This window comes from Ichthyophthirius multifiliis, assembly GCF_000220395.1.
Source record: "Ichthyophthirius multifiliis unplaced genomic scaffold scaff_1120509250274, whole genome shotgun sequence".
Lineage (NCBI taxonomy): Eukaryota > Ciliophora > Oligohymenophorea > Hymenostomatida > Ichthyophthirius > Ichthyophthirius multifiliis.
In genome coordinates this window covers 1-69,242 of record NW_004086920.1, presented here as the reverse complement: position 1 = coordinate 69,242, position 69,242 = coordinate 1, and the positions used below count along the sequence as shown (strand labels likewise).

The 69,242-nt window shown below is 16.3% G+C and overlaps 13 protein-coding genes across 13 annotated transcripts, besides 137 other annotated features; 7 read left to right on the top strand and 6 right to left on the bottom strand. All coding sequences in view use genetic code 6, as the record gives it.

Moving 5' to 3' along the window:
- Window positions 1-419: 419 nt before the first annotated feature.
- Window positions 420-466: a microsatellite.
- Window positions 467-659: 193 nt separating this feature from the next.
- Window positions 660-730: a microsatellite.
- Window positions 662-743: a microsatellite.
- Window positions 668-743: a microsatellite.
- Window positions 668-750: a microsatellite.
- Window positions 673-735: a microsatellite.
- Window positions 689-750: a microsatellite.
- Window positions 751-977: 227 nt separating this feature from the next.
- Window positions 978-1,034: a microsatellite.
- A 6-nt stretch (window positions 1,035-1,040) lies between these two features.
- Window positions 1,041-1,104: a microsatellite.
- Window positions 1,067-1,106: a microsatellite.
- A 175-nt stretch (window positions 1,107-1,281) lies between these two features.
- Window positions 1,282-1,354: a microsatellite.
- A 662-nt stretch (window positions 1,355-2,016) lies between these two features.
- Window positions 2,017-2,046: a microsatellite.
- Window positions 2,047-2,954: 908 nt separating this feature from the next.
- Window positions 2,955-3,031: a microsatellite.
- Window positions 2,964-3,033: a microsatellite.
- Window positions 2,970-3,033: a microsatellite.
- Window positions 3,034-3,533: 500 nt separating this feature from the next.
- Window positions 3,534-3,597: a microsatellite.
- Window positions 3,542-3,596: a microsatellite.
- Window positions 3,558-3,608: a microsatellite.
- A 904-nt stretch (window positions 3,609-4,512) lies between these two features.
- Window positions 4,513-4,551: a microsatellite.
- Window positions 4,552-5,897: 1,346 nt separating this feature from the next.
- Window positions 5,898-5,970: a microsatellite.
- Window positions 5,906-6,001: a microsatellite.
- A 29-nt stretch (window positions 6,002-6,030) lies between these two features.
- Window positions 6,031-6,091: a microsatellite.
- A 13-nt stretch (window positions 6,092-6,104) lies between these two features.
- Window positions 6,105-6,149: a microsatellite.
- Window position 6,150: 1 nt separating this feature from the next.
- Window positions 6,151-6,218: a microsatellite.
- Window positions 6,185-6,218: a microsatellite.
- A 2,730-nt stretch (window positions 6,219-8,948) lies between these two features.
- Window positions 8,949-9,011: a microsatellite.
- Window positions 9,012-9,744: 733 nt separating this feature from the next.
- On the top strand, window positions 9,745-12,515 carry IMG5_060610 (IQ calmodulin-binding motif family protein, putative; the record flags this gene model as incomplete). The annotated part of the gene is made up of 3 exons (XM_004037106.1): window positions 9,745-10,039; window positions 10,181-10,819; window positions 10,875-12,515. Coding segments are annotated over 3 exons (2,574 nt in total), but the record flags the coding sequence as incomplete, so codon positions are not given.
- Window positions 9,870-9,916: a microsatellite.
- Window positions 10,063-10,153: a microsatellite.
- Window positions 12,438-12,487: a microsatellite.
- Window positions 12,516-12,588: 73 nt separating the features above from the next.
- Window positions 12,589-12,644: a microsatellite.
- Window positions 12,645-12,758: 114 nt separating this feature from the next.
- Window positions 12,759-12,799: a microsatellite.
- A 70-nt stretch (window positions 12,800-12,869) lies between these two features.
- Window positions 12,870-12,918: a microsatellite.
- A 364-nt stretch (window positions 12,919-13,282) lies between these two features.
- Window positions 13,283-13,348: a microsatellite.
- Window positions 13,298-13,348: a microsatellite.
- Window positions 13,349-13,460: 112 nt separating this feature from the next.
- Window positions 13,461-13,510: a microsatellite.
- Window positions 13,473-13,505: a microsatellite.
- Window positions 13,511-13,588: 78 nt separating the features above from the next.
- Window positions 13,589-13,632: a microsatellite.
- Window positions 13,593-13,660: a microsatellite.
- Window positions 13,661-13,703: 43 nt separating this feature from the next.
- Window positions 13,704-13,741: a microsatellite.
- A 25-nt stretch (window positions 13,742-13,766) lies between these two features.
- Window positions 13,767-13,843: a microsatellite.
- Window positions 13,844-16,358: 2,515 nt separating this feature from the next.
- Window positions 16,359-16,439: a microsatellite.
- Window positions 16,360-16,420: a microsatellite.
- Window positions 16,439-16,484: a microsatellite.
- Window positions 16,443-16,508: a microsatellite.
- Window positions 16,443-16,509: a microsatellite.
- A 19-nt stretch (window positions 16,510-16,528) lies between these two features.
- Window positions 16,529-16,606: a microsatellite.
- Window positions 16,607-16,754: 148 nt separating this feature from the next.
- On the bottom strand, window positions 16,755-18,064 carry IMG5_060600 (hypothetical protein; the record flags this gene model as incomplete). The annotated part of the gene is made up of 10 exons (XM_004037105.1): window positions 17,946-18,064; window positions 17,781-17,854; window positions 17,618-17,730; window positions 17,497-17,554; window positions 17,364-17,432; window positions 17,279-17,313; window positions 17,174-17,235; window positions 17,050-17,124; window positions 16,850-16,986; window positions 16,755-16,807 (listed from the first exon to the last, which is right to left on the bottom strand). The coding sequence occupies exons 1-10, from the start codon at window positions 18,059-18,061 to the stop codon at window positions 16,755-16,757; spliced, it is 792 nt and encodes a 263-aa protein (XP_004037153.1). The 5' UTR covers window positions 18,062-18,064.
- Window positions 17,445-17,489: a microsatellite.
- Window positions 18,065-18,250: 186 nt separating the features above from the next.
- Window positions 18,251-18,306: a microsatellite.
- Window positions 18,301-18,353: a microsatellite.
- Window positions 18,354-18,610: 257 nt separating this feature from the next.
- Window positions 18,611-18,660: a microsatellite.
- Window positions 18,661-18,688: 28 nt separating this feature from the next.
- Window positions 18,689-18,764: a microsatellite.
- Window positions 18,765-18,793: 29 nt separating this feature from the next.
- Window positions 18,794-18,842: a microsatellite.
- Window positions 18,843-18,972: 130 nt separating this feature from the next.
- Window positions 18,973-19,006: a microsatellite.
- A 124-nt stretch (window positions 19,007-19,130) lies between these two features.
- Window positions 19,131-19,179: a microsatellite.
- Window positions 19,180-19,358: 179 nt separating this feature from the next.
- IMG5_060590 (protein phosphatase, putative) lies at window positions 19,359-20,445 on the top strand (the record flags this gene model as incomplete). Its single annotated transcript, XM_004037104.1, has 3 exons — window positions 19,359-19,452; window positions 19,572-19,681; window positions 19,798-20,445. The coding sequence occupies 3 exons, from the start codon at window positions 19,359-19,361 to the stop codon at window positions 20,443-20,445; spliced, it is 852 nt and encodes a 283-aa protein (XP_004037152.1).
- Window positions 19,823-19,865: a microsatellite.
- A 169-nt stretch (window positions 20,446-20,614) lies between the features above and the next one.
- Window positions 20,615-20,657: a microsatellite.
- A 570-nt stretch (window positions 20,658-21,227) lies between these two features.
- Window positions 21,228-21,272: a microsatellite.
- Window positions 21,273-21,568: 296 nt separating this feature from the next.
- Window positions 21,569-21,611: a microsatellite.
- Window positions 21,605-21,668: a microsatellite.
- Window positions 21,607-21,697: a microsatellite.
- Window positions 21,698-22,424: 727 nt separating this feature from the next.
- Window positions 22,425-22,490: a microsatellite.
- Window positions 22,431-22,501: a microsatellite.
- Window positions 22,431-22,502: a microsatellite.
- Window positions 22,436-22,482: a microsatellite.
- On the bottom strand, window positions 22,490-23,500 carry IMG5_060580 (hypothetical protein; the record flags this gene model as incomplete). The annotated part of the gene is made up of 4 exons (XM_004037103.1): window positions 22,490-22,505; window positions 22,572-22,675; window positions 22,718-22,882; window positions 23,315-23,500. The coding sequence occupies 4 exons, from the start codon at window positions 23,498-23,500 to the stop codon at window positions 22,490-22,492; spliced, it is 471 nt and encodes a 156-aa protein (XP_004037151.1).
- A 17-nt stretch (window positions 23,501-23,517) lies between these two features.
- Window positions 23,518-23,561: a microsatellite.
- Window positions 23,554-23,588: a microsatellite.
- A 65-nt stretch (window positions 23,589-23,653) lies between these two features.
- Window positions 23,654-23,746: a microsatellite.
- A 980-nt stretch (window positions 23,747-24,726) lies between these two features.
- Window positions 24,727-24,778: a microsatellite.
- A 717-nt stretch (window positions 24,779-25,495) lies between these two features.
- On the top strand, window positions 25,496-25,816 carry IMG5_060570 (ribosomal protein, putative; the record flags this gene model as incomplete). The annotated part of the gene is made up of 2 exons (XM_004037102.1): window positions 25,496-25,597; window positions 25,645-25,816. 2 exons carry the CDS (start codon window positions 25,496-25,498, stop codon window positions 25,750-25,752), a joined length of 210 nt encoding a protein of 69 aa, XP_004037150.1. The 3' UTR covers window positions 25,753-25,816.
- Window positions 25,817-25,872: 56 nt separating this feature from the next.
- Window positions 25,873-25,932: a microsatellite.
- Window positions 25,880-25,930: a microsatellite.
- An 884-nt stretch (window positions 25,933-26,816) lies between the features above and the next one.
- Window positions 26,817-26,903: a microsatellite.
- Window positions 26,828-26,904: a microsatellite.
- Window positions 26,905-27,109: 205 nt separating this feature from the next.
- Window positions 27,110-27,141: a microsatellite.
- Window positions 27,125-27,186: a microsatellite.
- Window positions 27,132-27,186: a microsatellite.
- A 395-nt stretch (window positions 27,187-27,581) lies between these two features.
- Window positions 27,582-27,617: a microsatellite.
- A 423-nt stretch (window positions 27,618-28,040) lies between these two features.
- Window positions 28,041-28,113: a microsatellite.
- A 310-nt stretch (window positions 28,114-28,423) lies between these two features.
- Window positions 28,424-28,466: a microsatellite.
- Window positions 28,467-29,041: 575 nt separating this feature from the next.
- Window positions 29,042-29,082: a microsatellite.
- Window positions 29,083-29,212: 130 nt separating this feature from the next.
- Window positions 29,213-29,282: a microsatellite.
- Window positions 29,215-29,285: a microsatellite.
- Window positions 29,230-29,286: a microsatellite.
- Window positions 29,287-29,741: 455 nt separating this feature from the next.
- Window positions 29,742-29,778: a microsatellite.
- A 1,194-nt stretch (window positions 29,779-30,972) lies between these two features.
- Window positions 30,973-31,008: a microsatellite.
- Window positions 31,009-31,012: 4 nt separating this feature from the next.
- Window positions 31,013-31,101: a microsatellite.
- A 994-nt stretch (window positions 31,102-32,095) lies between these two features.
- Window positions 32,096-32,830, top strand: IMG5_060560 (hypothetical protein; the record flags this gene model as incomplete). The annotated part of the gene is made up of 2 exons (XM_004037101.1): window positions 32,096-32,303; window positions 32,389-32,830. The coding sequence occupies 2 exons, from the start codon at window positions 32,096-32,098 to the stop codon at window positions 32,607-32,609; spliced, it is 429 nt and encodes a 142-aa protein (XP_004037149.1). The 3' UTR covers window positions 32,610-32,830.
- Window positions 32,329-32,380: a microsatellite.
- Window positions 32,494-32,529: a microsatellite.
- A 223-nt stretch (window positions 32,831-33,053) lies between the features above and the next one.
- Window positions 33,054-33,091: a microsatellite.
- Window positions 33,055-33,131: a microsatellite.
- A 350-nt stretch (window positions 33,132-33,481) lies between these two features.
- Window positions 33,482-33,805: a microsatellite.
- Window positions 33,806-34,132: 327 nt separating this feature from the next.
- Window positions 34,133-34,213: a microsatellite.
- Window positions 34,198-34,233: a microsatellite.
- A 726-nt stretch (window positions 34,234-34,959) lies between these two features.
- Window positions 34,960-34,994: a microsatellite.
- A 234-nt stretch (window positions 34,995-35,228) lies between these two features.
- Window positions 35,229-35,285: a microsatellite.
- Window positions 35,286-35,965: 680 nt separating this feature from the next.
- Window positions 35,966-36,015: a microsatellite.
- Window positions 36,016-36,048: 33 nt separating this feature from the next.
- Window positions 36,049-36,092: a microsatellite.
- A 382-nt stretch (window positions 36,093-36,474) lies between these two features.
- Window positions 36,475-36,503: a microsatellite.
- Window positions 36,504-36,562: 59 nt separating this feature from the next.
- Window positions 36,563-36,593: a microsatellite.
- A 2-nt stretch (window positions 36,594-36,595) lies between these two features.
- IMG5_060550 (hypothetical protein) lies at window positions 36,596-37,519 on the top strand (the record flags this gene model as incomplete). Its single annotated transcript, XM_004037100.1, has 2 exons — window positions 36,596-36,958; window positions 37,433-37,519. 2 exons carry the CDS (start codon window positions 36,596-36,598, stop codon window positions 37,517-37,519), a joined length of 450 nt encoding a protein of 149 aa, XP_004037148.1.
- A 130-nt stretch (window positions 37,520-37,649) lies between these two features.
- On the bottom strand, window positions 37,650-41,808 carry IMG5_060540 (protein kinase domain protein; the record flags this gene model as incomplete). The annotated part of the gene is made up of 9 exons (XM_004037099.1): window positions 37,650-37,663; window positions 37,707-37,875; window positions 37,939-39,804; window positions 39,852-39,980; window positions 40,079-40,390; window positions 40,449-40,647; window positions 40,828-41,462; window positions 41,504-41,633; window positions 41,696-41,808. 9 exons carry the CDS (start codon window positions 41,806-41,808, stop codon window positions 37,650-37,652), a joined length of 3,567 nt encoding a protein of 1,188 aa, XP_004037147.1.
- Window positions 39,814-39,843: a microsatellite.
- Window positions 40,701-40,763: a microsatellite.
- Window positions 41,463-41,501: a microsatellite.
- A 323-nt stretch (window positions 41,809-42,131) lies between the features above and the next one.
- Window positions 42,132-42,179: a microsatellite.
- Window positions 42,180-42,432: 253 nt separating this feature from the next.
- Window positions 42,433-42,516: a microsatellite.
- Window positions 42,448-42,513: a microsatellite.
- Window positions 42,517-42,593: 77 nt separating the features above from the next.
- Window positions 42,594-42,756: a microsatellite.
- Window positions 42,595-42,659: a microsatellite.
- Window positions 42,757-44,900: 2,144 nt separating the features above from the next.
- On the bottom strand, window positions 44,901-45,953 carry IMG5_060530 (hypothetical protein; the record flags this gene model as incomplete). Its single annotated transcript, XM_004037098.1, has 2 exons — window positions 44,901-45,409; window positions 45,911-45,953. The coding sequence occupies 2 exons, from the start codon at window positions 45,951-45,953 to the stop codon at window positions 44,901-44,903; spliced, it is 552 nt and encodes a 183-aa protein (XP_004037146.1).
- Window positions 45,954-46,206: 253 nt separating this feature from the next.
- Window positions 46,207-46,249: a microsatellite.
- Window positions 46,250-46,499: 250 nt separating this feature from the next.
- Window positions 46,500-46,557: a microsatellite.
- Window positions 46,558-46,775: 218 nt separating this feature from the next.
- On the top strand, window positions 46,776-48,449 carry IMG5_060520 (hypothetical protein; the record flags this gene model as incomplete). The annotated part of the gene is made up of 6 exons (XM_004037097.1): window positions 46,776-46,798; window positions 46,883-47,087; window positions 47,157-47,531; window positions 47,622-48,037; window positions 48,079-48,280; window positions 48,328-48,449. Exons 2-6 carry the CDS (start codon window positions 47,030-47,032, stop codon window positions 48,447-48,449), a joined length of 1,173 nt encoding a protein of 390 aa, XP_004037145.1. The 5' UTR covers window positions 46,776-46,798; window positions 46,883-47,029.
- A 4,395-nt stretch (window positions 48,450-52,844) lies between these two features.
- Window positions 52,845-52,888: a microsatellite.
- Window positions 52,846-52,890: a microsatellite.
- Window positions 52,888-52,954: a microsatellite.
- Window positions 52,955-53,362: 408 nt separating this feature from the next.
- Window positions 53,363-53,415: a microsatellite.
- A 237-nt stretch (window positions 53,416-53,652) lies between these two features.
- IMG5_060510 (hypothetical protein) lies at window positions 53,653-56,282 on the top strand (the record flags this gene model as incomplete). The annotated part of the gene is made up of 7 exons (XM_004037096.1): window positions 53,653-53,734; window positions 53,793-53,983; window positions 54,061-54,217; window positions 54,896-54,948; window positions 55,448-55,902; window positions 55,958-56,036; window positions 56,085-56,282. 6 exons carry the CDS (start codon window positions 53,653-53,655, stop codon window positions 56,025-56,027), a joined length of 1,008 nt encoding a protein of 335 aa, XP_004037144.1. The 3' UTR covers window positions 56,028-56,036; window positions 56,085-56,282.
- Window positions 53,987-54,036: a microsatellite.
- Window positions 54,219-54,262: a microsatellite.
- Window positions 54,365-54,404: a microsatellite.
- Window positions 54,591-54,643: a microsatellite.
- Window positions 55,223-55,291: a microsatellite.
- Window positions 55,263-55,308: a microsatellite.
- Window positions 55,383-55,425: a microsatellite.
- A 3-nt stretch (window positions 56,283-56,285) lies between the features above and the next one.
- Window positions 56,286-56,347: a microsatellite.
- Window positions 56,301-56,394: a microsatellite.
- Window positions 56,395-56,496: 102 nt separating this feature from the next.
- Window positions 56,497-56,542: a microsatellite.
- Window positions 56,520-56,566: a microsatellite.
- A 353-nt stretch (window positions 56,567-56,919) lies between these two features.
- Window positions 56,920-56,966: a microsatellite.
- Window positions 56,967-57,050: 84 nt separating this feature from the next.
- Window positions 57,051-57,085: a microsatellite.
- Window positions 57,054-57,087: a microsatellite.
- A 2,841-nt stretch (window positions 57,088-59,928) lies between these two features.
- Window positions 59,929-60,014: a microsatellite.
- Window positions 60,015-61,286: 1,272 nt separating this feature from the next.
- Window positions 61,287-62,477, bottom strand: IMG5_060500 (hypothetical protein). The gene has a single exon (XM_004037095.1). It carries the CDS (start codon window positions 62,293-62,295, stop codon window positions 61,798-61,800), a length of 498 nt encoding a protein of 165 aa, XP_004037143.1. The 5' UTR covers window positions 62,296-62,477; the 3' UTR covers window positions 61,287-61,797.
- A 3,452-nt stretch (window positions 62,478-65,929) lies between these two features.
- Window positions 65,930-68,202, bottom strand: IMG5_060490 (hypothetical protein; the record flags this gene model as incomplete). The annotated part of the gene is made up of 1 exon (XM_004037094.1): window positions 65,930-68,202. A coding segment is annotated over one exon (2,241 nt), but the record flags the coding sequence as incomplete, so codon positions are not given.
- Window positions 68,203-68,343: 141 nt separating this feature from the next.
- Window positions 68,344-68,410: a microsatellite.
- Window positions 68,356-68,404: a microsatellite.
- A 71-nt stretch (window positions 68,411-68,481) lies between the features above and the next one.
- Window positions 68,482-68,559: a microsatellite.
- Window positions 68,483-68,578: a microsatellite.
- Window positions 68,531-68,577: a microsatellite.
- A 450-nt stretch (window positions 68,579-69,028) lies between the features above and the next one.
- Window positions 69,029-69,079: a microsatellite.
- Window positions 69,033-69,077: a microsatellite.
- Window positions 69,065-69,173: a microsatellite.
- Window positions 69,113-69,193: a microsatellite.
- Window positions 69,135-69,188: a microsatellite.
- Window positions 69,194-69,242: the final 49 nt, after the last annotated feature.

Genomic DNA, 69,242 nt, shown 5'->3' with positions numbered 1-69,242 from the left:
TGAAGTAATTTATGTACTATTTAAATTTTATATGTGTTTTTTTTTTTGGTTTTTTTTATGCTTATATTCATTCAATTCATATTTTTATTTTTATTTTAATTTATTTGATTCATTTTTTTCTATTATTTTTAATGTTTATAATTAAGAGTTTTCAGTAGGATCTTAAATAGGGAATAAAAGTTATTAGCTAAAATGAAATTCATTTTGTTCTTCATAGAGAAAAAAATTTGGACTAAAATCTAAATTAGAAAATTGCAAAAAGTTACTCGATGACATTTTTATTTTATAGCAATATTTATTTAAAATTTATTTTTTTATTATTATATAATATTAAAAAAACTTTCTTTAAAATAACATCTAATTATATTTAAAATTTATATTATTTAAGAAAAAAATTATAAATTAAACACATAAAAAATAAATAATTTTTTTAATATAAAAATAATATATTTAACATCAAAATAATGTAAAAATAATAGATAATTTAAATATAAAAAATATATAAAATATGTAATTAGAAATTATAAAATATTATAAACTTAATAAAAAAAAAAATTAATAGAAAATAAGTATTGAAACAATATTGACGATATATATGTATTAAAATTAATTTAAAATCAATAAAAAATTATATAAAAGAATTTAAAATAATTAGTTAAAAAAAATTTATAATATATATATATATAAAATATATATATATATTTATATATTATATTTTTATATATTTATAAATTAATATATATTTAATATCATTTCTTTATTTAAACTATATTTTTTTATAATTTTAAATATATATTTACATCTATAAAAAAAGAGGTTTATATATTTAATATTATTGTAAAATTTAAAATTTTGGTAAAAAAATTATTTTTTATATATTCTTTTATATATAAATCTATTAATTAATTATTTAATTAAAATATATTTCTAATATATATAATAAATTATTCCACAAATATATTATTTAATTTATATTTTATAAATAAATTTATATAAATATTAATAATATAATTAGATTAATTATAAATATAATACTTTCTATAATTTATTTAATAAATAATTTATATTTATAATATATATTTTTTTTTATAAATATGTATATTTTTATTAAAGAAAATACTAATATTAATAATTATTTCTATTTAAATAAATTTATAATAATTTAAAGAAAATATTTGTTTGTTTAACTATATTAAATAACATAATTTATTAAATTATATAAACACTAAAAGTTTACAATAAAATAATTTTATAAAAAAAAAAAATAATGTATTAATTTTTTATAAATATATTAATAAATATATATATATATATATATATATATATATATATATATATATATATATATATATATTTTTTCAAAAATTTTCTTCTCCATCTTCATTATTAATTTGTTTATTTGATTCTATATTATTATCCATCCATCCTGTATATCCTTTAACCATTTATCCCATACCACCATCTACATTAGCCCATAATCTAATGAATCCATATTACGAAAACTTTTTAGCTCCTAACAAACAAAACATTGTAATAAATACCATATATATTAAAATAGTTGTTCCTGGTACACTTTCAACTGTCATAGCTACCATATCTCCTTAAATAGGTGCTTCTGTACCATCTTAGACTTCTCCAACATCTTTTTTATAATTTATTATATAAAATTTATAAAACATTTTTACTTTTATTAAGTTCTCTTGCATTTTTTAAACTATATCCAACAATCAATGATGTAAAGCATGTATATACACCTACTAAATTAAATCCAATTAATACAGAAATTATGCATTTAGATCCTAACAAAACTCCAATTAAAATTATACTTACTAAAATCTATTTTTTTTTTTTTTTTGATTAAACAAAAAAAAGGTATTTATATGTTTATAATACCACAATAATATTTATAGCAATTTTTCTAATTATTTATTAATATTAAGAATCAACAAGTGTTCTTAAATTTTTTAAATTACTTTCATAACTAACTTCTGTACTTTTATCATAATCCTATTTCTTAAAAAATATAAAAAATAAAAAAATAAAAAATTATATATAAATAATAATTTACTAATAAACTTGCATTTGCCTTAATAGCATATTAACTAACTCCTTTTATAAAATAAACAAGTCCACCTCCATATAAAAAACCAAATAATCCATAAGCATCCCAAATATAAATATCGACTTCTTTAGTAATAATCAAAGCAGCACCTATACCTACAATATTAGATAAAAAAGCTCCAATAACAACCACTATCTAAATAAAAATACTATAATTTTAGAAGCCCAAGAAAATTTATATATTAATTCTCTTGCATCATTAAAAATACATCCTATTATTAATTTTTTTAAAAGAAATAATAATAATCATTTACCTAATTAAGATATTTTAAATGACTCAGCAGATATACACGCAAATATATTAGATGAAATCAAAGCAAAAGGCCCTGAAAGAAAACCTAATGCACAACAAGCAATGCCAAAGAATCCAGCCAAAATATACCCCAATAAACACATAATACATATTAAAACCATAATAAAATGTTGACTAATATTCGCAAAATAATTAGCTGTTAAAATTGACATAGCGAAGCCAACTTTATTTTCTTTTATTAAAAAAAAATTAATATATATATATATATATAATTTAAATATTTAGATTACATTTTTCTGCTTTCATAGATATTTACCTAACTGGATAATAATAATGTGAAGTCATTATTTCTGAATAAGCGATTAGAAAACCCTAAGTTAATAATCCTGATAATAAACACCAGCATGCATCAGGTCTATTTATAGCAATATGACTGAATGTATGTTGATTTTCATTTCCTATAGAAAACTCTTCAGGTATTAAATATCTTGGAAGTATAACAAATAATAAAATACTTGCACAATTACATAAAATCAATTAAATCCTGATTTATCTAGCAGTATATTGTCCGATTCCTTAATTATTTAAGTATATAATATATATATATATATATTTAATAAATTATATATATTTATATAAATATATAATTATCTATATATTCTATTATTAAAGAATACCATAATCATTTCCATTATGTAATAAAGGAAAAAAGCTTACAAACATAGCAATAATTAAATTTAAAGCTATAAAAAATAATGGCATATAAAAAGTTGCAGAACCATTTTCATTGATTTCACTAGACTGTGCAGTAATAATAATAAAACTACAAACAAAAGAAATAAAGACAACTTAAAAATCTATAATACTAACAACACAATTACTATAAATATTAGAAATAATACTAGCCATATCTAAATTCATTTTAATTCTATTTTATTCATCATTACTATAATTACTTCTTACAATCAAATCACATCCTACAAGTATACCTTTTCCACTCAAACAACCAGCTTCCCTGTAAAATAAACAGGCATAAGCATTTCCTAAACCAAAGCCTAATATACATCTAGTAAATATAGTATAATCTTAAATAGAATTTTCGCCATCAGATATAATTACAGCTATTATAAAATATAAAAAATATAGATTTTAATATAAATATATTTTTATTTATATATAAATATATAAATTTATATATTTATATATTTATATATTTATATATTCTTTTATTTATTTCTTACCTTAATAACTTGGCATTAAAATAGTAAACATAATCATTATTATTGAAATTATTGATACTGAAATAGCTGAGGCTGTAAAATAGGCAAACGCAAATAAGTTTTTATTTTATTCCTATATTATAATTTTTACTATTGATGATATTGAAAATTATAAAGTTATCATAACATTTATTGATACACATAAGCATCCTACAATAAAAGATAACATTAAATAAAAAGTATGATTTAAAACTGTTAACCAAATCTTTTTTTTTTTTATAAAAAATAAAAAATAATAAAGTTACAAGAAAGAAAACAGCAAAAAACATAGAAAAAAATATCATATTAATCGATTATATATAAAATAAATTAAATATTGCATTATATATGTGATCTGTAACTCCTTAATAATACATTTATTGTTATTTATGCATTACATATACTTCTGAATCTCCTTATTAGATTTGATCTTTGTTTGTATTTATTATTAGTATTTTTTTTGGTATTTCAATACTAAGATTCTATAAATATTTTTTTAAATATATATAAAGGATTATTATATATAAATATTTTTTTATAGATTTTTTTATTTTTACTATTATTTTTTTAAAAACTATATAAAATAATAAATAAAAAGGAGAGAAAAATTGGATATTTGACTCATTTTATTTATTGTTTTTTTTTAAAAAAAATATTACAGTAAAAATACAAAAATCTATAAAAAATAAACATATTAATAACTTATAAAAATGCTATTGATCCTGCATATATTAGTCCAAACACTGAAATAACTATTATTGTTATATAACAACCTACGTCACTAAACATTTTTTATTTTTATTATTTCTTAATATATTGTTAATTTTTTAACTTTTATATGTAAATATATATAAAAAATTATAATATAATTTTTTAGGTATTTTTTTTTAGTTTTTTTAATTTTTTTTTTTTTTTTTTTTTTCTTTAAAAAAATAAAAAAAATATTAAATTAATATTAATTGTTTTAATTTATAGAAACGGAAAAATATTTATTATAAAAACGGTTATTAAAAAATAATATTTTATTTTGTTTCTTTATATTTTAAATAAATATTTTAAGATATATTAAAAGAATTATTAGATTAATTTTATTATTTATAAAATATTCTTTTAATTAATATTTTTTGTTATTTATTCTAATATTTTTTATATTTACATTTTTAAGATTATCATTATTATAAATTATTTATATAAACAACATTTTTATTATAAAAAGATAAAAATATGTATATCTTATTATAAAATATTAATAAATTAATCACCTTTATAAAATAACTATATATAATAATATTATTTATAATATAATTCCTATATAAAAAAATATAGTTTAATTATTTTTAAAATTAATTTCATATTATAATATTTTTTTTATATAATAATTAAAAAAATATAAATTTCATTAATTATATTAAATTAAATTTATAAAATAATAAATAGATTTTTTAATTAAATATTCTAATTTAAATTTATATAAGAGATTATATAATTTGTAATAAAAAGTATTTTAAAAAAAATAAATGATAATAAACACATAATTTTAAATAACTTAAATAAAAATCCTTAAAACTTTGTAAATTTATATTATACAAAAATATTTTATTATAAAATTTATAAAAAATAATAAAAAAATGACTAATATTTTTAATTAATTAATAAATAAAAAAATAATATTAAAATTAATGAAATATATTTATAAATATTATGTATTAATATAATTTAAAAATATATTTGTTCCTATTAATTTTATTTCCATTCCAAAAATCTCATAAAAATCATTACATACAATAGTAGTTAAATAATATTTTATTTCCTAAAAAAAATCATATAAAGGTATCTCTAAACTATTAAATCAAGTATGAGCTTTTGAAACAAGATTATTTTTATTAATATCTTGAAGATCAATTTAAAATTTATAATACTTTATTCTGTTTGATTCTAATTTTATATAATATATAAAAAAAAATATAAATATTTAAACTTTATATACTTAAATCGTTCAATTGGTGTCCTTCATTAATGATCCTGTGCAATATTAAAAAAGCTTACTAAGTTATGTTTAATCAATATCATAAAGAATTTAAAAAATATTTTATAATTAAATTATTTTAATTATTTTATGAATAAAATTCTTTGTATAAATATTATATTTACAATTGTCGAATTAATTAATGAAACTAAATATAAAATAATTTCAAGTTCAAAAAGTTGAAAATCACTAAGAAATTATTTAGAAATAAATAATATATTTCATCAAAAATTAGATAATATATATATATATATATATATATATATATATATATAATATATATATATATATATATATATATATATACATATTTACTTATTTACATATATTTACATATATTTAAATTTGTTTCTATATATTTTATCTAATATTATTTTTTTTTTTATCTTATCTTATTTTATTTATATATTTTTTTATTTATATTTATTTTATATTTTAAAAATATATATCTTTTTTTTTTTTTTTTACATATTTTTTTTTTTTTTTTTTAATTTTAATAGTTTATTTATTATTTAAAATATAATTTTATTTTTTTATATATATTATATTTTTTAATATAAAAAATATTATAATTTAATTTATCTTATTATATTCTTATAATATTACTTTAAGCAAATAATAAAATTTTATAAAATTTATACTTTTATTAATATAATATCCACATCTATATTATCTACTATATTTGTTCATGAAACTCTCATTTTTTTTTCATTTTTTATTAAACCAACATTTTTTTTATCGAATTTAATATTATATTTCTTCTTTAATATGTTTATTTTTTAATATTAGCATTTCTACATTATTTAAATTTACTAATTTTTTTTATATATAATTTTTTTTAAGTAATTTTTATTGTATTATTAATATTTTAATATTTATTTTTGCCGTATGTTTATTCTTATTTTTTAGTAACATGCGTTTTTAACCAAAAATAATCTATATATCTGAAATTCTCTTTATAAGATTTTTCTTTAATTTTAATTTTAATATTTTTATTTATATTTCTAAAAAAGTTTAAATATTTTATAAAATTTAAGGGTGTTTAATAAATAAAACTAGAGTCACATCTTATAACTTATGTGGTTTCTCCTAATAAATGATTTACTTATTGTTCTTTTTTATTAATTTCCTTATCTTTTATATACAATTATTAATTTTTCTATATAAAATAATTAATTACTATTTTTTAATTTTTTTATTTTTTGATATTATTTTAAAATTAAAAGAAAAAAAACGATAAAAACTTTATTTCTAAGTCAATATAGTTTTTTTTATTTAAAAAAAATAATCAAAAAAATAAAAATAAAAAAAGTAATATATTGTATATTTAATTAAAATTATAGATTTTTTTTTTTCGCTTTTTTTTTTTTGACTTTATTAAATAATGATTTCTCTATAATTATAATTATTAGATTTGCCAAAAATATTAAAAATAGAGAGTAATAAATATTAAATTTTTTTTTAGACAAATGTAAAAGAAAAATAATTAAATTAATTTGTATTAAAAATAAACATAAAAATCTGTAAAATATAAAAAAAGATAAAAATAAATATATTTATTTTAAATAATAATAATTTAATCAAAAATTAAGAAAAAAATTATTATAATGAATTAATAATAAAAAGAATTCTATACAGAATTATAGTAAAAAGAAGATAAATTAATATATTTTTTTTCTCAATAAAAAAATAAATCTTAATATTATGTGACATATGAGGAATATATCAAAATATTTGGATAAACATATATTCCAAATTACTTATCAAATATTAATAAATAACTAATCTATGGACATATTGAATATTATAATTATTGTTATGACTAATAATGGGAATACAAATGGTATCCAATATTTGCAAAATTTATATACAATACAGGTCTATTAATATAATTTTGTTATTATTTTTAAATATATATATATAGCTTAATTAAGATAAACTAGCATTATTGGAGTCTTTTTGTATTTATATACTTTCGATTACTTATTTGATCTTTACTTTTTAAACTTTAATAATAATAAAAGAATTATAAATATTAAAAATGCATTAAATTATAGATTGAAAAAAATGAATTGTAAAAAAATATATATATAGTACTAAAAAAAAAAAAAAAAAATTTTTAAATAAAATATTTTTTTTCTTTTTTTTTATTTTTAAAAAAAAAAGATATAATGTAAAGAAATTAATATTATGATAAATATATGGAAATAGTTAATAGAAATATAAAAAATTAGGTTTATAATAATTTTAAATAAAAAAAATACTTAATAGAAATAGGCGATAGCTTTAAAAAGAAAAACAATAAATTAAGTAATATTACTGATAGTTAAGGTACTGTAATGAATGATTAAGATTAATAAATTATATAAAAAAATAAGCAATAATAATTAGATAATTTAAAAAACAATAAATTAATTAAACTTTATGAAAGATTAAATTATTTTTATAAAAATTATAAATAATTCAATTTTTAAAATGTAGTTTAATATGCGAAAAATCAATATAATATATTTACTAAGAATTTCTAAAAATATAAATTAACTTATTAAGATTTCCCAATTAAAAGTGATTATTATTAATTATTCTTTTATCCGAAAATTAATTAATATAAAGTTTATAACAGAAAATATGAAATAAAAGTAATTTCTTAATAATTTAATTCATATATAAAATTATATATTTATATATATTTTTCAATTTATTCTTTCTTTTATTTTATAAAAGGAAAGAATTAATTATTGTTATGATTTCTTTTAATATATTACTTATGGAAATATATCCAAGAGCAATTTTAATATTTTAAAATTAGGAACTGAAAATCCAAAAATTAATCCGAAATATAGTTAACTTTTTTTTTTTTTTTTTTTTTTTTCAATATTTATTTCTAAAAATAAACTAATTAAATAATAGAATTAAATGATTTCTATATGGACTTTTTAACTTTTACATGTATTATTTTACTTCCAACGAAAGTATTTGGATTTAAAAAAGCTTTTAGAAGATTTTAATAATTAGCCGTTTAAGAATAAAGAAAAATAGAAATGTTATAATAAAAAAAAATATGAATATAATTTATAAATATAAAAAGTTTATTAATAAGCAAATAAAAATAATATTAAATAAATAAATTATTGTATTTTTAATAAATAAAAATAAAGAAAAAATTTTAATGTTTTTTTAAAAAATTATTATGAAAATAAAAAGCATTTTAATGATAAATTATTATTTAAAATTTATTTTATTTTAAGTTTAATATATTTAAATTATAATATTTTTTTTATGTTTTAAGTTTTTTTAGTTTAATTATAAAAAAACTTTAATTTTAGTAGAATCTTAAAAAAAGTTTTTTTTTTTTTTTTTTTTAATTATTATTTAAAATTACCAAAGAATTAAAAAAAAACACACATTTTTTTTTATGTTATGGTAATAAATATATTTATTATTTATTTTATAATAATTAAAAATTAAAATATTTAAATTTTTTAATATTATACATTTGTGAATTACTTAATCATTAAATTAGCAAATATTTTTTATTTATTATAAAAAAATAAAGAACCCCAAAAAAAAAAAATATTAAATTCATAAAACAAAAAAAAATGTTAAAGTGTAAAAGTATCAAAACATATGAAAGACTTTTGAAAATTCGACCAGAAAATCCAAAAATAGAATATTCTACATTTAAAGAAATAGACTAAAAATTATAATAATATTGCCAAATATATAAAGACTAACATTTTCCTGAGCAACCCGAAAAAAACAAAAAACAAGTTCATCCCAGAAAGTCGGTTGAATTAAATAATAAAGTATAATCAATAGTTAATATAGTATAAAATTAATAAAATAATTAATTATTAGATTTAGTTGATGATAAGTTTAAAGATTAATTAAAAAACAATATGAATAAAAATAGTTCAGTAATGAAAATGTTTGGAAATGCTTTAATTGCAACAGTATTTCAATCTCTAATAATAAAAACAATCGAAAATTTATTTAAATTAAAAATAAATATATAAACAGATATGTAAATATCCTCTAAGTAAGTATATATCTATATATATCTATTTATTTAATATAAAAAAAAGTGTCTTAAAAGCATTTGAAATAAATGAATTATCATTAAACATGTTCAAAACAAAATAAGAAAAAACTGATTATATAATAAAATGTATGGATAAATCAATATCTTAACTTTTTAATAATTTTAAGGAAAAATAAGAAATAAAAGAAAGAAAATAAGAGGATAACGAAAAAAAAGAGCAAATTCGAACGAAAAATGAAAAAATGGAGGATGATTATTTCCCTTGGTTAAAACTTAAAACATAATATGAAAATTTACGTAAAAGACTAAGTACAATAATAGTTGAAAAATTAAATGATGTAAATAAAAAAAGCATACAAACATATATATATATATATAAATATATATATAAATATATATATATATATATATATATATATATATATATATATAAATATATAAATAATATATATTATTTCTTTTAATTTAAAAATAAAAAGTATGATAATCTAATATTAGTATTATAAAAACTTAAAGAAAAATAACATCTAAAAGATTAAGGGAAAGAAACTGCTGCCTAAAATACCAAATTTAATTTATAAAATATAGATATGACAAGTACCAAAGATATATTTTTAAATATGAGTAATTATGGAAATCCTCGTACATAGTAATTCCTTTCTAGGCTAGGTTTAACGAAAAACGACAATTCTTTCAACGTATCAAAACGATAAGTAATGTCAGTTAGTTTATAAAATAATAAAGAATCAAATATCAATAAAACAATATATTCATCCCCTTAAAAAAACAAAGAAGAAGACGATGATATTTTCTGGACTTAAGATAAAGAAGATATTTTTAAATAATAAAAAAATGTAAAAAAAAAATTATATACATATGAAGTTAGTAGTTCTTCTTGGAATTCAGTTGGATTTTTGCCTTTTGTTTAAAAATATTTCATGAATATGAAAAAATAAATGTAAAGAGATCATTTAATTAGTAAATTTTCAGAAGGTGAAGTCCTTTCAGATGAAGAATTAAAACTTTTAGCTAATACAAGTAAATTATTAAATGCTTGTATTAATAAAAAATTCGTCTAAAGTGCAGTTGATATTATAGATGATGATATTATTGCTAATGTTTTTTTTTTTTTTTTTTTTTAAAAAAAAAAAAAAAATAATAAAAAATAAAAAGTTAGAATTAGGTTTAGCTGAGAATATAATTAAAGTTTTTGAAGAAATATAAAAACAAATAAAATAAAGTAGATAAGAGTTTATTAATTAGAAATTAAAAAAATCATATTCTTAATTAGCAAATTATCAAGCAAATATCGAAAACTAATAAAAAATTGCATTAAATAGAAAAATTATTCAACGTAAACATAGAATGTTATCCACAGTATGTAATAAAATGTAAAAATAAGGCAAATTCGACTAAAGTTATTTAAATAATGTCCTCGGAGAGGAAAAAATAAATGAATTTTTATAAGAAAAAATAAACTAATATGAATTAATATAATAGATAAAATCATTAGACATATATTCTGTATAAACTCAAGAATAATAGAAACTAAAAATACTTTAGGAAATCTAAAAATAATAAAAAAAAAAATCCTAAAAAGATTACATTAAACACCTCTCATAGCCAATTCACAAAAATTTTTCAATTTTAGAAAAAAAGCACACATATCATCCCCCTTCTAAAGTTTTTTTATTTCCAAAAGATCGAAATATATAAGAATATACAGCCGAAGAACTAGAAAAATATAATGAATCAGATAAAATAATGAACTAAATAAATCATGAATAATAAAATATATATAAACTAAATATAAAATCTCCTTAAGCCTATAAGAAGAGTTATTTATTTAAATAATTTTATTCATCAGGTCCTATTTAAAAAGAAGAAAAAGATTAAAAAGAATAAACTTTATAAAATTACAATGAAAAAGAGATAAAAAAAATAATTCTAATATAAAAAAAAATAAGAATGTTTCATTAATAAACTAAAATGAAACTATAACTAGAAACTAAAAAAAATTAAAGATAGGAAGAGTTAAAGCATAAAATCGACCTTATAGCATCTCTATAAAAAAACACCTCTGTTAAAATTACTCCTAATTACAAATAAAATACTATAGAAATCGTTTAACTTAAAAATAGCTCTATTCTTTCTCAAAAAGACGATATTTTAGAAGATTTTTCATAAAAAAAAAATCAAAATTCTACTTTTTCATCTACTTAATATACATAAAAAAAAGACTATTAAAAAATTACACTAAAAAGAAAACCTATCTAATACGAATTAAAAAATCTTAAATTAATTGAAGCTGCTAAAAGTAATAAATTCTGGATAATTAATTCATCTTAATTTATTTATTCCAAAAACGATTTCTATTAAGCAATTGATATGTAAAGAATGTCAGCTTTACATTGGGCAGTTTTCCATAAAAATATAGAATTTGTTCAATGGCTTTTAGATTAAGAAGCTGACCCGAATTATGCAGATAAAAAAGGAAATACAAGCACACATTTAGCATTTAAAAGTGGTAAAATAGATATTATTTTATTAATTATTAAATATGGAGGTGATCTTAATTGTATTAATTAATTTGGAGAAACTCCGTTGGCTATGGGAAATGCATAAATACTGAAAATGTTGGGTTTGTAAAATGGTGTTAGTTTAATACTTTAAGGGGGTTAGGAAAGAATTTTCGATAATAATTAGCTTTTAAAGAATATTAATAAAAATACAGTTATAAGTATTAAATAATAAATTAATAATAATAAATAAGTATAAAATAATAATTAGAGATAATAAAAAAATTGTACATGAAATAATAATAGATTTTTATATTTAAACTGAATATATAAAAAAAGAAAGAAACTTATAAATATTTATTTATTTTATATATATATAATTATAAGTATATAAATAATATAATATAATTAAATAATGATAATAAAAGTTTAATTTTATTAGATATTTATAAAAAATTCATAAAATAAATTTATAGAGGAATTTTTACGAAAATATTTAATTAAATTCTTAATAAAATATGAAGTATATGAAATCGAGAAATTCTTAATTTTATATAAAAATTACTTATTTTTATAAAATAAATAAAGAATATAAAAAAACAAAAAAAACATGTATAGACAGAATAAATTACTTAATTTAAAAAAGAAAAAATTTTCCAAAAAAATAAAAAAATTAAATTTAAAAAAAATAAGAAAATAGCATTAATATAGAAGAAAATAAAAAAATATTTTATATCTTAAATGATTTTTTTAAAAAATAGTTTAGTGTATAAAATTTTAAAAAATAATAATTAGTTAATGAGTTAATATAAAAATGCTAATTAATAATATAATATTTATTTAGTTCTAATTAATTTAAATTATTTTACAAAAAAAATATAACAAAATCTATTAATAATGATTAAAATAATTAGTTCTTGGGAAAAAAAATAAAATATTTGCAAATTAAATATAACAAAAAATAATAAATTTTAAATACAATATTTAAAAAATAAATTTAATTACAAAAAAAAAAAAATCAAAAGAAAATTTAATATATATCTTTTAAAAATATTATTTAATAATAATAAAATATATAAAAATAATTATAAAAAAAAAGTGAATTAAAAAAAAAAATAATAAAAAAAATATTCAAAGAAAATTATAAAGTAAATAACAAAAATATAAAAATTGTTAGAATTTATAAATATACTTATTTATAAAGTTAAATGTTGATAACTTTATCATATAAATAATTAAGTTAATTAAAATTATATTAAAAAAATTTAATAAAATATTAATAAAAAAATTATATATATATATTAAAATTTAAAAAATTCTGATGATTTCTAATATATCTTTTATAAAATATTTTGAATCTTGAAAAAAAAAAAAATTATATATAAATAAAAAAATTTAAATTAAATATAAAATATATAAAATTAGTAAATTAAATTAAATTTATCATAAATATATATATATATTTTAATAAGTTAAAAATAAAATATATATATATATATATATATATATATATATATATATTAAAAATATAGAAATTTTAATTTATTTACTTAAATATATAATTAATAAAAATTATTACTAATTTAAAATAATCATAAAAATTATTATTAAATATATAGATTAGATTTATAAAATTTTATTTATTCATATACAAATAAAAAATAAAATATGAAAAATGAATTATATTTATATTAGTTAATAATATTTTTTAATTTCATATAATTTTATATAATTATTTATATAATTAAAATTTAAATCAATAAATTATTAATATTTTATTTTTTTATATTATATAAATATTAATAATTTTATTTGAAATTAGATAAAGAAAAAAAAAAAAACAGATTAGCATTAACATAATATTAATAATTTTTTTAAAAAATAAAAATATCAAATTTAGGCTTAAGAAGAAGGTTTATAATAAAACGAAGAGTCAGAATCATCAGATGAGCAATTATTTGGATCCCACATTTTTTTGAATATCTATGAAATATTTTTTTATTTAATTTATAATTTTCCATTAACAAACTTTTATTTCGACTATTTAAAAATCATATTATTTTCCATTGAAAATCTCAAATAAGGTTCATTAAAAAATGGATCTTCATTCGCTCTATTAAACTACTCTATATTATAATTACTAAGTAATTAATTATTAGAATTTTATAATAAACCCATAAAATTATTCTACCATTTTTAATATTTACTAATTAACTCATTTTATTTATTATTTTAATTAAATTTATATTATTTTAAGCTTTTTTTATTAAATGTAAAGAAATCTTATTTCCATTTCTTATTATATTTCGGGACATTTAAAAAATTAATTTTATTTGAATTGACCTCATCTTTTTGTTATATTTTTTACTTAATAATATTTTATTTATATTCAAGATGTTTTTTTCTACAAGCTTCTTCTATTAACCTATTATAAACTATATTAGTATTAATATTAGTTTTAATTTTTTAATTTTTATCTATTTGAATAATATTTAATTTTATAAGCATTTTCTCAAGTTATTTATCAAGTTAACCATTATTTTTTTTAATAGAAATTTTATCAGTTTAATTCCTGCCTTTTTAATTTAACTTCTATTTTAATTCCTCGAATTATTTTTTTACGGGATTAATATTTCTACACATAGAACTTACTAACATTTTATGTTCGGCACCGTTTTCAAATCTTGCGATTTTCCGAAAATCTTTATTTTATTAAATATTAGAACTTTTACTTTCTTATATTTTTCTTATTTATCGATTTAAACTAGGAGATGTGAATTCAAAATTTTCTTATTATAATTATAAACTTGCATATTTCCTTTATAAATTCTAAAATTATTCATCACTTTTCTTTCTTTAATTTAATGGCTTTTACTAAATTATTGATTATTAAGGACTTAAGGCAAATTACTGAAAATTGAAATTATTTTATAAATTTGTTGCAGTTGTTGGAGAACCGATTGTTGTCAAATTGTAATTGTTTTGATCTTATAAAGTCTAAAATTATGATAATTATTATTATTTTGTTTATAATTTAAACTATTAAAGTTGCATTTTTACAACTACAGATGAGTTCATTAAACTATTACACAAATTACTTTTTGATAAATTTGAAACAGGTGATTATTAAGAAGGTTATTACTTAAGATTAGTATTATTTAGTAATAGTATTTTCATTTTTATTTATAATAAAAAAATAAAAAAACTTGATTAATTATATTGATTAGTTTTAAATTATTAATTACAGAGTAGTTTTTTTATTTTATTTTAAATTATATATATAAATTATTATTTTATTAAAAAATATATTAATTAATTATTTATAATTAATATTTCTTTAAAATATATTTTTTATCTTTGATAAAAAAAAACTAATAAAAAATGCTAAAAAAAGGAATAATTGCTCCAAAAAAGCCTCTTCCTCCTAAACCTAAAAATCAAAAAAATGAAAACCAAGAATAAGCATAATAAGAATAAATAGAATGTAATAAATTATTTTTTATAATAAATTTAAATTATTAAAAATTCATCATTTTTTTTATTATAAAAAAAAAAAGAATCAATAGAAGAACTAACTAAGGAATTAAAAAAACTTTTAGGAAATTTGTTTGAGGAAAGCGAAATTATAGAAGAATTAAATTTATGCTAAAAAAATAAAAAAAAAACTATAGAAAGTTTATATGCTAAAAAAGGTTATTTTTTATTTAAATATTTTAAGCTTATTTTTAAAGAAAATAAAAATAAAAATTAAAATAGAATAATAAACATAAATAAACATGCAATTATTATCATAAAAAGGATAATAGCAATTTCAATCATAAAACAAATAACTTTAATAAATAACTGATTAATAAAACAAATAATTAGGAAAGTTATATGGCAAAAAAGATAATAATAATTTAAGCTCCAAAAAGTTATTTTTTATATAAATTCCATAAAACGTATTATTAGAAATAAAACAAAATTTCAGTTAACCGCATACTTATGTATGAAAAAAAAAAAAAAAATATAAACCTTACATGAAAAATAATTAATTTTTAATGATATAATAAGCTATTTTAAGTTTAATATGTTTATATAAAAAGTTTATTCATAATAAAAATAGATTTGCAAAAATATTTTATTGGAAAACTTTATTAATTAAAAAATTTAAATAAAATAATAAAAATAGATTAAAAAATTTAATAAAAATTAAAAATAATATGAAATAAATTAAAAATAAATATATATATATATATATTAAATATATAAATATTATATATATTTATATATATTTATATATATATATTTTTTTTTCATACATTTATATATTCATTATATATATTTTTTTAAAAATTTTTATTAGTTATATTATTTTAAATCTCTTATTATTATATAATTTTTTTATATTTAAAGTTTATTTATATAAAAAATTAAATAACAAAAAACATTTAAATATTTATTAAATATTTTTTAAAAAATACATTAATAATATAAATTTGTATTTAGTAAATAATTATTATATTCTTTTATTTCTTTTTTTTATTTTTTCTTATCATTTAGTTTCACTTTCATAATATCCAAATTCACTAGGTACTCTATATTATCCTTTTTATTTTATTATATTATATTTATGAAAATAAAAAATACCTGGCCCAGGTTATTTTATTTAAGATTTAGCTTCTGCGTATCTTTAAGCATGTGGAAAAGACATACATCCACTACTTTTAAATTTTGAATTAAAATATTGTCCATCTTTACTTATTGTTGAAACTAATTAATATTATCTTTTTTTTTTTTTGAAAACAAAATAAAATATTTAATTTTATATTTATTTATTTATTTATTACCCTGGTCCAGGTACTACATTTTTATTATTTTTTTTAAATCTTTCCCCTTAAGGATTAAATGAACATGACTTTGAGCTTTTAATATTAATTATTTTTTTTATATATATTTTTTTTTAAGTCTTACTTTTAATATTTAGATAAAAAGTATACTCCCTTTTCATTTATAGATGGTAAATAAGTATAAGCCTTTTAAAAAATTATTTTTATTTTTATTTTTATTATATTATACTCCAGGTCCAGGTGTTTTAAATGATTTTGATTCTTCTATATATATAGAAAATACATATATAAACTATTTTTTTTTAAAAAAATACCTATTGTAGGAAGTTTTTATCCTAAAGAAAAGCTTTATTTACTTAATGCAGTTGGAATTTAATATTATCCTATGTTTTAAAAAATTAAATATATTATATAATATATATTAAATTAAATATAATAAAAAAATACCTGGACCAGGAAGTTTTGAATTTATGTTACCGAGAGGACCCATAGAATTTGACATTTACTTTTTTATTTTAAAAAATAATTTTTTTTAAAGATTAAAAATAAAAAGATATATATATTATACCTCTCTACTTAATCCAAATGATATGCCCTTTTTGATATTATTGTTTATTGTATTACTATCTTACTAATATGTATTAGGAGCAGGAGTCTTAGAACCTGCTTTAGTAAAGTCATCTTTTTTTATATAAATAATAAATATATTTAATATAATTTTTTTATTTCACATTTATTTCCATAACCAATTCCAGGGGCTCTTTGCGTTTTTGTTGAAGGTAAATCATAAAAAGGTTTAGATGTACTTTTATAAAAAAATAGATATTAAATTTATTATAAAAAGTTATTTGATTTTTATAAAAAAAAATTATTTATATTTTTTTTATTTATGATACTAAAAAATATTTGAATTTTTAAAACGATCATCTTTTGGAAATGAATACATTTATTTAGATTTAGATTAATTCCAAGGAGAGTTAACTATTTAAGCTCTATCAGAAAATATTGACATTTTTTTATTTTATTTTAAATTATTTTATTAATAAATAATATATAAATGTATAAATATATATATCTATATATATGTATATTTAATATTTTAAAAATTTATACAAATAACCATATATTTTTATTTATTGATTAAAATTAATTTAATAAAATATTGAATCTTTATTAAAAAAAATTATTATTAATATTTTTAATAAATATATTAAACAAATATATTTAATTATATAAACATGTATTTATAAATATATATTAATAAAATTTTGAATTTAATTATATAAAAATAAAATTTTAATTTATTAAATTTAGATTTAAAAACAATTTTTTTTATTAAATTAAATAATATAAAATTATTATTAATATTTCGATTTTTTATTAAGATTTAAAAAATAATAAGTTTTAAAACATATTATTTTTATCGTATTGATAAATTTTTTAAGTTTTTTTTTTTATTCTAATTATAAAATTGTTTGTATTGTAATTTTATAATAAAAATTAAAATTGACTTATATTTTTTAATATAATGTTATTTTAAAAAAGGTTTAAAATATTAATTTTATTAATAATATAATTATAAATATTTTAAGAATTATTAATAATATAAAAATTAATTCCATTATACTATAATTACTAATATTATTATTATTATTATTATTATTATTATTATTATTATTATTATTTTATAAGTCATTATTATTTCTATTATTATTTTAAAATCTACTTTATATATATATATATATTAATTTTATTATTATTAATTTTTTATTTTTAATTTTCATTTATTTTTATTTATATTTAATAATTTTAAAATAAAACTTATTAATTTTTAAAATGTTTATCTTAAAACATATAAAAATATGAATATAATAAAATAACATTAATCTTTAAATATAATTAAAATATTTATAAGTAATTATGTATATTTATTTTATAATTTATTTCATATATTTATATGAATAAAACTTAAAATATTTATATATTTTTAAGTATATAAAACATATATATAAAAGATATTATATTTATTTTTATATATAATAATTATTTTAAAAGATAAAATCATAATTTCTTTATACGTATTTATATATAATATGTTTTTTTTATTTTATATTAATATGATTTATTTTAAAAATTTAATTCAAAATAAAATTTTTAATTATATTAATATCTATAAAATATCGCATTGTATTATTTTTCATATATTTAAATTTACTAAAAATAATGTATAAAAGTAAATATAAATATTCTTAAAAAAAAAAAATTTAAAATAAAATATACTAATTATTAAAAAAAAAAAAAAAACAAAAATGGGTCCTTATATGTCATAACCTAAAACTGATAAAAAAATAATAGCAGATTAATAAAATGGTTATTTGAAATTCGCTATGGTTGATATGCAAGGTAAAAATACATCAAAGTCTTTGTATAAAATAAATGATAAACCTTAAAATATTTTATATTACCATTTTTTTTTATTTTATTTTTTAAAATACATATATTTATTCTTTATATAAAAATAGGTTGGAGAAACACAATGGAAGACGGTCATATATCTGATATAAATGTAGATGAAGAAACTTCCATATTTGGAATATTTGATGGACATGGTGGACATGAAGTAGCTAAATTCGTAGAGATTCATTTTATTTAAGAAATAAAAAAAATGTTAATTACAAGCAAAAGAAATTCGAGGAAGCTCTAAAGGAGACATTTTTAAAAATGGACGAATTAATGTTAACAAATGAGGGAAAAGCTGAATTAATAAAATTAAAAAATAACAAAATTAATGATTAAAATAATCACAATAATGATTATGATGAAGATTCTGTTGTATATGCAGGATGTACAGCAAATGTAGCTTTGATTCATAAAAAGTAATTATATGTTGCAAATTCAGGAGATTCAAGGACAGTTATTTACAATAAAGGAAATCCTATAGAAATGTCAATTGATCATAAACCAGATAATCCAGATGAGAAGTAAAGAATTACAAAAGCTGGAGGATTCGTATCAGATGGAAGAGTGAATGGAAATTTAAATTTATCAAGAGCCTTTGGAGATTTTGAATATAAAAAAGGGTAAAATGGATGTAGACCTCATGATTATATTATAACAGCATTTCCAGAAGTTAAAACCAAACAATTAACTAATGATGATAAATTTATGTTAATGGGATGTGATGGTATTTGGGAATGTATGAATAATTAAGATCTTGGAAAGTTCTGTTAAAGTAGAATTGAAAAAAATATGAGCCTTAAAGATATTTTAGTCGATCTTCTAGATACTATTCTTGCAAAAGATACTGCTAGTAATTTTTTTTTTTTTAAATTAATTCTTATTTTAGATGGTGTTGGATGTGATAATATGACTGCGATTTTAGTTTAATTTAAATGAAATCGGTTAATTCAGCTATTATTTATATTTTAAAATATTTAAATATATCTGTTATTTTTGTAAACTTTTGTAATATTTAGTTATTATACATCTGTATTCATTTTTATATTTTTTTTTTTTCTTTTATTAAAAAAAATAAATTTAAAAATAAACTAAAGTATGAATGTATAATAAAAAAAACATAATTAATATAAAAAAGATAAATAAATATATTATTAATTTCACGATAGAATAATTATATTTGATTTTTAAAAAGTACTAAATAAAAAATATATACTTATTTATATTTAATTAATTTTTTTTTAAAAAAAATAACTCATTTCTAAAAATACCAATATATTCAATAAATTTATTTATAAAATTATCTTTGATACTATTAAATTAAATTTTAAAATCTTTATAACCTTATTTAATTGGATTCTAAATCTCGCCATACTCCCAAAAAGTTTATCGCTTTCACAAAGTCTTATATACTCCTCTATTATATATAATTTATATATTATTACTCCTAATTTTTTCATACTCATATAACTCAATAATTAAATAAGTTACAAAACCTGGTCTATTTATAAAGTGATTACTATTAATTTAAATTTATTCTTAAAGAAATTATATTCTGTATAATTATAAATCTCAACAAAATTCTATCCTTCGGTATAATTAACAATATAACTACTCTATTTAATACTCGAAGCATCAATCAAAAATACATTCGTTTAATCAAAAACATCCAATATATGATTAAAACTGATTAATTAAGTATTTGCAAAACTTTTCAAAATTATAAACTAAAATAAATAATATATATAAATTAAAATAAATATATAAATATTCGTTTATTTCATTAGAAATATTATTATCTATTAAAAATTATAAAAAAAAATGAAAAAAAAATTGACAAATATAATATTTTCAGATAAACAATTAGTAATAAAAATACATAAAAATTTTTTAAATAAGAATATGTTATTTTAAAATATATTAAAAAAAAGTCATAGGATAACAATTATTTAAAAAAATATAAATTATAAAATAATACAATAAAAAATATACTTTAAAATTAATAATATGAAAAAAAGTAAATAAAAAAAAAATTACTATTTTTTTTTTAAAAAAAAAAGATTATATATATATAAATATATATATATATATATAAATATATATATTTTAATTATATTTTTTATATATTTATATATTAATATTTTTTTATTTATTTAATTATAAATATTTGTTTACTAATTTTTATTAATATAATTGTAATAACTAAATAATTTTTTTTTCCATTTATTTATATGAATATTTATAATTCAAAAATAAATAATAGTAATTTTTAATAATAAATAAAAATATATAGTAACTTATATATACTTAAATATATATATATATATATATATATTTTATTTAGCTTATCATAATTATTATTTTTCTTCAATATTTTAATATTAGCTATTTACTACTTCATAAAAATTTTCCCATGGTTTACTCCATACATCTACTTCATAAATATTTTTTTCGTTCTTTAAAATAAATTTATAAATCATTCCACTGACAACCTTTTAGTAAACAGCAATTAATTTAGGTTCATTATTTTAAATTTCTTTAAAATATTCTTATTATTTTAAATATTCTAAACCCACCTCTAATGCTTTTTTGTGTGTTTTTTCATTATATTATCCTATCTAATAACTTCCATATCCTCCACTTTAATAGGTAAGACTTAATAATATTACTATAAATAAAATAATATTAATCATTTTATTTAATTTCTTATATTTTTTTATTAATTATAATTATAATGTAATATTTATTTTTTTTGGTTAATATAAATAAATAATAATAATTAATTTATATAATAGATAAAATATAAAAATTCCACAATTAAAGAATATAATTTAAAAATATTATCAAGCTATTTATTATAAATTAATTTTTTTTTTAAATAAAATTAATAATATAAAAAAAAAAATTAAATACCCTATTTATAAATAATATATAATAAAATATAAATTATAATATATATAATAAAATATAATATAAAAATATATCAAATAATATATTTTCTTTTAATTTAATTAATATATATTTATATATTTTAATTAAAAAAAAAAAATCATATATATTTTTACCCATAAGCCTCTAAAATAGTCTGATATAATTCTTTATAAATCAAAGAATCTTTTTCATTAAAAACCTTCATTTTTTAACAAAACTCCATAAGACCTTAGTATCTCTGAAGAAAGCAAAAGCTTAGATTAATTTAAAGTTTTCTTACACAAACAACACATAATTATAAAGGTTATTAGTACATTTCTTATTAATGGTTAGCCCCATTCATTAAGCAATGATAAAAAATGCAATGTTTCATTCCCAACATATGGCAAATTTCATGGCTCATGATTTTACAAGCCCTATAAATCATTACATCATCATCTATAATCTAATTATTATTAAATAAATCATTATCGTCTTTAAACATATATCTTGCAAATGAAAAAACTCCCACTTTATTTTACATTGAAGCTATTCCATATACAAAATTCCAGCTTTCTGTTGGATATAAATCATATTTAGTAACTGCTATTATACAAAGGGCATTTTTGGGAAATTTCTACATTAAAAAATTAATTATATCAGTTGCATTATACTATTAATTTTAAGTATATTCATTTATTCTTCTTTATATTATATTTGGATTTTCTCGTATATTTAAAACAGAATTTATTTTCACTGTTGTTCCTGTAAAAAATAAATCGCAATATTCCTTTAAAATAGGCAAAAAAGTTATGTTATTTTCTAATGGTTGTATATATATAGTATTTGGACCTTTCTCTTTATTAAAAAAATTTGTAATTTTTGCTGATTTATATACTTCGAAATTTTATCCATCTTCATCGTGATCCCATAACCAATCGTTGAGGTTAGGGGATTTAATTTATTGGAATTTATTCATTATTGATTGTATTGCTTTTTTGAGTTTTATAGGAGTTCCGGCTAAGGATCCAATGGCTTGTTGCCTTTATTTTAAATCTGGAACTTTAAACTGACATTAATCCATTTAATATTTTTAAATAATTTTAAAAATATTATAGTTTTAAATAATATAATTGTTATTAAAAGTAATTTATATATTAAAAGTATTTATAAATATTATATATTTTTGTTTGTTTTTTTTTAATTTTTCTCTTATCAAATAAATTTAATCAATATATTATATATATATATATATTATTTAAAATATTATATTTAATAAAAATTATTATAAATTTTAATTATAATAAAAAATTATAAAATTTATATATAAATAATATTATTGTTATTGAAAATAAAATAAAAATTAAATTTAAACAAACATACAATATTTAATATAAAAAGAAAATTAAAAATAAAGAAAGAGAAGAAAATTTTCTTCAAATTCTGATAAATCTTCACCCGAAAAATAAAATCAAAAACAAACTGAAATTCCAGAAATCTAAAATGACATCATTGAATAATCATGCCAAACGCAAAGACTTAACAATAAAGACAAAAACACTTAATTTGGGACATTTATTTAGTTGAAAACAACTAACAAAACATAAAAAAGGAAAAGCCTATATTATTCGATAAAGGAGTATTTTTAGAAGTAGATTAATTAAATAATTTAATAAAATTATTATAATATATTCCTTTATTTAATTCATTTAGCACTTCTTTAATAATATATGATATAAAATAATCAAAATTTTACTCATATTAATATATAATATACAATCATATTATAAATAACCTTTCAAATAGGTAGAAGCATTTTTAAATAGCGAAATTTTTAATATAGGAATTATAATGTTGGTAATAGATAATTAAAATTTATTAAATACTACATATTTCGAAAAATGAGTACATTAATAAGATAGGATTTTAATATTTATCAATTACATAAAACTATCCCAAGTAATATTTAAAAAAAAAATTAATTTATAAAATTATAAAAAAAAAAAAAAAAAATATTTGAACCATACTAAGTAAAATTGATTTGTATATAAAAATTTAAAGTTAACTTTTTCTTAATATGTATTCATTTTATATGACAGAAGTAAAAAAATATTAGAAGTTAATAAAATAAAAATATGATAAATATTAATTGAAATAATAATATTAAATGAATTATATTATTTGCCTAATGTTAATAAAATATAACCGGTTTTAAGATTATCTTAAAGTAAAATTTATTATTCTATTATATTATATTAAATTATTTTATAAGAAATAATTAAATATATTAAATTAAAAGTAATAAAGATGAATAATAATGATAATAATAATAATAATAATAATAATAATAATAATAATAATAGTGTTTAATAAAATATTATATTTTTTTTTAACTAATATAAAATATTTTTATGAATTTTAACATTTTAGAAAATATAATAAATGATGCATAACTATTTAGTTTGTAACTATTATATTTGAAAATTAAATAGATTAGGATATATTAATAAAATTTATTTAGTTTTTTTTATAATGATTAATGATTTAAATATATAATGTATCTTTAAAATTTGTAGATATTATTATATTATTCTTTAAGTTTTAATGTAAAAATAATTAGATTAATGATTGTTTTTATAGTTATAAATTTATGAAGATAATTAATAAACTCCTATCAATTAATAATTAAAATAATAATTAGTATTATGAAATACAGTCTTTACTGACGTTTTTAATAAGATTTAAAAATCCATTATTTAATAATTTAACAATTAATAATATAATCAATCCAAAATAAATATTTTGAGTTATATTTATGAATTTTTTTACCATTTAAATAGTTTTGCTTTTTATATATATTTATATAAAAAAAAATATGTATATTTGAAATGATTTTTTATTTTGTTTTTTTTTTTTAATAATTAAAAATACAAATGAATTTAATTTTAATAATTAATATTTGATATAAAATTAAATCGAAACAAAATAATTTTTTATTTTATTCTTAATATAAAAAATATTAATAAAAGAATAATATAATATAAAATAAAAAAAACCATACAAAAATACATTTTTAGAAATGGCAAAATCAAAAAACTCAACTAATAAAAATTAAATTTCTAAGTCCCACAGAAACGGAATTAAAAAACCTAAAAATGAAAGATATATTTCATTAAAAGGCGTAAATAAAATAAAAAAAATTAACAATTAAATAAATTAAATAATAAGGTCAATTCCAAATTTTTAAGAAACAGAAAAAGAGCTATTAAAAATGATCCTTCAATAAAAAAAAACAAATCACTCGAAAGAAGAGTTAAAGCCAATGCTGGTAAATGAAAACTGAATTTTAAAATAAAATAAATAAAATTTGATTTTTTTTTTTTTATAATATCTGAATTAAAAATATATATGTATAATATATATATAAATAATAGATATAAAAAAATATTTAAATTTTTTTTTATTTTATTTATTAAATATTTTTCTTATTATAATTATATTTTTTATTTATAATAAATAACTTTATTAATATTATTTTTTAAAAATCTTACTTATATCTATTTATTATTTATTTTTATCAGAAAAGCTAATATATATTAAATATATATTTTTTATAATTTATTGATATAAAAAAAATAATATAATTTTTTATGCTTTAATTTAAAAAAGTTTTAAAAAAAGATAATAAGTATTATAAAAAAAAAAACTTATTATTTATGTAAATAAAAAAAAAATATCGCTTATAAAAATAAATAGAATATATATAAAATAAAATACATAGATAAATAAAAAAATAAAAATTATCAAAAATACAATAAGATTACAAAATTGGTTTATTTACAAAATAATATATTTTTTGAAATCACTGACAAGTTAAAAAATGAATAAAATTTCTAAATTTAAAAATAGTATTTTTTAAATAATAAAAATATAAGAATTAATATAAGAAAATATTAAAATATATATTAATTATTTTTAAAATATTAATGCTATTGATAAATATTATAAATTAATAATATTACAAATAGTTATTAATTATTATGAAAAATAGTTTTCAATTTTTATATATAACATTTTATATATATTTTTTATAAAAAATGATAAAGAATAAACATTCTATAAAATTTATTAATTAAATATAAAGATAATTTTTTTTTGATTAATTTAAATAAAGTATAAAAATAAAAAAAATATATATATATAAAATTATAAATAAAATAATTATGTAAGTTCCAGGCATAAACATTATGATATAAAAAATTTATAAAATTTATAGATAGTAAAAATAAGCATATAAAATAAAATAAAAAAATGTAAAAAAAACAAATATTAATATGAAAAATTATAAATAGAAAATAATAAAGTATGATATGAATGAAAAATAAAAATAAAATAAATAAATATAAATTTATATATATATATAAATTAATATATATATATATAATTATATACTTATAGATTAATTATTATTATAATAATTTATATATTTTTTAACACTTTCTAAAATATTTCCAATATTTTTATTTTATATAAAATATATTTTTTAAATATAATTTAACCTTTCAATAATTTAAGCAAATATTCATTATATTATATTTATGAATAAAAAAAATTAATTATTTATTATATTATTTCATACTATAAAAAAATATAAATAAAATATATTCAAAATTTACTAATAATAAATAAATACATATATTTTTATTTATATATTTTTTTTTATATTAATAATTATATTTTTTAATTAATAATTAAATATTTTATTATATTTTAAATAAAAATTTAACTAATAATAATAAATAAATATATTCAATAAAAGCCATTTCTCCAAGAAGGAATAGCTCTTCCTGTAAACCTTACAACTTATCCACCAAATGTATTTGCATTTGAATTAAACCTATCTATTTTTCCAGTTTCAACTTTTTTTTCTTCCTTTAGTATAGTAGCAGTAGTTTTTTCATTTAATTTGCTTTGAATATATGAGAACTTTGTTTTTTTAAGTTCTTCATGTTATTTGAGTTCATTTTCTTTAATTTATTTCGCGTTTTATTACTTTTAGACGATTTCTTATTTTTTGTTAATCATTTATTCTTCTTTTTATTTAATTCTTTATATATCTTCATATTTTAATTATTTTTTATTTAAATTTTAGTTATATTCTTCCCTTTCTTTTTATTTAATTTTTTCTATTTCTTTAATTTCTTTATATTATTATACAATTTTTTTTTATTCTTCCAAAATTTATTTTTTCATCATTTCTTTTTATCTTTCTTTTCTCATTTTTTCAATATTTTCTTATTCTTGTTAAATTTCCTTTTTAACAGATTTTTTTAATTTCCATTATTAAATAAATTCCTTTTATTATTCCTTTTTTATTTTTTCTATAAGTTTAAGATTTTCAATTTCTTCATTTTTATACTTATTTTCTTCCTCTTCTTAATTTAATATTTTTATTTAATTCTTTTTTTTATCTTCTTTTAAATTTTTATAATTCCACATCAAATTTCTCTTCTCTTCTTCAAATTAAAGATAAATCTAAAACTTATCTATATGTTCTTTTATTTAATTCATATCATACATAGGTAGAATACTTAAACAATCATTAAAAAAAGCCTTTTTTAATAATAATATATATATAAATATATAAAAATATCTATTATATAAATAAAAATATAAATATTTATATATATAATAAATTTACTTATATATTATTATGTATATATATTTTTCTTGATATTTTTATTTTTATTTTTCATTTTTTTTATTATATTAACTAAATCAAAATTAAAATTTGCTTTTAATATAAATTATTTATAATTTAATTATATATTTTTTTTTGAAAATTTATTTATTATTATTATTTTTTTACTTATTTTGTTATTATATTCTTATGTTTAACTCTTAGTTTTAAGAAATCTTAATGGTCTTAACTCGGCCAATTTAAATTTTTATCTCCTAAAAGAATTATTTTTTTATCTATAAGGTTTATTTTTTATTTTAATTATAATAATTATTTATCTATTTTATTTATTTCTATATTTAAATTATTTATGTTTTCTTTAAAATTCTATTTTTTTTTTTTCTTAAATATTCAACAATTTAAAAATAAAATATAATATTTAATACATCTTCATCATTTTAATCTTCATCTTCATCTTCATTTTCTTCTTATTCTTAAATTTATTCATTTATTTTAAATATATTATGATTATTTTTTATATTTTATTCCGTTGTAAATTAAGAGTTTTCATAATAATTAATTCTTTAATTAAAAATTTATATTTCTTAATCTAATAAGTCTTCTTCTTCTGCCATTTAATCAAATATTCGCATTTATTAAGACTTAAATTCACTAATTTTATCTTCTAATTTTTCTGAAATTTCCTATATTTTTTATAAATATTACGGTGTTTTTTCAAATTGCTTTAATTTGTCCTTAAATTTTTCGGTATCTAATTTTATTTATTTTATTTATTTAAAAATTTAATCTTTTTCTTTTTGTCTTTCAAATTCTAAAGATTCTGAATTTTTTTATATTTGACCTATTTCATTTTTTTAATTACAAGCTTTATTTAATTATAATTATTTTCCTTAATCTTTATCAAAATTAAATAATTTATGTTTTATTCCTTTATATTCTTATTTCCATTCTTTTGTATTTTATTTTTCTTACTTTTTTTTTAAGAAATAAATATTTATTTTACCTTATAAATTCATTTTTTTTTTTATTTTTTAGTTTTAATATTTTTTTTTTTTTTTTAATTAGAAAAATTTAAAATGTTAAATTTTACAAAAAAAAAAAATATTATATAATTAATTATAAAAAATTATTTAATTTTAAAAAAATAATTTAAATATATAAAAAATTAAGAATCAATTTTATTTATAATTTCGAATTTTTTTTAGAAAGAAAGATAAAAAAATTATTAAATAATAAAAAATGTACAAAATAAATAAAAAATTGATTAATAAATATATATAAAAAAGCAATATTTATTTTTTTTAAAAAGTATAATAATTATACTATATTTTCTTAGCAAAAAATATATTTAAAAATTATTTTTTTTATTAAAATAAAAAAATATCTCTTTATTTAATGTTTAGCAATTAAAATCTCCGAGAAATAAAAAACCTTAAAGATTAATTGAAAAAAATAAATATAGAGTATTAAATTCCTAAAAATTTCCAAAAACTATACCAAAAATATGTTTTAAATGACAAAAATAAACAAAACGAAAAACAAGATTTCTTAAAAATACAATCAATAGAAAAATATGAAAAATATGTTGATATAATTGTAAAAAAAATAGAAAAAGAAAATTTTTAAAATCACTAAAACATAGAAAATCAACTAAATACATAATAATAATAATTAAATATTACAAATATAGAATTTGATTAATATTTTGATAAAATAATATAAAAAGTAGATAGAAAATCATATAAATTATTAAATCAAACAACAATACTTAATACAAAATAAAACAAAAAAAATAATAATAAAAAATAAACATTACCTTAATAAATACATACAGAAGATATTAAATGGTCAGATTAACAAATTGCCTTACTTACATAAACATTAAAAAATATAAATATAAGTGATAGAGTAAATAGGTAAAAATAAATAAATTTATTAATAGAAGAATATAATAGATTAGCTACTGAAAGCGGTTTTTAGAAATTAACTTATGATTAAATATATAATAAATTATATAATGATACAGTTTAATGTTTAAAAATCGAATATTAAAAATAATAATTAATCTATTAAAAGCTTATGGACAAATAAAAGCTTTTTAATAAAAAATGAAATAAAAAATATGTATATCATTGTTTGTTTTTTTTATATAAAAATAAATTTTTTAAAAATAAAACTTATTTTAATTTTAAAATAAATAAAAAATATATAATTTGTCATAAATTTAATGGGGAACAGTAAATCAATAACCAAACCTAAAAAAATAAAATAGATTTATAATTAAAACAAGAAAATAATGAGATAAAAATAAATACATAAAAATAAAGTTTGAATTAAAAAATATAATAAAAATTTAACATATTAATACCAAATTTAAATATTTAAATTGATTAATAAAAACCCAATATATAAAATGAAGGTATTATTTTTTAAAATAAATTTTTATGTATAATTAAAAATATGAAAATGAAGAAGAGACTTAAAAAGAAAAAATATTATAAATTCAAAAAAGTTGACTGATAATATTTCTAATAATATTTATTAAAATAATTAAAATTTTAATTAAATATATAATTTAAATATAGAAAAAGTGGAATATTCAGAAGATCCCATTAGAAGAATGATGTAGGATTTTTTATTGAAAAATAATAATAATGATAAGAAAGAATAAAATTAAAATAATTATTTAGATAATAATAGTGAAAATGAAGAATAAGAAGATGAAAATGAAATTAATTGTATTTTAAATTTATAAGAAGAAGATTATATAGATTGTAATATAAATATAGAAAATAAAAATTGAAATAACTAATAAAAAAATAAAATTATAAACCTAAATTTAGAGATTAAAAAAGTAAAAAGAAAATAAATAAAAAGAAAATAAATAAAAAAAATTATATGTATATGTATATGTATATGTATATGTATATGTATATGTATATGTATATGTATATATATATCTATATGTATATGTATATGTATATATTAATTTAAATAATAGAATTCGGAACTGATAGTTATAGTTAATAAGATAACGAAGTAGACGATGATTTTTAAGAAGAATAAGAAGACGAAATAAATTAAATTAAAGAAATAATAAAAGAAGATAATTATTATATAAATAATTAAGATGATTAAATATAACCTTATACAATAATTTAAGATGCTAGTAATGTTGCTTATAAAAAAGCAAAAGTTAAAAATAATGTAGAAAGAGTTGTCTAAGGATTAGATTTAATGAATGGTGAAATATTGGCTATTAAATCAGTATTATTTTTTAATTTATTTATTTAAAATCTTATTTTTATAAATATATAGTATAATTAAAATGAAATTATAAAATTAGAATTAAACTTAAGAATTACATAATAATTACTTTAATTATAAGAAAATCATGATTCATTATGTTTTTATAATAATATTGTTAGAAATGAAGATAACGGTTTTTTATTTTTTTATTATTCTTATTATTCATCATTAAATAAAAATATTCAGGATTAGATATTTTATAAGAATTTGTTTCTGGAGGTTCTATTGGATTTTTATTAAGTACTTTTAATAACTTCTAAATTAATTTAGCAAAAGATTTTTTAATTTAAATTATTTCAGCTTTATAAATTTTACATGAAAATAAAATTGTTCATGGGTATTTTAAATATATTTTTAGTCTAAACTTAAAAAAAAAAAAACAAACATTTTTTTAACAAAAAAGTAATCTAAAACCAAATAATATCTTAGTTGATAATGATGGAAATATAAAATTAACAGATATTAATATTTTTAATAATATTAATTATTTAAAAGGGTACTGGAGTGCACCAGAAGTAAAAAAAAAAAAAAAAAAAAATTATAAAAAAAAGGTATTAAATGAAGATAAACTATTATATGCATCAGATATATGGAGTGCTGGTATAATATTTATTTAAGTATTTATATAAATTAAATAATATATTTTTATTTATTTACAATAATAAAAAGATGATAATTGGAAGCCATCCCTGGTATAAAGGAAAAAAGCTATACTCGTTAGAAGAAGTAAAGTAAAAAGTGAAAAACAAAATTCCATTTTATTTGTCAAAAAACACCAGTAATGAAATGAAGAAATTTTTATATAATATGATAAGTAAAAACCCTGAAAGTAGATTAAGTGCTAGCGAATTATTAAAATAAGAATTTTTAAATTCAAGTATAATTTATATAAATGTTTAATAATATATAAATATATATAAATATATATATATTTATATATATATATATATTATAAATAATAGATGAAATGAATTATGAATAGTTAAATGATACTAAAATAGATCAATCAATAGACGCTTTAATAGCACGTAGAAAATCATAATAAAGAATAAATTAAGGTTATCTTGTAAGATAATAATATTAAGATAATAAATTAAAATAATCATAAAATTTGTTTAAATAAGGAAGAAAATTAAGTAAAATGAATAAAATTAATAAATTAAAAAAAAACAAAAAAAGATGATTAAGATAATAATAATAATGCACTTTCATCAAAATTTTTTGAAAAAGGAAAAGCTAAAAATTTTTTCACAAAAGCTATAAAAGATTTAAAATTAGGGTAAAGTATAGTTAGCTAATATTCAATAGTTTAAATAAAAACAATTATAAGTTAAGATTCATAAGCATGGGAAAGACCATTGACCTTCGGAAATTTAAAATAATTACTAACTTAAACTACTAAATAATAATTTTCATCAAACGAAAAAGAATTAGAAAATAACAATTTATAAGAAAGTAATCTTAGCAATAATTAAATAAAAAAGTAAATAGAAAACAAAAGAATAAACTAAGATAGCTAATAATAAAAATAAATGTAGAAAGAAATAAAACACTAATGTATTAAAAATAAAAAAAAATATATATAAAAAATTTTTTTATAAAAAAGAATTAAAATTAAATATAATTAATATATATTTATATATATATATATATATATATTTATATTAATCAAATTTTTATATTTTTTATATATTTATATTTTTATTTTAAAGTATAAACTAATGATAATTAAGAATATATATCATCTGTTATTTTATAAGAATAATAAATTCATGAATAATAAATTTTAAGATAATAAAATTTATTAGAAAAAATGAATTAAATAATGTTTTAAAATTAAGATAATAATGATTAAAATTTATAAACATCATTTGAATAATCAAAAGATTTATAATCTAAAAATTTAGTCGATTATAATATATGTGACTCTAATATATAAAAATAAAGCAACCTTACTACAAATCCTTTAAAATAATTATAATTAGTTCATTAAACCCTCTAAACATCTCAATAATCAAGCTATATGGATTAAAATTCTATTAAATAAAATCTTACTTTTACGAAATCATAATAATTAAAATAGACTGAACTTAAAATGAAATAAATTTTACAAGGGTGTGAAAGTATTAACGATACAAAAAAAAGTAGCAATTAATTTAAATATGAAATTTAAGATAAAAAATAAATATTAACTAAATCTCAATAGTTTAAGTTGGTTGAACTTAAAATGTAATAAATGTTAGAAGAGTGTGAAATTGACAGTGATTCAAAAAAAAATAGTAATTAATCTTACGATAAAATTAAAGATAAAAAGTAATTTTTAACGAAATCTTAATAGTTAAAATTAGCTGAACTTAAAATGAAATAAATGCTAGAAGAAGAATGCGAAAGTGGAAATAATTCAAATAACACTAACTAATAAAGTGATATAATTAAAAATAAAACATAATCTTTAACGTAATTTTGATAATAATAAATAAATTATTAAAATTTATATAATTTTAAAGAAAAAATAAATAAATTCAAATTGCTCAAAGAATAAAAGTTATATAATATATATAAAAAGAAAAATAAATTTATTTCATTTTTACTATGTATATATATAAGTTATAATATTTTTTTCAATATTTTTTTTATACTTATTAAATTTATTTAAATTATTTAACTATTTTTTTTTATTTTTTTTCTTAAATTTTTGTTTTATATTATTATATTATATTTTTAATACAATAAAAAAAATATTAATTTTAATTTTTACATATATAAAAAAAATATATATATATATATATATATATATATATATATATCAATATTTTTATTATTTATTTTTTTTCAAGAAAAAAATATAAAATTAATATATAAAATCCACTAAATAAAATTAAATAACAACAAAAATAAAAATATTTTTTTTTTAAAAAAAAAAAATCATGGAAAATCAATCAAATTCAACTTATTAATTTTACAATAATAATTAATGTTTCTAATTTAATAATTACAATTAATTTTCTTCATTTTTAAGAGTTATCATTTTATTATAAAGTAGACTTTCTAAATTTTAATTTACTATTCGTATTCTTTCTAATTTTTTTACAATTCAATTTCAGTTTTTCTAAGAGTAGTATTTTTAATTACGGTTTTATTTTCTTAAATAACAATATTTTACCATTATCTTAATACACTTTAAAGCATTTGTTTATTATATTACATATCTAAATACTCTTCTTGTTTTCTTAAATATTCTTCATATTGATTTTCTCTTTTCCATAAACCAAACATTCTTTTTAATAAGTTTTTCTAATATATGAATCGGCATGAGTTATTCATTATTTTAATTCTTTTTCTTTTCTAACCTTTTAATACACAAAACATTTTAAAAAGTTCTTCTAAATTTTAAACATTTGTCTCCCATTCTTGTTTACATTATTCGCCTATTTATTTGCAATTTTATTCTTGTTATTATTCGAATTTTAGACCTTCCTATCTTAATGTATTTATACTTTTTTCAATAAACTCTTCGTAGTTTTTCCTGTTTTTTGTATTTTATATTTATTGTTTTTTATAATTTATTTATAATACTTTTCTTCTTTTTCGAATCCTTATAAAGACTTTTATTAGATACTCATACTTTTTTTATTTTCTTTGCGATTGTTTTTATTTTTTAAAAAAATAAAATATTTCTTCCGATTTAAAAATATTATAACTTGTAATTATTATTGTTTATTTAAAATTAAATTTATTTTATATTGAAAAAATTTTTAAAAATACAAAAACAAATAATTATAATTTGATATATTTTCATTAATTAAAAAAAAAAATGAAAAAAATAAAATAAAAAACATTGAAAAAATTTTAAAATAAATATATTTGACTATAGCATTTAATTTAGAAAAAAAAAAAATGTTAAAATTAATTTATTTTATTAAAATATTTTAATTCATATATTTCATTAATTTTACTATTATATTTAATGATTTTTTATATTTTAATCCAACTATTTCATATACAAACTATTTTCTTATTAAAAACAGCTTTATAATTCACTTTATTATAAAGTAATTTCATATGAAAAGTCATTTATAAAATTATTTTTAGTTATTATGTTTGAATTTTCAAGCCCCTAGAGTAATTAAATCCATTATTATTCTTCGTTACCTTTTAAGTTAAATTAATTTTAAATATATTTAAGTTTTTTTTTTTTTTAGTTTATTAATTTATTAATCTGAACAATTTTATTAAGAATCTTTATTTAATTAAATAGGTATTTATTATTATATATATTCTTTATTTTTTTAATCTTACTGATATAAATTTTTCTTCAATTCAACATCAGTAGCTTAGCTTTATATCATTTTTAGATTAATGCTTCTGGATTTAATATATTCTTTATTATTTTTTAAATCTTAATTTTTGTTATGATTTTTGACAATTAATTATACTTATTTTTGTTTATCTGATTAATTATTATTTATTTCATTTTCAGTTAATTTTATAATTTTTTAATATTGAATTTATTATAAAAATTATTCTTATTTTCAATTATTGATTTAATTTATTATTCTTTTGATTCTAATCTTGTTATTATTTTATTTGCTTTTCTATGTATTTTAGTATTTCCACAACCCATTTTATTATTTTAATATTTTAGTTTTTTATTTTTTATTTTTTTTTTAAATTAAAACACAAAAAAAAATTTAATGTTTTTTTTTATTTAAGTCTTTTTAAAAGTTCGGTCAAAAAATTAAAAAAAAGTGATATTTTTTTAAAATTCATAAAATCTTCCAAAAAAAAAAATATTTATGTATCTTTAGGCATAATTCTTTTGCATTTTTTTTAAAAAAAATAATATGAATAAAATTATATTTATAATAAAATAAAGTATTGAATATGCATGCATTCCATAAATTGATATATAATTGTTATAAATATATAAAATATTTTTTAACTAAATAAAATTAATTATTTAATAGTAAATAAAATCAATTATCTGATATAAATTTATAAATAAATAAAAAACCTCTTTAATTACAGATTAAAAAACTATAATAATATTTTATTTTTATTTTTATTTTTATTTTTAAAAAAATATAAAAAAAAAACATATTTTTTTAAGCTAAATATTTTTTCTAAATTCCGTAAAAAAAAAAAAAATTCAAAAAAAAAAAATTCATAATGGAAAAATAATTCGAAAAAACAGGCCACAATCCCGAAAAATTCCAAGAATATATAGAACTAGAAGATCAATCTGGATTTTATTTAGAAGAAAATCCACAAAAAATATACTATTATAACAAATATGGTGGTTGGAAAGACGAAATAGATAATAAAACATATTATTATACAAAAGACGGTTTACCACTAATAGATAATATACTAAGCGATATCGATGAATAAATAATATATATAAACGATTAAGAAATAGCGTAAATAGAATAAAACGATGAACTTTTGGATGAATTTGAAACTGAAAAAGATGATGATGAAGATCAAGATCAAGATTAAAATGATAATGATTTGGATGAAAGAGAAATGTTTGTGAATGAATTAAAGGATATAATAATTAATCATTAAATGAATATATTTGCTATTTAATTTTATAATGTTCCTTTAGAAGTCACTAAATAGGATATTATTGACTTTTTTGTGGAAAATGAGGAAGATAAATTAAATATTTTAGCTGTTTTTATGGAAATTTCGGAACTTAATGATTAACAAACGGGTGCTATAATTATAAAAAATAAAAATTTTGGTTAAAAAATAGTTGAAAAAGAAGGCAAAAGTATACCGAAATTCGAAGACTAGTATATTTATTTGGATATATAATTTAAATATAATAATATATACCCGATTCCAGGATGTTCAGATGAAATTTATATAATTTTAGTGAAAAAAATACTTTAAAAAGAAAGATTTGGAATAAAAATAAATTTTTTAAATGAAAATTAAATAGATGAGATTTTAAATGAAATAGAAAATAAAAATGAAATTGAATATTCATAAAATTAAAAGGCTTTTTTTGCAAATTAAAATATGATTAAACTATGGAATCTTCTTTTTGAAAAATAACTATTAAAGTTTGTAGAAAATATTATTTGAAAATACCCAATATATTTTATTAAAATAATTTATATATATTTATTACATATATATTTTTTTATATATTTATTAATTAAATTATATATAAAATAAAAACATAAAAATAAATATTTATTTTATATATTTTTTTTCAACTTAATTAATCTATTTTTTTTTTTAAACAAAAAAATATATAAAAAAATCTTACTTAATTTTTGTAAAATCCTATTAGCATATTTTAAAATCTAAGCATCTTATCCTTAAGTATTTTAAATCTATACAATAACTTCATAAATTCCAATATCAATATAAACTTATCTACATTCCTAATACATACATAAATTTCCAATTGAAAACAAAGCAATTCTTTTTGGCGACTAAAAAAAAAAATATTAACAATAAAAAAAAAAGCAACAACAATTTTTTTTTAAAAAAAATACCTATCCTAAATCATTCAAAACAACATCTAACATAGCATGTAAAGCTCCAAATCTGATCAAATCCTTAGTTAAAATATCTGAGTTTCTAACAAAATTTCCTAATGCTCCTGCTGCATTTGCCCTAGTTTTTTCTTCTGGATCTTTTAAAAGATTCACCAATAAAGGAATGACTGGTCTTAAATGTTCATATAGGCTTGCATTATGAAATCCTGCATTTCCAACAGCAAAGCATGCAAACTTTCTTGTGAATTTATCTGGATCTTTACAGCATTCAATGCATGAAGAAATCAAATCGAATTTGAGTAAAACATCATAAAAATAACTCGAATGTCTACATATGTTTCCTATAAAATTACACACTTTAGCCCTTACATTAGCTTCTTTATGTCCTATAAGTTTTTTTAAATCCGCATAAATATCAATTTAATGCACATTCTCGTAATAGTTTTTTGATATTCTTGCAAATTAACTTAAAATATTTAAGGCATCAATAATTACATTAGGCGGATTTTCCACCGAATTTAATACATTGAATTTTTTAATTGCAAAAAGTCCATTATTTTAAATAAACTATTAAGCGAATTATTTATCATCTTCATTGGATAAAATTAGCCTTGAAAGTAATTAAATAGCAATACCAATATGCTCTTTTTATAAATATTGGATTGTTTTTAAAGTTGAGACTATTATTTCTGATGAATTTAGTTCTTTGATGGTTTTCTCCAATTCTTTTTCCTAAAAAGGTTAAGTGAAAGGTAAATTAAAAATTCTTAAAAGCTGTGCAGTTATTAAATGTACACACATCATTCCTCCTCCGTTTGAATTTGGCCATTCATTTAGTGCTTTTAGTTAGTTTTCTTTTAGAATCTCACACATTATTCTTAAAGTTTTCTCCTAGAAAATCTTCTGAGAAAACGAAAAAAAATCACTGAATATAATATCGTGTACTAAAATTAAAAAGGATACAAACCCTTTAGGCGAAATATCACTTTTTTAGTTTAAATTTAGTAAAATATTTAATATTTATAAATCTAAACCACTCTATTCGAAAAGTATGAAAAGCTCTTATAATTTTCGATGTTCTTTATGGTATCTGAAAAGAAGCCTTTATAAAAAATAAATAATACAATCATTAAATCCATACACTGGACATCCGAAACCTGAACCCTCTATATGTCTAATTTCTTCCATTTTATTAATTTTTCGAGACGGGTTTAATAATTCAATTAGAATTTTGTAAGAATTTATACTTTGAAATTTCTATATTATTGCTTACGAATAAAAATTATCATTTTGGAGCATTTCAGCCAATAAATTTATTGAAATAACTGATATTATGGGATTATTATGTAGATTTTTCTCTATATTATCTAATAAATATTATATATTGATATTTAATATTTCAGACATTGTATTCATTTAATAATTCATTTCTTTTTTACTTTAAATATGTTTTAATATATGAATCATTATTTGCATTCCAGTACCGCAAATATTTATTTCCTCATTATATATACACATATTAATTATTTATAAAATTGGCTTATTTACAAGCATTTTATCTATAATTTCGCGTTAAATACGAATTCCTTACAAAACTAATCTTAAAATTGATATTTTTGTTAATTTAGAAGACTCATCTTCTGATTAAGTATTAAATTATCGTGTTATTATTGGAAGAAAATCTATTTCTATTAAATTTGTAAATATTTATTGTTTTAAGCATTCAAATACTGGTAAACATTCGCAAAATTCCTATACAGCACCACTTTAACCTCTTTTCCATGGAAAAGAAAATATATCTCCATATATTGGATGAACTAATACAACTAATACTTAAAGAATAAAATTATGAAGATTTTATGCCTTTATGTAATATATATATATATATATACATATATATATTATTTTACATTTTCCATTGTTTTAAATAAACATATAATATCTTAAGAAAATTTAATTTCAATAATGCTTTTATAAAAATTGAAATTTCTTATAGTATTAACACTAGCTTGATTTCCGAAAATTCCAATAGTTTTCAACTTTTTTATTGGGAAGAGAAGGGGAAAAAAAATAAAAAAAAGATAAATATATATAATGTAATTTTATTTTACATATTTTATTTTTTAAATAAAATTACTATATTAATTAATAATTATTAATGTGGAATATCATTAGCAATCTATCCAATTTTAATCAAAACCGAAAGTAAAGGCATAAATTAAGTAATGTAAATACTTTCAATACCAACACTTTTATCGAAAGTATTTTTTGACAATAGGCATACTGCTTTTATTAATTCATTTAATATATCTAATGTATTTTTTCCTTCATCTATTTTAATAATATTTTTTAATTAATTTATAAGTAATCCTGAAATAACTCCATTTTTAGTTATATCAATTTTATTATCATCATCTTATTTTACTCTACTAATAATGAGATTGAAAATCTAAAATATATTTAAAAATAATAAAAAAAATGTTTACATTAAGTCCAGTAATAACAACATTTTTCTTATCTTTTTTTAAAATATCATTAATTGGAGTTTTTAATAACTAAAGAAAATTATCAAGAAAAGAAATATCTTTTCTTAAATCATTTAATCCTTAATCATCTTTAGATATTTATAAATACTTATTCCACAACTCATCATTGCAAATTCCTATTTTTCTCGGTGAGATATCCCTATTATTATAACTAACATTACTCAAAGTAATATTTTTTGCCAAAGTTTCATTATCAAACGCTAAAATATTTCCATTATTATTAATAATATTATTATTATTATTATTATTATTATTATTATTATTATTATTTTTATTTGTAGGCGTTGAAGTCCCTTTTCTTTTTCCCGTATTTCCACTTGTCGGCGTTTAAGGAATTTACATCTATTAAATTACTGGCTAAGCAGTTTCATCTAAATTAACTTCTTATAATCCAGCCCATTATTAGTATTATTCTAATCTTTTTATTCTTTCAATTTTTTCTTATTCTGTTTCCGTGATAAATTAATGTTCCAGTAATTAAGGCCAATCTTATCTTTCAGAAGGCTATTTATTTAAAAGTCCTTTAAGAAAATCCTTGAATTCAGGACTCATATTGTCTGGATATTTAACAGGGTCTTTTATTATTAAATCGATTAATTTATAAATTGAATTTGTATAAAAAGGGGGTTGACCTACAAATAACTCATATAAAATAACTCCTAAAGACCACAAATCAACAGTATGATTATAAGGCTATTCTTTTACTAATTCAGGTGCCATATATAATGGTGTCCCTTTTATAGATGTTAGGACTTGTGTATTTGTTGAAAGAGCCCTAGCAAAGCCAAAATCACATAATTTTACTACTCCGTTTGCAGAAATTAATATATTTTAAGGCTTCATATCTCGATGTATTATTCGATTAGAATGCAAATAATATAATGCTTGGACTAATTATTAAGCTATTTTTCGAACTTCAGGCTCAGGTAAGCTTTTATCATCTTCTAATATTTCAAATAATTCTCCTTGTGCGAACTTTTTTTTTCTTTTTCTTTTTTTTTCATTTTTTTTTTTACTTCAGTGACAACGCAAAATTCGTGAGGAGTTTCGAATGCATCTAAAAGTAAAATTATATTTTCATGTTTTAAACGCTTTAATATTTAAATTTCTTAACGCAGATTGGCTAAATCTTTTTCAGTTTTATTTCTTTTTATTTATTGATTTTTTTGTTATTTTATTTATGTATTTTTAAATATATATATATTTACCTTTTTGAAATAAACTTTAATGCTAATATTTAACCTGTATTTTTTCGACGGCCTTTATATACTTTTCCGAATGAACCTTCTCCTATTTAATGTAATATATGATAATTGTCCATTTGTTTTTTTTTTATTATATAAATTCTTAAAAAACTATAAATTATTTTATTTTTTTTGAAGTTTTTATTTTTTAAAAAAATATAATATTAATATTAATAATTTGATTTCAAAAAATAAATTTAAATTTAATTTAATATTTGTAAATATAAGTAAATACTTTTTTTACAAAAATAAATTAGTAATATAATTTACTTTTAGTTCATGAATTATAAATAAAAAAAGTTACAAATCAAAATGCATATAAAAGATTTTATTTTAAATAGTAATTAGAATAAATAAAAAAAAAATTATAATAACTAAGCAAACAATATAAATTTAAATTTAAAAAAATTATATAATTATAATAAAAAATATTTTATTATTAAATAAATAACAAAAAATATTATTTAGAAAATAATAATTTATATAATAAAATTTGATTAAAAAAAAAAAAAATCATATAATCTTAAATATATATAACTATATATTTATAATAATTAAAAAAAATATTTATATCAAATATTAAATTAAATAAATCAACTTATAATAAATTAAGAGAAAAAAAAAATAATAAAAGACTTAATATTTTAAATAAAATGTATTTGTTAGTTTGAAAAATAAATAATAAAAATATATGAATAAAGAAAAAAAATTAAAAAAAAAATATAGATGATAAAAATATAATATAAAAATATAAATAAAAGTATGAAAAAAATAATATAATAAATGTTAAATTATAAAAAATAATAAATATAACATTTTATATTAAAAACTAAATATTATTTCATATATTTAAAAAAACTTAATATTATTATTATTATTATTATTATTATTATTATTATTATTATTATTATTATTATTATATATTATTTAATTCAAGTTATAATTATTATATTTTTTATATAATTTATATTTTTTATTTATTTTCTTCAATTTCTTATTTTTGATTTTTTATATTATTTTCATTTCTGATTTTTTTTTTTATAAATTATTTTTTCTTTTAATAATTTAGTAATATTTTTTTAAGATTATTCAAATTAAATATAGATAGAATATATTTTTTTCAAAGAAATTTTATAAATAATTCTGACTTTTTTATCATCTTAATTTAAAAGTAATCCAAAAAAACTTTGTCTATTTTCATTTTCAAAAACACTTGCAAAAAACTAAAAAGCATATTAATATATTAGCAAGAATTGCATATCTAATAATATCGAAACATACGTCATTTTGGTTTTATTAAAATCCTAAATTAACTGTTCATTAAAAAGTAAATTTTTAATATATTATTGATGTTCTTTATCATCTTTAAACTTAGTTAATATTCTGAAATGATAATATATATTAGCTGAAAAATCTAAAGCTTATTAAAAACATTAATCATCCAATTAATCAAAAACAAGCTTTAACATAATTAAATAAATTATTAGTATTTTTTTTAATAATAATCTTGAGTAAGTTTATTTAACCATTCTATAAATGTATTAAGTATTATTATTCATAATTACTAAGTTTTTATTTTATAGTATTAAATATTCTTTTTAATTCTTCTAATTCTTCAATTTTTTATTTAATAAATAATTGTTTTATGTAGACAAAGAAAGATATACCGTATATAATAACATGTATATTTTAAGATAAACAATAGGGTTTAGTAATATATTATAATTATTAGATTATATCTCTATTCTCTTCCCATAAATAATTATCAGGCAATATTTATTAAAAATGATTTAAAAGAGACATTTTTATTTTTATATATTTTAAAGTATTAAAACAATAAAAATGAGAAATATAATAGATATTGAAATAATTGATAATAAAAAAAGAAAAAGAAAAAAAATGTTCTTAATTTATTATATATTTAAAAATAAAATATATTCTAAATTAAATTAATATACAAATAATAAAATAATATTAATTAAAAATTCATCATACTTAATCTCCCATTTAAATAATTCCATCTTTAAAAAGCACTTCTTCTTTAATTTTGAACTCTCCAATACATCCATTAGTCATCGAATCACTAATATTATCAAAAAAGCTTTAAATATATATTTTATTCATATCTTTATTATTCTTATTCCATTTTTCATGTAAAAACTCTAAATTTTCCATGCTTGTACAAAACGAAAAACTCCAAAAATTAATCACTTTCATATTAAAAACTTCATTAAAAAATTCCCCATGGTATTTAGCATCTAAAATACCTCCAAAAGAAAATAGAACACCTTAAATACAAGCTGGTAAAGCGTTAGAAAGTAAAATTAAAGATAAAAAGCTGTATTTTTAAGGGCTTATCTTATAATTATTAGAGGGTAAATTTAAAACGAAAATAACTTATTCTAAAAAAACACCATTTTATTATAAAATATTTAAAAAATTATAAATAAGGTTTCTACTTTTTTCATTAGTGATTTCAAGTTTTATATTTAAAATAAAAACAATATCATCATATTTAAGTCCCTCCTGTAATTATTTAATATTATTGATTAAATATTAAAAATTTTCAAAAATTTATTTAGTATTTTCAGGAATATATATTTCGAAGTTTATTAATTCATAATTATAAATGTATTTATTTTGAATAATTAATTCTATATTATCATTTTTTTATATATTTATACCCAAAAACTAATAATTTTGGCAAATTTCGTGATATTTTTTTCCTTTTATTTATTTATTAGTATCGTTTATTGTTTCTTCTAATTAATTATAATTTAAAATTATTGTTTTATAATATTTTGTTAATTATAAATCTGATAAAAGTAAATCCGTAAGTTCTTTTTTATTTTCAATTTTATTCGAAGACTATATTTAGCTTAAATTTAAAACTCCTTTTTCCGATGATATTTCTTTTATTTTTTAATATATTTAATGTAGTTGAACCAATTCTATATTTTAGTTTTCTTCTTCTATCATTTAGATTATTTTGTTTTTTAAAGTATTTTTATTAATCTTATTTTATCAAAAAATTAAATATTATTAATATATTAATTATTATTATACTTAAAAAAAAAAAAAAAAAATATTTCTTTTATCCTTTAAAAAATAAATAAAAAAAAAAAAAAACCCCTATAAATTTTTTATTTAAATAAATAAAAAAAAAAAATCAAAACTAAATAAGATCCAATTCCGAAGAATTCTAAATGATTTCGACTTCATCGTTAATTGAGCAAAGATTAACACAAGGGGCTATTTCATCTCCTAATTTCAAATCAATCTCAAGTGTATAATTTTCAAGTGTTTTATTTTTCACAAACTTAACAACTTTATTAATCGGATCAAATTCTCCATAAATGATATCTCCAGTAGCAAAACTAAAACTTTTACTCGCTGAATTATTTTCACTTTTATAATGTGACCAAGTGTAACCGTTTCCTGAAACAAGATATGAGCCATGCCCAACATCAGTATATTTAAAATTATATTAAAATCCCGCTAATACATTTACATGACAAATCCCAACTCCAATCCACCCTACAAGCTTATTTATTTTAAAGCCCCATTTCTACTTATAAGAAAGGTCGAAATTAGGTTAAACAATAGCAAATCTTTACCCACTTGATTCATTAGCAGTTTACTAAGCAATAGTAGGTGAGAAAATTTTTATTTTATTTCCTTTTAAAATAGGTGAAAAAAAAAATTATTTATCCGGACTAGTATATGGTTTAAAGAAAATAAGATTGGGAAGTTCTTCAAATGTACTAGTGACTTTACTAACTATTTTATTTAATGGTTCTAATAATTATATATTCGTTTAAGAAATTTCCTATTGTTTTGTTTTCAAAATATTAAGTGCATAGTCAATATTGAGATTATAATAAGGTTTATATTTTTGTTTTTCATCAAAACTAATTTAATCGAAAATTTAATTTATTTAATTTTTAAATTTCTCAAAATTTTCAGAATCTCCTTTTATTATTTTCTCAAAAATATTATTCACAGGATTTTCATGAAAAGAAATTTGTTTTAAAAAACGCTCTTTAAACTCTCCAAAAAAGTCATTTGTTTTCTACATACATTAACTTAATTTATTCTATATTAATTATTAATAATCCTATAGTTATTTTATTAAGGTTTCACGATATTTATCTATTTATTCTAATTATTAAATTTTACTTAATTGATCTTAATTATTTGCCTCTTCTTCGTTATTGTTCATTTTTAACATTTCATTTGCGAATAGCTTCAAAGGAATAATTTAATGCTGTTTGTGAAATTCTTATTCGCATATAGAACATATTAAACCTTTATCGTGACATGTTCTATCTATGCATACACTATTTAAAGATTCTCCTTAATGATTTCCACCTTTATTACATTCTATATATTGAATATGATTAAATTATTTAATTTTATTTATTTTTAATTGATTCATTTTTATTTTTCTTATTTTTTGTTTATTAAGTAAAATAATTTAATTTATTTATTCTATTTAATATTTTATTTATATTTAATAATTTAAAAAAGAATATATTTTATAATATTTTCTTTTGAAAAATTTTTTTTTTTTTTTTTTTTCATTGTTTATATTTTTATATAATTAACTAAATTATATTTTTTTGTAAAAAAAATAAAATCAATTAAATTATTGATTTAAAAATGGCACTAAAATTAAAAATAACAATAAAAATGATTATTTTTCACGTGATTTTATATTTTAAATTTAAATAAAATAATAATTATCAAAAAAACTTAAAAACAAAACAACATAATAAATATAAAAATTTTAAAAACAAAAAATAAATAAAAATATTAAATACATATCAAAAAAATAATTCATAAAATGTCTCAAAATGATTTTATTCTAAACTCAAATACATTTATATAAAAGCTGCATAAAGAGGTATTTTTTATTAATATATTATACTATCAAAATATTAAAAAAGTATATTTTATTAGTTTAAATTTATTGAAGAATATCTTTTACCAAAACTAGATTAATAAGATTTAAAAGAATTCGAGTTCTACTAATAAATATTAAAATAAACAGAAGTGCAAATTGAAGTAAATAAAAATAAATAATAATTGAGTATATTTAATCCAAAAAATTAAATAAATTATTGAATTTTTCTTATTTATTTAAAAAAGACTCTATAAATATAAAATGCATAACATATTTATGGTTAATTCTTAAAAACAATAAAATAATTTAAAAGAGAAAATGAAAATAAGTTAAAGTTTAACGAAAGAGACATAGATACTTTTAGAATAAAATATGAATAATAAAAAAAACAAATGATTCCATTAATACATGATATAAAAATTAATGTTTTAGAAAGAATGAATAACTTTGGTAAATTTAAATAATAAATATAAAAAAAACGATTGCATTTTATTATATACTTCTTCATTTTATTAAAAGATATAAATGTGCTTAAAAATCATAACTTTCAAATGCATTTGTACACAAATAAGGAATTATGTGAATTAACCTTTAAAATTTTTGATAGTGATATAATTTATAAAAATGAAACTAATTTTACAGGCTAATAATTAAAAGAATTCATATAAACATTATGTTTAAAATATAATGTTATTCCTTATCATAATTGGACTCATGCATTTTCAGTTTTTTAAGTATATATAATCATTAATATTTTTTTTATATACTAATTTATAAATATAAAATAGATGTTTTATTGCATTTATCAATAATCTAATTAAATTAAAGAGTATATAAAACCTTTTGAATATTTTTCAGCTTAAATCACTTGTTTGGCACATGATTTAAATCATAGTAAAATTAAAAAACTTAATGACTTTTTTATTTTATTCTTTTAAATAAAAATAAAAAAAACTATTTGTTTTATTAAAAAAAAAAAAAAAGAGGGACTTAATAATATTTATAAAATAAATAAAAAATCTTAAGGTAGTCTAAACTACTATGAAAATGCTGTTTTAGAAAATATGCATAGTTCTTAATTATTTACACTTCTATAAACAAGCAGCACAATAAATTTTTAAAATATATTTAAGAATAATGTTAAAAAGCAAAAAAAAATTAAGGAGATTATTTCTTATATAAAAAATAAATATATATAATAAATATAGGATCAAATTTCATAGTTTAAAAAAATTTTTATTTCAAGTATTCTAGCCACAGACATGACTTAACATTAAAAAATACATAGAAAATTCGAAAAAAGGGTTGAAAGCAGTTTGAAAATATAATTATAAGAAAATTAATTAACCGAATTTGATAACTTTAAAGCTTTTAAAAAAGATAATTTTGATGATAGACGAGTACATATTTTATTTATTTTTATTTATTATAAAACAATTAGTTTATAATAAATGTAATTATACATGCATGTGATATTGGAAATCCATGCTTATAATTTAACAATTATATGAATTGGAGTTATTTAATTACACAAGAGTTTCAAGATTAAATCGAAAAAGAAAAATTAAATAACTTACCCTTAACTACTTTTTTAATTTACAAAGATAAAGTTAGCTTTTATAGAGGATAAGTATTCTTTTGCTGTAAATTATACATTTTTTTATTTATTTATTTTCATATTTGTTAATAGAAAATATTGTTTTTCCTTTATGGAAATAAATCGGAATACTCTTTCCTGAATTGTTGCTTTATTCAAACTAAATCTAAAAAAATGTTTAAGAATTAGAATAAAGAATATAAAAAATTTAATGATAAAATAATATATATTTTTTTTATAAGTTTTAATCTTAAATATAATAAAAATAAAATAATATTTATTATTACTTTCATTATTTTATATAGAATAATTTTGTATAAAATAATTACAATTAAATATAATTATTATTTACTTTGAACGTATATATAATTATGGAATATAAAAACAAGTAGAAATACTATAATAAATCAGATTTTTTTTTTTTATAAATAATATTAATAATTAATCCTGAAACTAAATTATAGTAGGTTTTTTTATTTTTCTAAGTATTTTAAACTGAATTTAGAATTGATATTTTCAATTTTTTTATTATAAATTAAGCTAAAAAATATAAAATACACTATATATAATAAACACTTTATAAATTCTAAAAAATAAAAAATGCAAAGCATAATAGAAACTTTAAATATTTAGTAGCCTTAAAATACCTAAGCTTAAATTGAATTTAAAGACTAAGTACTATAATATATTATTTTATTGTAGGAATGTTAAAAAAATGAAATAAAAATAACCTAGCTAATATAGATTCTAATATATCTAAAGAATAATTACATGTCATATTTTTGTTATTAAAAAGAATCATTAATAGAATTTTTGAACTTTGTTTCTGTAAAGTTTATTTCAACTTTAAAAAACTTAACAGTATATTAGATTGAATAATTTAAAACCCCTATGAGAATAATTTTTTCATTATTTTAAAAGTACTTGAGCTAAAATCTTATATATAATAAAGATATATTTGTATTAATTAATTAATACTTTAACAATACTTAATTATAATAAAATGAATTTGAACTAAATAAATATTTATATATTTTGTATTTCCTTTCTATTGAAATGTAATATGAAATTTTCGATATAGAAATGGATGAAAAAGAATACTAAAGTTTAAGAAGTGTAAAAGAAGAAATCTAAGTAAAGTCCTTTTATTAAGAAAATATTGAAAATTTTATATATTATCCTACTTTAATTTTTTAATAAATAAACTAATATAATAAAAAAATTAATTTTCTTACTTTATCTTTGAAAATTATTACTAATGTTATGCAAAATGTAGATATAAGTAATAAAAATTATGAAATTTTATATATATATTTGCATATTTAATTTATTTAAAAAAAAAATTAAATTATTTCATTTATATACATATATATATATAATATTATTATTTTTGTATATAAAAATCAGAAAAATATTAATTAATTTCAAATAACATTCTAATTTAACACTTTGTTCATGTATTAAATGAATTAATTAAGTAAAATGATGATAAAACGATTTATTTTGAAATTTTTGAAAGTTTTATTTTTATATTATAGATTTATAAAAAACATGACTTAATAGATTTAAATACATAAGAATTCTCTTTTAAATATATTATTTAAAACCTAAATTTTTTAAACTGTAAAGAAGATTTTCAAGTAATAATTTTTAGTTTAGTAATTACTTACAAAAGACATATTTTATAATCAGAATCGTTGTTTTAGCTATTTAATTATTATAATATTTTTAAATTTCAAAGGATTTAGGAACAAATTGACAATGTTTATTTTTGGGAAGATTTCATAATAACTATTTATCATAATAAATATGCAAATCTTGATATAAATTAAACTAAAATGACTTAATTATTTTTGCTTAATATAGATGCAAATCTTTAATATTTTATTGAATTTTAAAAAAATAAAAATACAGAATATATATAAGAACTTTAAATTTATCTAACTTTACTTAGTAAACATATAGTTCTATCATTACCTATTAATTTAAAAAAAGTTTTTTTTTTTTTTCTAAATAAATATAATTAATTATATCTTTTTATAACAAAAAAAAAGTTATTTGCTTTTTTCTATTGAATAAATTGTTATTAATTAAATAAATTCTGTATATAACTTTTTGTTTTTAAAAGAAATATATCTTCAATATTTTTCTTATTACGAAGATATATACTAAATAAATAACGAAATAGAAAATGAGAACAAAAATGTATTTTTATATTTAGAATAATTAAACATAGGATATATTAAAAATATTCATGCATAAGGAATTTAATTAGAAGAAAATACATAGTATATGAAAACTATATTTTCGAAAATATTTTTTTTAATGTTTAATTAAAATATAATTCATGGTTTAGAAAAAGTAACTAATCCAATATAAATATTAGAATAAATGTATTTAACATTCCCATCTAATATATAATTAGACTCTTAAATGGATGTTTAAAACTATAATATGATTTGTACCTTATACAGTGTTCTAAATTAATTCTAGCTTCATAATTATAGAAGAAATTTAGAAGTAAAATCTGTAAAAAAATAATAATCTTTTTTATTTTATTTTTATTATTTTATAAAAAAGGACTTTATTTTAAATTTTGAAATCATTAAAAGAATTGTTCATTATTCAATTCAATTATAATAATATGAAATTGAAGCAAGAAAAACAAATTAAATAGATATATTTAAATTAATTAGTAAGTTTTATGCTTCTACATGTAAAATATTTTCATTTTATTATGAAATGTTTCCGAAAGAAAACAATTAAACTGATGTTGATTATATTTTAAAATACCTAAATAATTAAATAAATCCCTATATAATAAAAAGCATACTTTCTTAAATTAATTATTCTCTTCCTTCATTTTATAAAATTTATTTTAATAGATTATTATAAGACATAAATAAGTTCGAAAATTTTTATAATTAAAGTAATTTTTATTTATCAATAAATATTCTTATCTCTAAAATTATTTAAAAAAGATTATTCAACTTTAACTATTAAACTAAATAAAATAATATTTCTATTATCAAGTTGTTTAACTGAGGATCATTCTACTGGAAATACTAACATTTATTAATATATAAAGATATATGTAACTAAATTAGGATAATATTGCTTGAAATTAATTTAAAATGATTATGGAAGTTTAATAGAATTTAAATTTAGTTTTAAATATATTAAGTTATGTTTAGATTTGTTAAAAGACAACAGAACCTTGTTTAATGATGGTACACATACATGTTTTATGAAAAACAATTTCTTTTTAAATACATTTTAAATTATTTTGAAATTAATATAATTACCTGACAAATTAACCGATTTAGATTAAAAAAAGAAGATTTTTTCTATCATAAAAGTATTTATTTAAATAAATATATATTCTTTTTTTATTATTAAACTAAAAGAGCTTTATAAATCTAATTTAATATAATCTTTTTAAATTAAGCTATTTTGATAATATTACTTTTAATTTATATTACTAAATAATTTAATCTTTAGATGATGAATTTAAGTTTAGAATGTGTAGTAAAACACTTTAAGTAATATAAATTAATTCTTTAGATATCGTTATTTTGCAATAGTTTCTTAATACTAGTGATGCTTTTTTTTTTGTATTAATAAATTAAAATTATAATTATCTTTTTATCTGTTTTAAATTTAATATATTTAGGCGATTAATTAATATTTCTAATAAATATGGAAAGAAATATTCACTAATTAACTATAAATAGATTAGAATAGTAGTCATCTTAAAACTATTAACTATAGAGATTATGTAAATAATTATATTCGTTTGATTAAAGATGAACAGAAAATTAAAAATATAATAGAAGAATAGATGAAACGTGATATAACTCAAATTTAATTAAAAGAAAAGATTTAGACAATACTAAATAAAGGATTTTAGGTAAATGGATAATGCTAAATATAAGAAATATTTTTTATTTAAATAATTAAGAATATCTCATAAGTCTTTAATATTAAAGAAAATAGAAAGAATAATTGACTATTTTTTAAAAAATTTATTTGATAAATATATTTCGATTATTTTAATTTATATGTGTATTTCTTAGAAATTCCATAAATATTATTTTTTTTTTTCAAAAATATTTATTAGCTTTTATTCAATCTTAATATAAAAATATATAAATATAAAAATAAAATGAATTTTTTTAAGAAAATAACAGGATTACTTATTAAAAATAAGCAAAATAAATAAAATATGTATATATAAAAAATATTAAGAATCTATAAATATTTAATTTATTAGTATAGATATTATAGTATAAAAAAATGGTTAATAATATTTACTTGAAGCATAAAAAGGTAAAATATGTCAAATGAAAATGTAAAAAGAAAGAAAACTTACTTAAAAAAAAAATTAAACGTAATTTAATTATTAAAATATTTAAATAAAAATAGGTTAGAATCTAATGGATTTAACATAATAATTAGTGGATAAAAATATGGAAGTTTTCGGTTTATGTAGTAAAGAGTTAGCTTGTACAACATGCAGTGTTCATATTTTGAATAAAAATGAAGATTTAAATCCTCCTTCAGAATAAGAATTAGATATATTAAATACATTAGTCGAATATAGAGTTAAGTAAAAATAAATAAATAAAAAAAAAAAAATAAAATAAAAAATAAATATATATATATTTAAATAATATATATATATATATATATATATATATATATATATATATATATATATTATTTTTATAAAAAAAGTGAAACAAGGATGTCTTGTTAAATATATGTTAATGAAAATTTATAAGGTGAAATTAAATATAGACTATTTTAAAATAAATAAAAATATATAAATATAAATATTTTTTTTGATATATTTTAAATTTTAATATAGGAATGATTGTTGAAATACCAAGCTAAATTAATTATACTAAAATATTGTGAATAAAAAGAATTAAAATAAAATATATATAAGATAAATAATTAATATATTTTTTAAAAAAATTAAATAAAATGAAAATTTTAAATTTAATACATATATATATATATATAATATCTTCTAATAATTTTTTTATATTTTTGATACTTATAATAATTTATAACGTCGAGAAATATTAATTAAATATATTTATTTTTCTCCTTTATATACCTAAATTATGTATTATAAAACATATAAATATAATTATTTTTATGAAAAATTAAATAATAAATTAATAATATAATAAAATTAATTTTTTTTTTTTTTTAAAAAAAAAACAAATATAATATATGTACAACAATTATAACTAAAATAGATAATAATAATCTTATAATTAAAGAGGTCCAACTAACTAAATGAATTAAATGCAAATTTTTAATTAAAACTAGTTCATGACTCCTTTCTAAGATATGTTTTTTGAAGATTCCTTTTTCAAATAAAACCATTAAAATAATTAAATGTAAATGTTCGGCTCACCTTTTATGAGTATTTTTGAAAATATGAATAGAAATTTTTAGGAATCTGATATGTTTGATTTTTCAAATAGTATTTTTTTTTAATATATATAAATTTGTAATTTGATTTTTTATTTAAATAAAAAAAGTGCATAGAAATGTTATGAATGCTCCTTAAAGATAAATTAATTAGCTTTAATAAGAAAATCCTGGAAACGGATAGTTTGTTTGTTATAGTAGTAGTATGGTTTAAAGATAAGTAATAGGAGAAGATGGATAGCCTAAAGTAGAAAAATATTTTAATAATAATGTTGTTTAAAGAGGTTAAGACGGAAATACAGTATTTTATAAATTATATATTATTTTTTTTATAAAAATATATTATCTTTTTTTTTTTTTTTCTGTTAATTATAACAGATTAGTGAAAGAAAACAAGGATATAAAAATAATGCAAATGGAAAATAGCTTTTAGCACATGAAAGAATGCTAAATGATTAAGGGATTAAATATATTAAAGAAAAAGATAGAGACGGATAAATTAATACGACAAATCATTATTATAATGTTGAAGAAGGTATATATTGAAAATAATAAAATATATATTTAAAAAATATAAAATTTTTTAAAAAAAGAATAAGCAGGAGATTTTCATAATTAATGGAATACGATAAACCAAAATACAAATTTTTTAGAAAATAATTAAAAATATCTCTAAATTGGAAATAGATAATAATAACAATTATAATTATAACAATAATAATAATATATATAACCATAGTTACAATATTAATAATAAAATGCTTAAAGAACACTTTAATAATTCCCAAGATCTCATTAATAATATTAGCCATAGCTAGTTTAATAGCAAAATTATATAGAGCCTTAAAAATAAATTAAATATTAAAAATAAAATAGTTAGAAACAAAAGAAATGAATATAAATAATTTAAAATTATATATTTAAAAAAAAAATATTATAGTTAATAAAAAATTTAATATTTTTTATAATACATAATATATATTTATTTTTTATAATTAGTATTATAATAATTTATATTTAATAAAAATAGACTAATTAATTAGTTATAATATATTTATTTATTTACTTAATAAAACAATATTTGAGTCAAATATTTATTATTAATAAAATATAATAAATTGATATTAAAACAATAATTTTAAAATAGTTTAGCTTTACAGAATAATATAAATAATATAATTTTTTTTTAATAAATGAATTATAAATTAAATAGAATTAACTTTACAAATTTATTAAATCTATACATTTATATCAAAAGCAGAATATGTATTTTATTTTATAATAAAAGAAAAATAAAAATAATATATAAATTTTCTTACAATTTAATTAAACTTTTAACTTATTTTCTTTTATTAAATAAAAAAAAAATTCATTATTTTGTATATTTTTATTTTAAGATATAATTTTTATTAAAAAATCAAATAAGAAATATATAATTACGTTATATATACAATATATTAATTAAATTAAAAATAAAATATAATTATTTTGAAACTTTTTTAATTATATTTTTATATACTTTTTAATTTAAAAAAGATATAAAAAGTATAAAATTACTTATATTTGAAAAAAAAAAAAAATTATAAAATAAATTCTATTTATAAAAAAATTAATTTATAAGAAAATATAAAAAATAAATATTAAAAAACAAAATAAACATTAAAATAATAAAAATGGTAAATAAAATATACAAATATTTATATATCTTAAAATTAATAATATTATATAAAAAAATTAATAATAATAAACAAAAAATATATAAAAGGGATTAATATCATTATTAAGGAATTTAAGATAAGGTTAAAAAGAAATAAGATTATTAGTATTAGGATTAGATAACGCAGGAAAAACTACGATTCTAAAAGCATTATCAAATGAAGATATAACTACAATAAAGCCAACTCACGGTTTTAATATAAAAAATTTAACACACGAAGGCTTTAAATTGAATGTATGGGATGTAGGCGGTTAAAAGGCCCTTCGTACTTACTGGCAAAATTATTTTGAAAATACTGATGCATTAGTTTATGTAATAGATTCATCAGATTCTAAAAGATTGAACGAATCAGGAGAAGAATTGCAAAAATTATTACAGGTTTAATATTTTATTTGTAATTCTTTTATATATAAAAAAATTTAAAGGAAAGTGATTTAGCAGGTGTTCCATTATTAATATATGCAAATAAATAAGACTTAAATTTAGCATTACCGCCTGATGAGGTATAAATTTTTAAAAATATAAAATTAATCTTTTCTTAATTATTTAATTATAAAGATAAGTGAATCTTTAAAACTTGATAATATAAAAGACAGGCCTTGGTCTATTGTTGCTTGTTCTGCTGTGACTAAAGAAGGTTTTTTTTTTATTTAATTTAATTAAAAGTAATATTTAAAACAAACAGGTATGGATGAAGGACTTGAATGGCTAGTTTCAAATATTAAAAAATGATTTCATAATCATTTAATATTTTTTTTTCTATTAGAATAAATATCTTATTAAGTTTTTAGAAGATAGAATTTTATATTATTTTGTTTTTTTTGTTAGTTTTTTATTAAATAAATGTTTATTTAAGCATTTAAAATAAATTTTAATTGATTTGAATTATATATAAAAATATAAAAATATATAAATATATATATATATATATATATTTTTATATATATAAAAAAAAATATAAAAATTTATATATATATTTACATTTTTATTTATATTTAAATGAATATTTATTATTATATAAACTTTATTCATTAATAATTTTACTAAATATATAATTTTTATATATTTTAAATTTAAATATTAAATAAAAACATTATTTATAATAATTTTAAATTATAAATTTTTAAAATTAAAATATATTTTTTTTTAAAAAAAAAAATATTTTTTATTTCATTATAATACTATAATTTTTAATAATATATTTTCATTTATGAATTGCTTTATATATATAATACATAGTTTTCTTTCTCTTTTTTATCATATAAATATATTAATTAAATATTTTTTTTTAATATATTTTATATTATTAGTAGAATATAAATTAATATTTTAAATGAATCTATAGATAATATAATTTTTTTTTATATAAATAAATGCTTTAATATTTTTTGACATATTAAATTAAAATTATATTTCTAATGAATATTTAATAGATTTAAATTTTATTATTTTAATTTTCAAAAAAGAATAAATAAAAAAAAAAAATTATAAATTTTAAATTATTTAAAAACTATATAAGAATATTTAATTTAAATATTTTATTATATTAAATACATATATTTTATTAAATACAAAAAAAATCTATTTATAAAAATAAAAAAATTACATAATAAATATTTACACAAATCTTAGTTTTAATTTATTAAATAAAAAAATAAAATAAATATAAAATAATATATAATATAATAAAAATTAAAAAAAAAAAAATGGAAATAGAAGAAGATAAAACAAAATAAACCTACGACTTTACACAATACAGTTTTGCTCCCTTATTATTATTTTCAAACAGCGATTATTTCGACAAAGGTTATTCCAACTACAATGCAGTAGAGGATTTTTTCCGTTCCTTATTAGAAAAATATCAGATAGATATGCTCTAAGGAGTTTTATTCGAAACGAAAAACATGAAATACGATGAGTTAATAGAATATATATTCAATCACAAATATATAGTAGTGAATTGCATTGATGCTCATTTTACTGCCTTTTAGATTTTATAAAAGGACCATATAATATATTACGATCCATTAAATTAAGAATTATAACTTATAAAAGGTATTGAATCGTGCCAAGAGTTTGCACTTTTTTTTTGCATGAAAAGCAAATATGGGGACTAAGCACATATCGAGGGAAACAAAGACTATTATAAAGGAGGAGGTTTTTTGAAAAATAAAATTTTAAACATATGGAAATGCATGGGTGATGACAATTTCCAAAAAATGTAATTAAAAGCAAACCGTATAGGTATTAATCTAACTGAATATATGCTATTTAACAACCGAAATTCAGTTTCTAATTTTTCTACACAACTAACAAATAATACTTGTTATTTTTAAGTTTTTTTATTTGCAGTATTTTGTAGAGCAGGTGAAATATATATAAAGGAAGGAAAAGTATGCGTTAAAAACGAAAAATTACTAAAAGGCATATCATTATAAATGGCTAAATATATAATGGATTTTTATTATAATAGATAAGAAATTAGGCCTTATTAAAATAATAATATATTAATAGACTATGTAAGATATTAAAATTCTGTTTATTTTTAACTTTTTTAAAGTTTTTTGGATTAAAATAAAATAACTATTGATTTTTCATATAAAAATTAAATTTTAAAGCTAAAAAAAATATTTGAGGAAAAAAAAACTCTCCAAGAATTCAATATAATGAAAATTGAGGACAAAATGTTCTCAGCTTTAAATTCAAAAGAAATTCAATCCATTTGTGATGTAAATGATTCTCATTATAGAGTTTGTAAATACAATTATTATAAATTTAGACCCGTAAGCATGACTTTTGCATTCAATACTAATATAATGAGAAAAATTACTAGTTTTAACGAATTTAATTCTTTGAGGAAAAACTTCCTTTTATCTCATTATTAAAAACTTAGTATGTATTTTAATTAAGTATAAGAGAAAATTAAAAAAACTAAATTTTTAGAATTTTATTTTATGCCCTAATTTGAAATAGGTTAAGAAGAGCTTCGAAATATACATTTATATACATTTATGATCGACACATGTTCCCTATTATAAGAAAGTAACGAAATAATAATGAAAGTAAACATTGCTTTATCCGAACAAATGCTCATGTCGACAAATAAAGCTGATAATTATGAAAAAATAATATCTTTAGGTGAGTTTAAAAACCGTACTTAGTAATTCCAATTCTATTTGCAAAATTTTCTCACATTTTCTTTTTTCTAAAAATACGCATCCTTAGGTTTCGGTGAATAAAATCCAAAAGAAAAAGACATCAACTCTTTAACGAGGAGTGTTTTTTATGACACAGAATTGATGCAAAAGTAAGTATATAGACACGAGTATGAATTCGAAAAAGAATGTATTAATTAAATGGCGAAACAAACACTACATAAATATATGGGAATAGTAAACTAATAAGTAAATTATAAACAAAAATACTTAATTTAAGTCAAAATTGGACATGGATATACATATACTAAATATAATAATTTAATGCACTTTATTAATATTATAGATAATTATTGGCTAAATCCAGATATTAATAGTGTTTAAATTTTTGGAGGAAAAGATATAAGGAATATACTGGCTTTCGTTTGTTAAAAAATAATGTTTTCTACTTCCCATAATTATATCCATTATGGACATATAGAAAGCTCCACTGGATATAAAATATCTTAAGATATTTTAGTCGGAAGTTCTCTAGATAGTATTTCTCCTTTAATTCTTTAGTAAAAAAGATGCGAAGAACCTGATTGTGTACTCGTTAGTGATAAAATATATTCATATGAATATTTAAAGAAAGTTCTAGATGACATTTTATAAAGCAAAGATAAAAAAGTTGTTTCTGATGACATTATAATCAATTTAGCCTTAGTAAATTTGCTTTTGGATTTTGGACTTTTCGAAAAGTACAAAAAACTAATAAATATAGATTTCTTTCACCAACATTTAGACTTAAAACAATTGCAAATTATAGTATCTAACAAAATAAATGAAATGGATAAATAAATTAAAGAATCAAACATTACTAGAATTCGAATAGAAGATCTTATATATGAGTTTTCATACAAATTTTTGGTAAATAAAAACTTTTAATAATAAAGTTAATAATTCCAAGATATAAATACATTAAATTAAGATAAAGTTTTCTAAAAATATGTATTATTATGCAAAATATACATGTCTCTATGTTAGATAAATAAATCAGTAGAATTAGACTATTATAAGTTAAAAATAGATGGAGAATTTGTGATTATTGTTCCTGCAAATTATTCAAGTAAATTAAGTGAATATTTAAATAAAATTACTTAGCACATACAACTTTTCATAAATAAATGATAATATTGTTTATGACAACATGTCTTTATTTAATACTCTTAGAAGAATAGCCATAAATAAATTTATACAAAATAAGGTTAAATTCACACTCAGATGGGCCTTAAAGTATGTACAAATACACAGAAATTTAAAATACTTTCTATTGTTAATAATAGGAAAGTAAATTCTTAGCTTTTTTAGCAGGAAATATACTTATATTTAACCATAATAATAAAAAAATTAAAAATTAATAATAATAATAATAATAATAATAATAATAATAATAATAATAATAATAATAATAATCAATAGAAATTTCTAGTACAATAACTTTAAATAAAGTACCTGTTTAGTATAATTGTATGTATTTTAATGAAGCTTTAAATTTTATTCCTTGCTTAAAATATACAGACAGTAACGATGTCATTATAATTAATTCCGAACATATTTACTTTCACATCGATAAAGAAGGTTAATTTAACGAAAATTATTATGGAATGAAATTCGAACTCATAGAAAATATTTACGTTTGTTAGATATATATAGACGCAAATGACAATTATTAATTTAAAGATGTGGCTCTAAATTAATATATAACAGAAAGCAAAACAGTACTATATGAACCTTTTTTTTTAATGCAAATTTAAAACACAAAACATATAATATCTCTATTAGATTTTTCTTTAAAAATAAGAAACATTTCTATGTTTTTACTTCTCTTAATTTTCCTTAAAAGAGTTTCTTGTACTGTAAAATATTTATAAAAAGACGGTAAAACAAAAAAAATACAAGGCCCATGGTTACATGCTATAAAATATATCGAGAATAATGAAGATAATAAGCATTATGATAATATATTAAAAACTTAATTTTTTGACTATTCCGAAAATACGACAGACTCTTTAGAAAATTTCATAAATAAAGTTTGTGAAAACTTCACTCATTATTAACGTTGTGTAGAAGGTAAAGCTACCATAATTCCTACTCAAAAATAAAAAGAGATCATAAAAGATATAATTATTAGGTAAGAAAGTTTTTTCTTTAGTGAAGTTGGTTCAGGAAAGACAAAAGTCGTCCTTCCTATTTTATGTTAAATTTTCTTATCTAATAATATCGATGTGCATAAATATTTATCTAAAAATAACTAAAATTAATAAAAAAATTGTTTATTTATAATAGTTCCAGAACATCTTGTATTAGATGCATAATAACAAGTATTCAGATATTGCCTTAATATTAATTTCGGACAAGACTATAAGATATATGATGAATTATTTATGCTTTTATAGAGCGAAGTTTAAATTTCTTCTAAATAAAAGAAAATTTTTATCTCCTCGTTTAATTATTTTAAAAAAGCTCTCACATTTGATGAAATCGCGAATAAGCTTTTGTATAAAAAAGACTAAATCTTACTTCTTATTGACGAGGTGGATGATTTTTTAGATAGAGATAAACTCGTATTTAATATATGTTAGAATAAAAACAACGACTTTTAAAAAGATGTAATTTCCAAATACTATGCAGTATGTCATAATACATACAAAAATAAAAAAGAAAACTAAATTCAAGAAGAGATATACCAAAAAAAGTAGATGAAGAATAAATTTAATAAGAACCTGAAAATTCCGAAAACAGTTCTTACTGGGAAAACCTTGAATAAAAATACTCTATAATAAATGAAGAAATTAAACAAAAAAGTAAATCTTTAAATAAGTCTTTTGGAATTTTCAACGAATAAACACTAAGACATTCCATAAATATAGCACATGACATAGAAGGCTATAAGTCCTTAATTGCTCGTCCATATGAGAGTGTAAATAGGGCTATGGCTGGTTCGTATTATAGTGATGTGGAAAGAACTATTTATTTAACCTATTATTTATTAATGGAGGATATAAGTAAATATGATGAACTATTTTAGGCTGAAAGGAAAAATATTAGCTTTGAGTATTTTAAAGAATATATTAAATTTTTTGATTATGATGAACTTGTATATGGAAATGAGAAATTATCAACTTTAGTATAAAATAATTCAAAACTAAAAAATGGTTTAACCAAATATTTATTCGAGATAATTTTAAGGAAAATGGAAATTCATGATAAAAGTAGATGCACAAACTCAATTGATGTAATTTTCAATTTTGATTGTAAAGGATTTACAGGAACTCCTTTTCTAGATAATTATCCTTCATATTAAAGTATAAAAGGAGGTAAATAAATGCAAAATATACCAGATTTAATTGACAGGTCATTTTATTTACATTCAAATGATAAGAATATAAACGAACTTTATCCTTAAAAATTCAAGCATTTTTAAGGAGAAAATAACAAGGTTTTCACTGCTTATTGTCCTTCCAATTTTATATAGTAAGAAAATTTAAGCGAGTCTTAAATTTTGGAAGAAATATTTAAGTTGAATTCAGAAATAAACTCTTTAGTTGATTTATGTGGAATTTTCAAAAAAATGCATATTCTAGAAGTTAGGAATGTAATAAAAAGAATTTTCGGAATGTCCAAATTTTCCTATATATATTACATTGAATAAATATCTTGTGCAGATAGAATCATATATATAGATTCAGATAACGACATATAATACGATGAGGAGTTTTATAAGCAAATGAGTACTAAATATGGCAAAAAATTAAGTGAAAAGATATTTTTCTTTATCGACAATAGAAATGTTATAGGAAAAGATATTCCTTTCTAAGTTTTATACTTTAACCAATATTAATAACCCTTAATTCATTAAAGTTGTATTATAGCGCATGATGTTGATGATTTTTCTAAAATTTGGCAGGCAATGGGAAGATCTAGGACTATGAATTATACTAAGTTTTTTGTTTTAAAATATGAAGAATGTAATAATAATTTAAAGGTATAAAGCAAAAAGAAAGAATTTATAAATATATAAGAATGTGAAATCACAAAACACCTATATATAAAAAACTGTGATAAGAAAGTAATTGGAAATATTTCTTCTATATATTAATCTTTAATAGCCTTATATAATCTTTCAGTTGGTAAACTTTATTATTTAAATGAAGTTATTAATATTTTCATCCATAAAATGAATGGGGCTATAAATAATTTACTCTAATCTCACTATGACAAAATCTCTAACGCAGTAATAAAAGACGAATAAAGAAGGAGCATTTTTTCTTTAATTTTAAAAGACAAGTTTAAAATCAATGATTTTTTCATAGAAAATCATGTCGATGTTTTTTGTAAGGAAAACCTCAGAAAAATCATTCAGGGAATTTTTTCACATAAACTAGAACTTTAGTATTCATTATAAAAACCTTTCACAGAAGCCATAAGATTCTTAGCTGGAGAACAGAATCATATATTAGAAATCTCATATACTAAATAATAATAAAAATAAAAGTAAACAAGCTATTAGAGTAATAAAGATAATGAAACAATGAATATTTTTGATAAAAATAAATAGATTTAATAAGATTTTTAAATAGAAAATTACTTCGAATATACAAATGGTACAAAAACAGATGAAGTGAAAAAATTCTTGGATAAAATAGTCAATAGTCCTATATGTATTATTTAAACTTAAAATGATAAATAGATTTTCGTATATCCCACTGTTTAATTTTTGTTTTCTCCTTTTATACTTTAAGAATATATCAGTTAATAAGTGAAGGAAAAAATATTCACTTAATAAGAATAGGATGAAATTCTCAAAAACATAATCAAATTCTCTTTTTCTTAATAATAATAATAATAACAAAATATTAATACTAAAAGTGTGTATAAAATCGATATTAATTACATAAGATAAAATTCTTAATTTTGTCTTCTTTATATAGGAAATAATAAATTTATTATTGGCATGAAGAATTAATTTAACAAATATGACTTTTGTAATAAAAATAATTGGCTTTTTAAGTTTGTTAGATATGTTTGTGATGAAGGAGCTCATATTTTATTCTAAAAATAAAAAATTTAATAAGAAAATATTGATGAAGGACCTTATGGACTTAATCTATATTTACTTTTAGATGCTATTACTAAACATGAGTTGGCTCAAAATGTCATTTAATCTTATTTAAATAATTTATAGTTTGTCTAAAATAGCATTAATTAATATAAAGATAATGAAAATTAAGGAGCTGGGTTTATTTGTTGGAGATTTATTATGAAATAATGAAATATTTTTGATTTTAATTTTTATTTAAATAATAGATGATTAAAAAAAATTGTATTTCTTTTTTTTTTTCCTTATTTTTATTAATAAATTTCTATTTCAGTATTATTTTTATTTTTTAAATTTTATAAAAACTAAAAAAAAAAAATACTTTAATTACATAGATATTATTTACATAAAATGGAAAAACTATAAGATAATAATATTATTATATAAATTATTGAGGCAAAATCAAATGAAACATCAGATAACAATATAGAAGAAAATTAAATATAAACTAACTAATAAGAAGAATAAAAAAATAATAAAAGAAAGAGTAGAATAAATAATTTAAAAGAAAATACTGCAATAATATAAATAGAAGAAGAGCAAACATTCTTTAATATTTTATTTTATACGAATAAATTAAAAATTAATCTCTAACAAAGAGGAGAATACATAAAAAATATTTTAAATGATTGGTATAAAAAAAGTTCTTTATAAATAAAAATATTATAAAAATAAAAAAGGAAAGGAAATTATGATTTATTAGAACATAATCATTAATATATATAATGGCTATTTCCAAATAACTATTCTTCTCGATTTAATATGGACTCTCATAAATTATAAAAAGAAGAAATAAAGGAATTTAAAGAAAATAAGGAAATTTATGAAAGATTAGTAAAGTATTAAATAATAATACAATAATGTATAAAATATTTTAATTTTTTTATAAAAATTAAGAGCTTATGAACTTATTTATGATTTTTATGGTTTTTAAATAATAAATTATAACACTGGTGATATATAATTAAATTAAAATTATTTAGATAGATTTTATAAATGTTTTTTTATAAATAAGCACAATTATTTACGTATTGTAAGAATATTAAGTCATTAAAATATTGTAGGGTTTCGTAGATATGCAATTAAGCTAGTAGAATTTTTAGAATTATAAATATTTGGTAAAGAAAAAAGAGTTAATAATAAAAATAAATACGAAAGACCTCCTCCTTTAAAAGCATTAGATAATTGTTATATTGTTAAAAATTGGTAATAATATGGAATTAATTCAAATTAATGCTAACTGTAAGAAGCTTGCATGGAAAGTTATGATAATATTTAAATTGAATCAAGCTTTTTTAAATAATTTTAAAAATAATAGTAAGAAAGGAAAAATAACTTAAAAAATTAAATAAAATGAATGAATAAAAAATTTTTTAATCAACAATATTAGTTAAAAATAAATATTAAAAAAAATATTTTTTATCTATTATGTATTTTTTTGTTTTGTTTTAAATATATATTTTTTTTAATTTTATAACACTAATAGCATTTTTTTTTAGAATTTGATTTTATTAATACTATAGTTTGTTTTCTTCTATATTTTAGTATATTTATTAATAAGTTTATTTAAACATAAAAAAAACCTAATTAACTGTAGCCAAACTTATTTAGAGATTTACAATGTGGATTGTATTAGTATAAGTATATAAGAAATAAAGAAATATAAGATTTCAATTTAGTTAAATTAATAAATTAAATAGGTCTAGTAATTATGAGCCTTCTTTTTTTAATATTATTATTATTAGGAATACTAAATATAGAATAATTTGAAAAACTTCTAATTTTTTTTTTAAAAATTGTGTCGTTTCTGAATCTATTTTATACAAAGGTAAATTTTCAGTATCCTTAAATACCCAGGTACTTATTAAAAAATAATAAGTTCTTATTATGAGTCTATGAGCTTTTTGGATTCAGAAAGTGAATCTTAATTCTAATAGTGTTTAGGATAATTGACGGGAAATATGGACTTATAATTATAGTTATAGTACATAAGTTCAGTACTATAAAGAATCATGATTTTATTTTTGTAATTAAATAAGCAAAAATTGTAGAATAAAGAAATTATATAGATTTGATTTTGAAAAACGGGATTTATTAACAGCTTATTTTAAGTTAAGCATGTATTCTATTTTTTTTTTATACATTATTATTGATTATATATATGTGTATTTTAAGAAGATAGTTATTATTTTTATATAATTAAAAAAAAATTAAAAAAGTTTATTGCTTGATAAAATTTAAAAAATAATTATGATTTTACAAAAATTCAAAATTCAAAACAAAGCAAACCAATTAAAAAGAATAATCCAAAATGCACAATTTATATTAAACCACTCGAAGGTTTTTAAGTTGTATCATTATCGACAGTTATTGCCACAGGTTATGTTTATCCTTTTAATAACGTAGCACCATATCCATAAATAGGATCGTTTTATACTATAACATCAGGATAAATATTTGGTGGAGGAATAGGAGTATAGAAATAATCAACAGAATTATCTTTATTAACTTAAGTATAAACAACTCTTCCATCTTAAAGGACTCTCATTAAATCATTAGCTGAAATACTATCAGGTATTTTAGTTTCTTCAAGTATTTTAGAGCCATCATTTGAATTAACTAGCATTATATAGCATTCATCATTATCTTAAGTGAAATCCTTATTAAAAGTATTTATATCACCAGCTTAATCTACTAAATTAAATAAAATAAGAATATTTTTTCCATAATTAACACTTTTAATAACATTTGCTCTTTTTCCTAAATCTCCTGTTAATAATTAAACTCTACTTACTTTATTCAAACTAAATTTTTTATCAATAATTTAAGGTTCAATTAATTATAAGGATACTTCATTTACATGGTTAATTAATTTAGGTAAGAAATCAGAATTCGTTTTTTATTCTTTCCTTTAGTAAAGTACCTATTTTTAATTAATTCCGATTTTTTTAGTAATTCCTCCAAATCTTCCTCCTGCTTTTCCACTTCCGTTAGAAGGCATTTCATTATCATTAACTAAGTCTATTTTATCTTAAAATTCATAACATTATGCAGCATAAGTCTCACATAACTTTATTTTAACATTCTAAGGATAAGCGTCACCTAAAGATCCAAAATAAACAAACCTACCATCATAATAAAGCTCTTAATTTAAAGAATGAGTAGGATTGAATGAAAAATAAAGTAATCTCTAATTGCTTGTAATATAATCCATAGAAAACATTGTAGAACCCGTATGATCATTTCTAGCTCCTTTACTGTCCATACCGAAATGATTATAATAGGCCCAAGCAATAAATAATCTTCCTCTAGCATATAATAGTTTACCATTATAAGGTTTATACATATTTTCCATTCCAAAAGGTTATTATCCTTATGCATTCAAAAAACTAATCTACTATCTTACAACTGTCGGATTGTCTCCATTATCATGAAGAATTATATTCCATGCTTATGTTCCATTATTATCATAAGAGGCTATCCAGCACTTATCTCCATTTTTAGCCAAAATAGCAAATCCTCCATTAGGTAGAGATGTAATATCCATAGGTTATCCTTATTAATTTATATTAATACTACTTCCATTTAAAGTTCCATCAGCATTAATTTTCTAAACTATTAGGTTTTTACTTGCATTATCTTAATAGAAAGCCCAAGAAGCATTTTCATTCAATAAAGGACTTAATGAAAAACAACTAGGACTAAAATGTAAGCCTCTATTAAAAGTAGATTAAATACCATTCAATCTTACTTTTATTATTTAACCATAAGTCAATTTAGTATCTTAATTAGATCCATATTTAGGACTCATCCAAAAAACTACACATCGATTACTTATGAAATTTCCAAATAGTAAAACTTTCAATTTTATATAAGAGCAACCGTATTAATGTGTTTTATTTGCTGTATATTCAATATTTTAGGTAGTATATTAATTCCCTTAAGAATCTTCAGAATAATATTTTATCACATTTTATTTATTTATAATGTTTAATTTATATTTTTATCCTTCAATAAAATCATATCCATTATATCCTGACAACTCAACATTAACATTTGTAGAGTCTACCTTTTTGCAAAAAGTTATCATAGGTTTTTTTTCCCAATAAGTGTTCACAGCGTTTATATTTCCATTTATACTAGAATCTAATTATGCACATTAAAATTCCCAATCAGAATTTTCTCCACCATTTGAAATCACTGCAGTCAGCTTGGTGTTTGTGCAAACAATAAGTTTTTCCCCATCAGCTATTTTTATTTGCAGATATTCATTAAATATTTTTAACTTATCCTTATGATTAAGTATAGTTTACAAATCTTATTAATTTATTATCTAATATGAAGTAGGACAAAACGTTTCTTTTTTTAAATCAGCAGACAATCTTAAATTCAAATGTTAAATAGATTTAGTTGAGTGAAATATTTTATCAAATAAAAATAGATTTGTTCCTATTTATATTATTCTTCCTTATGTATTTTCATCATTATCTGGAGATATTTATAGAGTATCTTATAAAGCAGTTATACCTGGGAATGTATTATCACCAACAGTGGGACAAACACAAGGTTCTTATGTTTTTATTGATATTATTAAAATTATAATTATTAATATGTTTTAAAAAAAAATCATTAATTTTTATTCTTAATTTTTAATTAATTTATTTATAATAATAATTAAAAATTATTTTTATATATTAATTAAAATTATTTAATATAAATTTGTATTAAAAATTTCTATATTTTTATAAAAAAAATTATTTAATTTTTTATTATCTAATTTTAATAACAAATATAAATAAAAAACAAATAATAATGAATAAAATTAAATAGATAAAAATAAAATAAAATAATATAATATAAAATAATAATTATAAAATAAATAAATAGATTGTTAATTTATATAAATATAAAAAATTAAATTAATAATGAAAATATTTTTTTTTTAATTTAAATTTCTAAATTAATATCTTTATATAATTAATATATATATAGTGATAAAAAAAATAAATAATTAATATATAAAAAAAAATAATAAAAGATATATTAATATTTATTTTAATATTAACAAAAAGGTATATAATTTAAATTTTAAAGTAAAAAAATATTAATAAAAATAGAACAATATATGTAAAATTAATATATTAAATTGTATTTATAAATGTGATTATATAAAATTTTAAATAATTTTATATATATTAGTAAAAAAATATAAATATTATATGTATATATATAGAATTATATTATTATTAAAAATTTTATAATAAATAATAATATAGCTTATTTATAAATTAATTTAATTTAATTATAAAAAAGTTTCTATGATAATATTTTATTTAAAAATAATATAAAAAGATTAATATTATAAAAAATTATATAATAAAAATTTGAAATTAATATATATATATAATATTAAAAAAAAATATATATATATATAAAAATTTATTAATATATATATGTATAAAATATAATTAATAATATAATATGTATTAATATATAATTTTATTTATTTTATTTACTAATAATTATTTTTGTTTATATTTAATTTATT